The sequence below is a fragment of the Leucopleurus acutus genome, assembly GCF_964270905.1.
Source record: "Leucopleurus acutus genome assembly, chromosome: 2".
Classification (NCBI taxonomy): domain Eukaryota; kingdom Metazoa; phylum Chordata; class Mammalia; order Artiodactyla; family Delphinidae; genus Leucopleurus; species Leucopleurus acutus.
Genome location: NC_139143.1, coordinates 117,227,309 through 117,299,397, shown reverse-complemented (window position 1 = coordinate 117,299,397; position 72,089 = coordinate 117,227,309). Strand labels below are relative to the sequence as shown.

General features: G+C 37.4%; 1 protein-coding gene across 2 annotated transcripts; it reads left to right on the top strand.

The window, feature by feature from the left end:
• Positions 1–16,278: 16,278 nt before the first annotated feature.
• On the top strand, positions 16,279–55,214 carry SH3GLB1 (SH3 domain containing GRB2 like, endophilin B1). Of its 2 annotated transcripts, XM_082834720.1 has the most exons (10): positions 16,279–16,567; positions 25,643–25,784; positions 28,464–28,592; positions 30,740–30,873; positions 32,323–32,415; positions 35,902–35,988; positions 43,153–43,242; positions 43,629–43,729; positions 49,751–49,979; positions 50,366–55,214. In XM_082834720.1, exons 1-10 carry the CDS (start codon positions 16,496–16,498, stop codon positions 50,471–50,473), a joined length of 1,185 nt encoding a protein of 394 aa, XP_082690846.1. In that variant the 5' UTR covers positions 16,279–16,495; the 3' UTR covers positions 50,474–55,214. The 2 variants fall into 2 exon arrangements, with proteins under 2 accessions (XP_082690846.1, XP_082690845.1); XM_082834719.1 differs by lacking the exon at positions 35,902–35,988 and having other exon boundaries at positions 16,285–16,567.
• The last annotated feature ends 16,875 nt before the right edge of the window (positions 55,215–72,089 follow it).

The window sequence follows — 72,089 nt, the reverse complement described above, 5'->3', positions numbered from 1 at the left end:
CACTAAATGCAATTCACATGAAATGTTAAAGGGACCTTTTTAAGCTGAAAAGAAAGGGTACTAATTAGTAACATGAAAACATGAAAGAATAAATCTCAATAGAAAGGTAAATACACAGTAAAGTAGTGGATTAATTATTCATAAAGCTAGTATGAAGATTAAAAGACAAAAGTAGTAAAAGAAAAATAACTATAACTAAAATAATTAGTTAAGGGAGACACAAAATAAAAAGATGGAAATTTGACATCCAAAACATAAAATGGGGAAGGATGTTCTCTCACACTTTCTTGTGAGAACACCAGAATCACAACTAACTGCTGACCAGTCATCGAAAGGAAGACACTAGAACTCACCAAAAAAGATTCCCCACATCCAAAGACAAAGGAGAAGCCACAATGAGATGGTAGGAGGGGCACAATCACAGTAAAGTCAAATCCCATAACTGCTGGATGCATGACTCACAAACTGGAGAACACTTATACCACAGAAGTCTACCCACTGGAGTGAAGGTTCTGAGCCCCACGTCAGGCTTCCGAACCTCGGGGTCCGGCAACAGGAGGAGGAATTCCTAGAGAATCAGACTTTGAAGGCTAGGGGGATTTGATTGCAGGACTCTGACAGAACTCGGGGAAACAGAGACTCCACCCTTGGAGGGCACACACAAAGTAGTGTGCGCATCAGGACCCAGGGGAAGGAGCAATGACCCTAGGAGAGACTGAATCAGACCTACCTGCTAGTGTTGGAGGGTCTCCTGCAGAGGTGGGGGGCGGCTGAGGCTCACCGTGAGGACAAGGACACTGGCAGCAGAAGTTCTGGGAAGTACTCCTTGGCGCGAGCCCTCCCAGAGTCCATCATTAGCCCCACCAAAGAGCCTCGGTAGGCTGCAGTGTTGGGTTGCCTCAGGCCAAACAACCAACAAGGAGGGAACCCAGTCCCACCCATCAGCAGTCAAGCTGATTAAGGTTTTACTAAGCTCTGCCCACTAGAGCAACAGCCAGCTCTACCCACCACCAGCCCCTCCCATCATGAAACTTGCACAAGCCTCTTAGATCCACCAGAGGGCAGACAGCAGAAGCAAGAAGAACTACAATCCGGCAGCCTGTGGAACAAAAACCACATACACAGAAAGTCAGACAAGATGAAAAGGCAGAGGGCTATGTACCAGATGAAGGAATAAGATAAAACCCCAGAAAAACAACTAAATGAAGTGGAGATAGGAAACCTTCCTGAAAAAGAATTCGGTATAATGACAGTGAAGATGATCCAGGACCTTGGAAAAAGAATGGAGGCAAAGATCGAGAAGATGCAAGAAATGTTTAACAAAGACCTAGAAGAATTAAAGAACAAACAAACAGAGATGAACAATACAATAACTGAAATGAAAACTATACTAGAAGGAATCAATAGCAGAATAACTGAGGCAGAAGAATGGATAAGTGACCTGGAAGACAGAAGGGTGGAATTCACTGCTACAGAACAGAATAAAGAAAAAAGAATGAAAAGAAATGAAGACAGCCTAAGAGACCTCTGGGACAACATGAAACATAACAACATTTGCATTATAGGGGTCCCAGAAGGAGAAGAGACAGAGAAAGCACCTGAGAAAATATTTCCAGAGATTATACTCGAAAACTTCCTTAACATGGGAAAGGAAATAGCCACCCAACTCCAGGAAGTAAAGAGAGTCCTATATAGGATAAACCCAAGGAGAAACATGCCGAAACTCATAGTAATCAAATTAGCAAAAATTAAAGACAAAGAAAAATTATTGAAAGCAGCAAGGGGAAAACGACAAATAACATACAAGGGAAATCCCATAAGGTTAACAGCTGATTTCTTAGCAGAAACTGTACAAGCCAGAAGGGAGTGGCATGATATACTTAAAGTGATGAAAGGGAACAACCTACAACCAAGATTACTCTACCCAGCAAGGATCCCATTCAGATTCAATGGAGAAATAAAAAGTTTTACAGAGAAGCAAAAGCTAAGAGAATTCAGCACCACCGAACCAGCTCTAGAACAAATGCAAAGGAATTTCTCTAAGTGGGAAACACAAGAGAAGAAAAGGGCCTACACAAGCAAACCCAAAACAATTAAGAAAATGGTCATAGGAACATACATATCGATAATTACCTTAAACGTGAATGGATTAAATGCTCCACCCAAAGGACACAGGCTTGCTGACTGGATACAAAAACAAGACCCTTATATATGCTGTCTACAAGAGACCCCACTTTAGACCTAGGGACACATACAGACTGAAAGTCAGGGGATGGAAAAAGATACTCCATGCAAATGGAAATCAAAAGAAAGCTGAAGTAGCAATACTCATATCAGATAAAATAGACTTTAAAATAAAGATTGTTACAAGAGACAAGACAGGACACGACGTAATGATCAAGGGATCAATCCAAAAAGAAGATATAACAATTATAAATATATATGCACCCAACATAGGAGCACCTCAATACCTAAGGCAACTGCTAACATCTATAAAGGAGGAAATCGACAGTAACACAAAAATAGTGGGGGACTTTAACACCTCACTTACACCAATGGACAGATCATCCAAAGTGAAAATAAATAAGGAAACAGAAGGTTTAAATGACACAATAGACCAGATAGATTTAATTGATATTTATAGGACATTCCATCCAAAAACAGCATTTTATACTTTCTTCTCAAGTGTACATGGAACATTCTCCCGGACAGACCACATCTTGGGTCACAAATCAAGCCTCAATAAATTTAAGAAACTTGAAATCATATCAAGCATCTTTTCTGACCACAACCCTATGAGATTACAAATAAATTACAGGGAAAAAGACATAAAATACACAAACACATGGAGGCTAAGCAATACTAAATAACCAAGAGATCACTGAAGAATTCAAAGAGGAAATCAAAAAATTCCTAGAGACAAATGACAATGAAAACACGATGATCCAAAACCTATGGGATGCAGCAAAAGCAGTTCTAAGAGGGAAGTTTATAGCTATACAAGCCTACCTCAAGAAACAAGAAAAATCTCAAATAAACAATCTAACGTTACACCTAAAGGAACTAGAGGAAGAAGCACAAACAAAACCCAAAGTTATTAGAAGGAAAGAAATCATAAAGATCAGAGCAGAAATAAATGAAATAGAAACAAAGAAAACAATACCAAAGATCAATAAAACTAAAAGCTGGCTCTTTGAGAAGATACCAAAATTGATAAATCATTAGCCAGACTCATCAAGAAAAAGAGGGAGAGGACTCAAATCACTAAAATTAGAAAAGAAAAAGAAATTACAACAGACACCGCAGAAATACAAAGCCTCCTAAGAGACTACTACCAGCAACTCTATGCCAATTAAATGGACAACCTGGAAGAAATGGAAAAATTTTTAGAAACGTATAAGCTTCCAAGACTGAACCAGGAAGAAACAGAAAATATGAGTAGAGCAATCACAAGTAATGAAGTTGAAACTATGATTAAAACTCTTCCAACACACAAAAGTCCAGGACTAGATGGCTTCACAAGTGAATTCTATCAAATATTTAGAGAAGAGCTAACACCCATGTTTCTCAAAGTCTTCCCAAAAATTGCAGAGGAAGGAACACTCCCAAACTCATTCTATGAGGCCACCATCCCCTGATACCAAAACCACACAAAGATACTACAAAAAAAAGAAAATTACAGACCAATATCACTGATGAATATAGATTCAAAAATCCTCAACAAAATACTAGCAAACAGAATCCAGCAACACATTAAAAGGATCATACACCATGATCAAATGGGATTTATCCCAGCTATGCAAGGATTCTTCAAAATATGCAAATCAATCAATGTGATATACCATATTAACAAATTGAAGAATAAAAACCATATGATCATCTCAACAGATGCAGAAAAAGCTTTTGACAAAATTCAACACCGATTTATGATAAAAACTCTCTAGAAAGTGGAGATAGAGGGAACCTACCTCAACATAATAAAGGCCTTATATGACAAACCCACAGCAAACATCATTCTCAATGGTGAAAAACTGAAAGCATTTCCTCTAAGATCAGGAACAAGACAAGGATGCCCACTCTCACCACCATTATTCAACATAGTTTTGGAAGTCCTAGACATGGCAATCAGAGAAGAGAAAGAAATAAAAGGAATACAAATTGGAAAAGAAGAAGTAAAACTGTCACTGTTCGCAGATGACAGGATACTATACATAAAGAATCCTAAAGATGCCACCAGAAAACTACTAGAGCTAATCAACGAATTTGGTAAAGTTGCAGGATATAAAATTAACACACAGAAATCTCTTGCATTCCTATACACTAATGATGAAAAATCTGAAAGAGAAATTAAGGAAACACTCCCATTTACAGTTGCAACAAAAAGAATAAAATACCTAGGAATAAACCTACCTAGGGAGACAATAGGCCTGTATGCAGAAAACTATAAGACACTGATGAAAGAAATGAAAGATGATACCAACAGATGGAGAGACATACCAGGGATTGGAAGAATCAATATTGTGGAAATGACTATACTACCCAAAGCAATCTACAGATTCAATGCAATCCCTATCAAATTACCAATGGCATTTTTTACAGAAGTAGAACAACAAATCTTAAAATTTGTATGGAGACAAAAAAGACCTCGAATAGCCAAAGCAGTATTGAGGGAAAACAGCAGAGCTGGAGGAATCAGACTCCCTGACTTCAGACTATACCACAAAGCTACAGTAATTAAGACAATAAGGTACTGGCACAAAAACAGAAATATAGATCAATGGAACAGGATAGAAAGCCCAGAGATAAACCCACGCACCTACGGTCAACTAATCTATGACAAAGGATGCAAGGATATACAATGGAGAAAAGACAGTCTCTTCAGTAAGTGGTGCTGGGAAAACTGGACAGCTACATGTAAAAGAATGAAATTAGAACACTCCCTAACACCATACACATAAATAAACTCAAAATGAATTAGAGATCTAAATGTAAGACCAGACACTATAAAACTCTTAGAGGAAAACAGAAAGAACACTCTTTGACATATATCACAGCAAGATCTTTTTTGATCCACTTCCTAGAGTAATGGAAATAAAAACAAAAATAAACAAATGGGACCTAATGAAACTTCAAAACTTTTGCACAGCAAAGGAAACCATAAACAAAACGAAAAGACTACACTCAGAATAGGAGAAAATATTTACAAATGAATCCATGGACAAAGGATTAATCTCCAAAGTATATAAACAGCTCAGGCAGCTCAATATTAAAAAAACAAACAACCCAATCCAAAAATGGGCAGAAGACCTAAATAGACATTTCTCCAAAGAAAACATACAGATGGCCAAGAAGCACATGAAAAGTTGCTCAACATCACTAATTATTAGAGAAATGCAAATCAAAACTATGAGGTATCACCTCACAGCAGTTAGTATGGGCATCACCAGAATATCTACAAACAACAAATGCTGGAGAGGGTGTGGAAAAAAGGGAACCCTCTTGCAGTGTTGGTGGGAATGTAAATTGATACAGCCACTATGGAGAACAGTATGGAGGTTCCTTAAAAAACTAAAAATAGAATTACCATATTATCCAGCAATCCCACTACTGGGCATATACCCTGAGAAAATCATAATTCAAAAAGACACATGCACCGCAATGTTCATTGCAGCACTATTTACAATAGCCAGGTCATGGAAGCAACCTGAATGCCCATCAACAGATGAATGGATAAAGAAGATGTGGTACATATATACAATGGAATATTACTCAGCCATAAGAAGGAGCAAAACTGGGTCATTTTTTCAGACATGGATGGATCTAGAGACTGTCATACAGAGTGAAGTAAGTCAGAAAGATAAAAACACATATCGTATATTAACACATGTATGTGGAACCTAGAAAAATGGTACAGATGAACCGGTCTGCAGGGCAGAAATTGAGACACAAATGTAGAGAACAAACATAAGGACACCAAGGGGGGAAGGCAGCAGGGCGGTGAGGGGTGTGGTGTGATGAATTGGGTGATTGGGATTGACATATATATACTGATGTGTATAAAATTGATGACTAATAAGAACCTGCTGCATAAAGAAATAAATAAAATTTTTAAAATTATAGAAAAAAAAGAAGAACAGAATTCTGAGATATTTTGAAGTGTAGAGAAGGGAAAATGGCAGATCTCAAACTGAATAGCCTATCTTCTCAGGGAAGTAAGAGATAAGAAAATCTATTGAAATTAACAATGAGGTGTCTTAAAGTCTATAATGAATAGAAATGACTAGGCAAGGAACTGAATAGGATATCTGTAAGATATGACTCAAGTAGTTCTTATTTTTGAAAAAAGTTGAAAGATTGTTAAAATGATAATTATTGACACTGGGTGATGGAATATGGGAATTTATTATACTGTTCTCACTAAGTATGTGTGTGATTGAAATTTTCATAATAAAATGTTTAAAATTAAAAGAAAACATAAAATGGGGAAATAGTAGAGTAAAAATGGAGAACTTTAGATGCAATCAAATTTAAGTTACTGACTTAAGAAAGACTGTTATAAGTTGTTATATGTAAGCCTCACGATAACCACAAAGCACAATCGTATAGTAGATACACAAAAGAGATAGAGAAAGAAATATAAGTATACCACTAAAAACTCATCAAACCACAAAAGAAGAGAGTAAAGAAGAAAGGAACAGAGAGGAAGTACAAAACAACCAGAAAACAATTAACAAAATGGCAATAAGTACATACCTTTCAATAATTTCTTTAAATGTAAATTACTTAATTCTCCAGTCAAAAGACATAGTGTGGATAAATGGGTTAAAAAAAAAACAAGACCCATACATGCTGCCTACAAGAGACTCACTTCAGATGTCAGGACACACACAGCCTGAAAATGAAAATATGAAAAAAGATATTCTATGAAAATTAAAACCAAAGAAAGAGTAGCATACTTATATTAGACAAAATAGACTTTAAAACAAAGACTATAATAAGAGACAAAGAGCATTACATAATGATAAAGAAGTCAATCCAAAAAGAAGATATAACATTTGTCAACATTTATGCACCCAACGTAGGAGCACCTAAATACATAAAACAAATATTAATAGACCTAAAGAGAGAAATAGACTGCAGTACAATGGTAGGGGACTTTAATACCCCATTTACATGAATGGATAGATCATCCAGATTGAAAATTAAAAAACATCAGCCTTAAATAACATGTTAGATCAGATGTACATAATAGACATATAGAACATTCTACCCTGAAACAATACACATTCTTCTCAAGTGCACATGGAAGATTCTCCATGATAGATCATATGTTAGAGCACAAAACAAATCTTAAACTTAAGATTGAAATCATATCAAGCATCTTTTCCAACCACAATAATATACTAGAAATTAATTACAAGAAGAAAACTAGAAAATCACAAATATGTGGAGATTAAACAACATGCTACTGAACAACAAATGGGTCAACAAAGAAATCAAAGGGAAAATTAAAAATACCTTGAGACAAATGAAAATAGAAATATAGCATTCCAAAATCTATGGGATGCAGCAAAAGCAGTTCTAAGAAGTAAGTTCATAGTGATACAGGCCTATCTCAAGAACAAGAAAAATCTCAAATAAACACTCCGTCTTTACACTTAAAGGAACCAGAAAAAGAAGGACAAATGAAGCACAAAGTTAGTAAAAAGAAAGAAATACAAACATTAGAGCAGAAATAAATAAAATAGAGATTAAAAAGACAATAGAAAAGATCAATGAATCTAAGAGTTGGTTCTTTGAAAAGATAAAATTCACAAACCTTTAGCTAGACTCACCAAGCAAAAGAGAGGACTCAATAAAAAAATCAGAAATGAAAGAAGAGCTATTAAAATTGATATCACAGAAATACACAGGATCATAAAAGAGCACTATGAACAATTATAAGCCAACAAATTTGACAACCTAGAAGAAATGGACACATTCTTAGAAACATGCAACCTACCAATACTGAATCAGGAAGAAACAGAAAATCTGAACTGACTAATTACTAGAAGGAGATTGAATCAGTAATCAAAAACCTCGCAACAAGGATACCACAAGAAAAGAAAATTAGAAGCCAATATACCTAGTGAACATAGATGCAAAAATCCTCAATATAATCTTAGCAAACTGAGTTCAACAATATATTAAAAAAATCATATACCATGACCACGTGGGATTTATTCTGGGATGCAAGGATGGTTCAATATCCACAAATCAATCAACGTGATATACCACATTAACAAAATGAAGGATAAAAATCATATGATCACCTCAATAGATGCAGAGAAAGCATTTGACAATATCCAACACCCATTTCTGATTTAAAAAAACCTCAACACAACAAAGGCCATATATGAGAAGCCCACAGCTAACATCATACTCAAAGATGAAAAGCTAAAAGCATTTCCCTTAAGATCAGGAACAAGACAAGGATGCCAACTCTTTCCACTTTATTCAACATAGTATTAGAAGTCCTAGCCAGAGAAATTTGGCAAGAAGAGAGAAATAAAAGGCATCCAAGTTAGAAAGGAAGAAGTAAACTATCACTATTTGCAGATCACATGATACGGAAAACCCTAAAGACTCCACCAAAACAAATTGTTAGAACTAATAAAGTCAGTAAAGTTGCATGATACAAAATCAATATACAAAAATCTGTTTTGTTTATATACAGTAATAATGAACTATCAGAAAGAGAAATGAAGAAAGCACTGAAAATAATAAAATTCCTAGGAACAAATTTAATCAAGGAGGTGAAAGACCTGTATATTTAAAACTCCAAAACATTAGTGGAAAAAATTGAAGGAACAAATAAATGGAAAGATATGTCATGCTCATGAACTGGAAGAATGAATATCATTAAAATGTCCATTCTACCCAAAGCAATCTACAGATTCAACACAATCCCTATCAAAATTCCAATGACATTTTTCACATAAATAAAACAAACAATCCTAAAATTTGTATGGAACCATAAAAGACCCTGAACAGCCAAAGCAATCTTGAGAAAGAAGAACAAAGCTAGAGGCATCATGCTCCCTGATTTGAAACTATATTATTATAGGGCTAAAATAATTTTTTAAGTGTAGTATTGGCATATAAACAGACACATAGATCAATAAAACAGAACAGACCACCCAGAAATAAATCTACATTTATATGGTCAATTTATGACAAAGGAAGCAAGAATATACAATGGAGAAAAGATGGTCTCTTTCAATAAATGGTAATGGGAAAATTGGACAGTCACATGCAAAAGAATGAAATTGGACCATTATCTTATACTACATACAAAAATTTACTCAAAATCTATTAAAGACTTGAACATAAGGCCTGAAATCATAAAACTCCAACAAGAACACATAGGTGGTAAGTTCTTTGAGGTAAGTCTTGGAGATTTTTTAATTTTTTTAAATTTTTTAATTTTTTAAATGTTATTTTTAACATCTTTATTGGAGTATAATTGCTTTACAATGGTGTGCTAGTTTCTGCTTTATAATCAGCTGTACATATACATATATCCCCATATCTCCTCCCTCTTGTGTCTCCCTCCCACCCTTCCTATCCCACTCTAGGTGGACACAAAGCACTGAGCTGATCTCCCTGTGCTATGCGGCTGCTTCCCACTAGCTATCTATTTTACATTTGGTAGTGTATATATGTCCATGCCACTCTCTCACTTCATCCCAGCTTACACTTTCCCCTCCCCGTGTCCTCAAGTCCATTCTCTACATCTGTGTCTTTACTCCTGTCTTGCCCCTAGGTCCTCCAGAATCTTCTTTTTTTTAGATTCCATATATATGTGTAGCATACAGTATTTGTTTTTCTCTTTCTGACTTACTTCATTCTATGACAGTCTCTAGGTCCATCCACCTCACTACAGATAACTCAATTTAATTTCTTTTTATGGCTGAGTAATATTCCATTGTATATATGTGCCACATCTTCTTTATCCATTCATCTGTCAATGGACACTTAGGTTGCTTCCATGTCCTGGCTATTGTAAATAGAGCTTCAATGAACATTGTGGCACATGACTCTTTGAATCATCAAAAAATCTACAAACAATAAATGCTGGAGGGGGTGTAGAGAAAAGGGAAACCTCTTGCACTGTTGGTGGGAATGTAAACTGATACAGCCACTATGGAGAACAGTATGGAGGCTCCATAAAAAACTAAAAATAGAACTACCATACGACCCAGCAATCTCACTACTGGGCATATACCCAGAGATTTTTTTTTTTAATCTGACACCAAAAGCAAAAGCAACAAAAGCAAAAATAAACAAGTGGAACTACATAAAACTAAAAATCATTTGCACAGCAAAGGAAACCACCACACCAACAACGTGAAAAGGCAACCTACTGAGTGGGAGAAAATACTTTCAAGTAATATATCTGATGAGGGGTTAATATCTGAAATATATAAAGAATTCATACTACTCAACAGCAAAAAAAAAAAAGAAAATCCAATTTTTTTAAATGGGCTGAAGATCTGAATAGACATTTTTCCAAAGAAGACATAAAGATGGCCATCAGGTACATGAAAAGATGCTCAACATCACTAATCATCAGGGAAATTCAAATCAAAATCACAGTGAAATATTACCTCACACATGTCAGAATGGCTATTATCAAAAAGACAACAAATAGCAGGTATTGGTGAGGATGTGGAAAAAAGGGACATGCACTGTTAGTAGGAATGTAAATTGGTGCAGTCACTATGGAAAGCAGTAAGGAAATTCCTCAAAAAAATAAAAATAGAATTACCATATGACCTAGCAATTCCACCTCTCAGTATTTATCCGAAGAAAACAAAAACACTAACTCAAAAAGATATCTGCACCCCCATGTTCATTACAGCATTATTTACCATAGCCAAGATATAGAAACAACCTAAGTGTCCATCAATGGACGAAAGGATAAAGAAAATGTGGTATATATACACAATGGACTATTATGTAGCCATAAAAAGAATGAACTCTTGCCATTTCCAACAACATGGATGGATCTTGAGGGTATTATGCTAAGTGAAGTAAGTCAGACAAAGACAAATAGTATATGATCTCACTTATATGTGGAATCTAAACAGAAATAAAAACAAAAGAAACTAGCTCATAGATACCAAGAACTGATTGGTGGTTGCCAGAGGGGGAAAGAGACAAGAAGAAATAGGTGACAGGAGTCAAAATATATAAACCTTCAGTGATAAAATAAACACGTCCTGGGGATGTAATATACAGTCCGGTGACTATAGTTACTAATGCTGTATTCAATATTTGAAAGTTGCTAAGAGAGTAGATCTTAGAAGTTCTCATCACAAGAAAAAAAATTTTTTTAACTACGTAAGGTGACTAATGTTAACTAGAATAATCGTGGTGATCATTTCACATGTATACAAACAGCAAATCTTTACATCGTACACTTAAAACTAATATAATGTTAAATGTCAATTATACCTCAATTTTTTAAAAAAGAGGATAAAGACAAGAAACAGTTCAGAGGAAAAAAACTGCCAGGACTCGATCAATGAGACATGGGAAATAAGAGGAAATAATCAAAGGGGATCAGATTTCTAGCTTAGGTGACTTGGTGCATATAATTCAACCTAAAGTTATAGGAAACCCAAAAAGAAAAGTAACTTTCAGAAAGAGTAAACTACAACAGGCTCAGCACTGGAAATACTGAATCTGTAGTTGGAAATTTAGGTTGGGGAGGAGGAGTCACAAAAGAACTGTATGCAGCTTTATTTGATTACTTTATTCACTTAACAAGAGTATTTGAGAATCCACTATGTTGCCAGGAACATAGACCATAAAAATATAAAAATGAACAAGAAATGGTTGCTGCCCAGAAGATGAGAAACATAATGTATCTGTAGGCAGAGGGTAGAGACTGGCAGACCAAGTTCTCAGAGGATGATACTTATATTCTCAACCTTGGCCACACATTAGAATCACCTGTGGGAACTTCTGAGCACCCCAATGCCCGGTCCATGCTCTGGGGTTGTGATCTAGGCATCAGTGGATGCTTAAACTCTCCAGGTGATGCCAATATGCAGCCAAGATTAAGAAAGCAGTAGCTCAAATCAGAAGAGAACACCTAGGACACTTCCTTTGAAATATTTGGCAGTATTTGGGGGAGGAGTGTGGAGAAGGATAAGAGGTAGAAATAAGAGAATTTTATTGAAGGAGCTCCCTCCATATAGCTTGATGATTCATAGTTTCTCTGCAGAGAAAAAGTATCAAAGGCTAAAAATAAGAGTATATGAGAATAAGGCAGGTATCTTAGGAGAGAGGCAAAATTTTGCAGTAGGCTCTGCAGAGTGTGTGAAAAAGAGTTAATTAGGAAGAAGCAGAAGCATTTTAGGTAGTTGTAAAGGTTCAGTGGAAGTTAGCAATCATGCATTGGTACAAGCATCCATCTACAAGTTTGTACAACTCTCCCTAATGATGCTTGGCAGTTTGAGAGTACGCACAGAGAAAACATTCAACCAGGAAGGTAGATTGATAGGTCAGAAGGATAAAGGGAACTGAGAGTGCTGGTGAAAGTTAAAAATAGGACAAATAAAAACAACGCATGGGATTGCAGGCCTTGATGATGATGAGAACACACTCAAATGAGTAAAGAAGTCAGAGATCAAAGGAGGGGGAATTTTGGTCAAAACTAAGTTTCCAAATCCAAGATTTACAGATAGCAGAGTACAGGGTGAGTATGGCAATAGATAACTAATCACTCTTGCTACCTGTCTTTGCCCCTCTCCAACCCATTATCCACACTGCCCAAAACCTGATATTTCTAAGTTGAAAATGTGATCATCTCTCCCCACCCTCATGCCTCAATCTGCCAGATGAACTCCATCAAAAGCCAGCTCAAGACAGGGAGATCAGCTCGGTGCTTTGTGACCACCTAGAGGGGTGGGATAGGGAGGGTGGGAGGGAGGGAGACGCAAGAGGGAAGAGATATGGGACATATGTATAACTGATTCACTTTGTTATAAAGCAGAAACTAACACACCATTGTAAAGTAATTATACTCCAATAAAGATGTTTTTAAAAAAAAGTCAGCTCAAGAAGTCCTAATTATCACCTCCCCTATTCTGGTAACTTAATACCCACCTCCTCTACACTTTCTCACCCTTGCCCAATCTTAAACAAGCTTTTACAGGTACTGTTCACACACTGCTTTACAAGTTTGTTTCCCCTACTAGATTCTGAGTTCCCTGAAAGCTGGAACCAAGTATTATCATCTTTTAATCCATATTTCAACAATCTTCCTGATAAATGCAGCAAGTAGAAGTATTGATTCTGGCATTTCTTGTTTGCTTATGCTTGTATCAACACTTTTAATGATGATTTATTTGGGGAAAACTCTTTAGGCTACCTGTCCATTACTGTGAAGTTTTATTCAGTTTAAGCTAGATAGATAATATAATCTACAAAGACATAGAACCAGTCACAGTGTATTATGTAACCATATGCTGAAGCACATAATCAAAGTAAAGTACTAATTTCAACTCTTCCAAGTTGTGGAATTCCAACTCTTCCCTTAGGATACTTCATTTACTGTTTGTTTGTGATGTGTGTCTATCTGATAAACACAAGGTGGGGAGACCAGTGTCAATCTGTGTTTTTAAAAAATTAATGAAACAAATTTTTCTATTTATTAGATAAAAGTAAACGCAAGCCAAACTTCTAATATATCTTTATGTGCCCCAGTGCATCATCTTGCACACCCATGAAGCATACATACCTCCACTTTCGATGTCATTGGTCTAAACATAAGGTAATGAACACTTTGTCAGCCACTACAAAAAAAACCCATTAAAATATATACTACTAAAAATTTTGCTTATTTTTTAAGCTATAAACTTCGGGGATAATTTCAGATATTCAGCACTTTATATGAACTTTAAAAGACTGCTTTCCTAATACCTTGAAGTATTGGAATAAGAAGTTAGTATGGCGGACAGAAAAAGAAAGCCTTAAAAGGTGATCTGGAACACTTACAGAAAGACCAAGCCTCCAAATTAAAATTCAGGTTACTAGGTACAGGCTGGAGGTGAACATTTAAGAGCACTCTGAACTCCCCTAGGCATTTTATCATACTTATGACTACTTATTCAATTTCTGTTTTACAGGATTAGTTATAAACTCCCATGAGAGCAAGCGCTGTCTGTCTTGTTGCCTGCTATATTCCTAGTCATAAGAACAATGCCATGTGGCACACAGATGTTCAAAAAATATTTACTAAATGAATGAATGAAAGAATGAAGTAGTATAACTGAAGTTTCAATTAAGAAACTAATCAAAGAAAACAACAACAATAAATAAGTACTAAACATTGAGCTTTAAGGAATACTTACAGTAAAGTCATCAGAAGTGCCAGGAAAATAGAGTGAGAAAGTCCAGGAGGTAGCAGGGAAACCAGGAAACAATAAGGCCCTGGAAAGAGGTGTGTTGTGGGAAGGAGCTGGGTAGAGTCACTGTGGAAGTCTGAGAAAAGGCCGTTTGATTTATCAGGAAGATAACTGGCAACCTCAGGAATGCTGTTTAGGTATAGTTACAGAAGTGGAAATCAACTGCATGGAACTAGGCAGGAAATTCTAAGATGGTAAGGAAATAGAGACAACACACTAGTCTTATGAATTTGTCAGTGAAACGAAAGAATCAGTATTATAGCTATAGAGGGCTCAACAGGAACAAGTGAAGATTTTTTTTCAAGTCAGGAGATCTACAAGTTTGAGGAAGAGGATCCAGAGTTTTTTCCTCTAATGGTGAAGGCACTGTTGTGTTCCTTTCGTAGAAACAGACATAGATTATGACAAATATACTTGTGAAGACAGACATCTGGAGATAAAATGTTTTCCACATAAAAATCTAAAATGGACAGTAAAGAACAAATTCCTGATTACATATTTCCTTTTCCATATTTCTGGAAAAATGAGAAGAAAGATGGAGTCGACTCTTTCTTTCGTAGTTACCTTAGAAAGAAATGGTTGCTTCTTTTGTCACCACCACAAAGAACACAAATATTTATGTTATCTGCTGTTCCTTATAATAACCTTAGGAACTAATCTTTGTGCCTTTAACATAGCTCCTACTGCTGTGACCGCTGTTTCAGTACAACACTGAAGCATGAATGTGAGCTCATTTCATTGCCTGCCGGGCCTGCATTTTTCCAGTCCTATGGTAACACAAAGGCACAGAGACAAAAACTACATAGAGCTTTTTTTTACTCTTGAAATACTAATGTCTCTCCCTCCGTTCTTGCACCTGTTTTAAATTAGTTCAAGCATAGGCTGTATCCTGAAGACTGCTTTAGAAGCCATTTGCAATTACCGGGTTTTGAACAGATTTCACATCATATTCTCATTAGTTATTAAAATTCGCCTCGCTGAATAGTTAAGGGTTATTCTATCTCACTCACCATCTTATACGTTCTCCACCCGGCACTTGGTGTCCTGGGCACCGTATTTCGCACCAAGTATGCACCTAGCGTTGATCTTGTAATCCAGCACGTTAGGCAGTCACAAAATCCTTGTGGCAGCAAATAGAAACAAAACTGGAGCAGGGGGAAGAGGGTGTCTCTGAAGGTTGTCAAGTAACCGAACTGAGAGCTTCCTGAGGGCAGGGACAGTCTTGTTCAGCGTGGTATCTCCAGCACATGATTCAATCCTGGTACACGGCAGATACTCAATAATGCTGAATGAATGAACAACAGGCTCGGTGGGGACATTAAATTCGACCCTATACTGCAAACGTTCGCCAAGTGCCATCCAGGCGTCAGGGACCAGCGGGGCGCGGGTGCTACAAGATGACAGGGAGCTGCTGGTTCTAATTTCACAGATACTGTAATTTTATGCTACAACTTCCACATTTTCACTTAAAACAAAAAGGGGGGATTTGGGTTGCCTCTGCTCTTGGTTCTCAGGGGCTTAATTGCAAACAGCAGCGCCTCAGCCGCCCAGCTGCGCGCACCTGACAACGAACACGACCCTCCCCGAGGCGGAACTGGCCAAGCTCCCGGCGCGCCCCGCGGCGATCCTGAAGGGGTCGCTATTCCCGCGATACCCTCCACAAAGGCTCCGCCCCGCGGCCCGCGCTCTTTTTCCCCGTTCGGGACCCGGACTTTCACGGCCGAGTTCCCCGGTAGTCCTCTGCAAGCCCACCGCGGCCCCTGCCGACGTTAGTGGCAGCACTCCCGGTAGGACAGGCCCTGTGTCTCGGCCGCCGCCGCCCGGGCGCGCGGCCGGCTCCGAGGCGCTAGTTCTCTCCCCTCGCCCCACCCTCTCTCTCCCCCTTCACGGAAACGACAGCTGCGGCGGCGGGACTGGCGCCGCCTCCCTCCACCTACCACGTCTGACCCCGCCACTCGCCCGGCGCCCCAGCCCGGCCGCGGCGCCTCAGCCTCCCCGCTAGGTCAGCCGGCAGCTCCGCCCGGCTTCCTCCCAGGATGAACATCATGGACTTCAACGTGAAGAAGCTGGCGGCCGACGCGGGCACCTTCCTCAGTCGTGCAGTTCAGGTACCGCGGCGGGAAGAAGGGGTGGCGACTCCCGAAGGGGCCAGGGAGGGTTCGCCCGAGGCGGCCGCGCCCTCCGCACCGGGCTTCGCCGACCGCCCGGCGGGCCTGCTGCGGCCGGAGGCCCGGGTGATGGGCGCGGCCTGGTGCCCCTCTGGGCCCGGCGGCCGTTTTCCTCCCCGCTCCTGCCCAGCCACCGCTCCCGGGGAAGCGAGGCGGAGTGGGGACGGGGCCCGGAGCTTCCTCCCTCCTCTGGAGGTCGCCTTGATTTTGGCTTCGGGCCGAGGCACAGCACCACCCGCCTTTCTGACCTCACGACGCCGGTGCTCGTGTGACCTCCCTCCCGGGGCTGGCGGAGGCCTTGCGAGTCCGCGGCGTAACAGAGAAGAGACCGTTCTTGAACCACCCCCACCCTTTCATTTCGTCTTTCTCACTCTCCTCGCCGAGTCCAAGAAGGAAGTTTCCTTTCCTTGCCCCTCAATCCAGAGAGCTGCCAGCACAGTTCCTTGCAGTCCTCTCTCACCCCGTCCGGTCCCTGGACTTGGCAGTCCGCGGGAGAAATGGAGATCCCCAGTTGGCGTCCAGACTTTGCCAGGGCCACTGAGTTAGGGGGGTTCCCACTCATTTTCGAAATGGGAAGCACTGACAGTAGAGCAGTGCGAGAGAAACGGAAGATTCATGTTGTGCTTATAGTCACAGGGACATTTTTCAAATACACTTTAAGGGGAAAAGTTGACCGTCTCGCGGTATTCAGAAATCAAGGAAGTGTCAGTACTAGGGAACTTGGACAGTTTTCTACAGTCATCACCCACATTATGCCAACTCAGTTAAATCTACGAACAGATGTAAATTTCACCACAACATAGGTTGTAAACAGTCTGGTGTTTAAGTTGATGACATAGACATAGTAGCAACAACATTCTCTTTTGTAAAGAGAAAACAAAAATAGTTTTCTAATATAACATACCGAATTGATACTGAAATAAATCATTTGTATTGCATCACTGCTTTCCTTATCTCCTTTACCCCAGTTTTATTGGCATAGTTGATTGATCTTACATTGCACTATTTTTGGCAAAGAATCATACAACTAGAGCAAGATAATGGCTGCCTATATCGTGAGCTTTGGTGTTGTTTTAGTGCTGATTCCATGTGATTCTAGATGCTGAATGCAGATTTGACACTAAGTAATGCCACTCTTTTAAATACAGCTAGAGGGACTTACCTGGTGGTCCAGTGGTTAAGACTCCTGGCTTGCACTGCAGGGGTTAGATCCCTGGTGGGGGAACTAAGATCCCGCATGCCACGCTGCGGGGCCATAAGTAAATAAATAAAAATAAATACATACATACATACAAACATCTAGATATGTTTTCAAGGTGCATAATCCGCACTGCTTAAATAGGACACATATATTACAAATTGATTTAAATAATTGATAGACTTGATTTAAAAAATCTTGAGACAGAGCTCTCAAGATATACCTCCCAAATGAATTTCAATTATTGTTTCAAATTCTCTAGGAAAAAGTTTTAAAATTATCTGTTAGTTATCAAATAATTTTCAGTCTTAAATACTTAAGTGCCTACTCCATGTCTGTGTGTCACTACAATTTTGGACACTAGTGATACAAAGTGATACAAAAGTGAATAAAATCAACACAGTGCCCTCCTGAAGCTTACAATCTAACAGGATAAGACAAAATAGTAAATACATCAGGTGGTGATGGAGAAGATGGCCAAAGGGGATAGGTTAAGGGCAGGGGTGATGGTTGTTGCCATGTTGTATAGACACGATGGTAAGGGCAAGCCTTTCTAATAGGATCAAATTCGAAAAGACCTCAAGGAAGTGACAGTTCCGTTTTTTTTTGGAGGGAAAGCATTTCAGGCAGAGGCAACAAGTGCAGAATCTGAGGTTACAGGGGTGCTAGGGAGACCAGTTAGGGAGCTGTGGCCATAGGACAGGCAAAAGGTGTTATGACTTAAATAATGATAGCATAGCAGGGGAGGTTCAGAATCTAACCAGTATTGCATGTTATATTGGCTCTGGAGTATGAGAGAAAGATGAGTCAAGGATGACTGTGAGGTTTTGGCTTGAGCCATTTACTAAGAAGGGAAAAATTTCAGGATGAACAGGCTCTTTAATGTGACTTTTTATATTACATCTGTATCTGTTAGAGGTACATTTTGAAATATTTATGTATAAACTATATCATGTCTGAGAATTGCTTTAAAATATTTTAGAAGAAATAAAGATGGGTAGTTGAAACAGCATTGGCAGAAGGTTGATACTTGCCGATGCTGGGTTATGGGTTCATGAGGTTTTATTATACTATTATACTTCTGTTTATGTTTGACATTTTCCACAATTTTTTTAATAAGTTTATTTGTTTTATTTTATTTTTGGCTGCATTGGGTCTTCGTTGCTGCGCCCGGGCTTTCTCTAGTTGCGGCAAGCAGGGGCTTCTCATTGCGGTGGCTTCTCTTGTTGCGGAGCATGGACTCTAGGCGCGCAGGCTTCAGTAGTTGTGGCACGCGGGCTCCGTAGTTGTGGCTCACAGGCAGTAGTTGTGGCGCACAGGCTTAATTGCTCTGCGGCATGTGGGATCTTCCCACACCAAGGCTCGAACCCATGTCCCCTGCATTGACAGGCAGATTCTTAACCACTGTGGCACCAGGGAAGTCCCCACAATTCTTTAAAATAAAATATGTAAGGAAAAAAAGGATGGTTCCAAAATGTAATGTGAAATTTGGAATGCTGTGTGGTAATTTTCAACAGAACACCACTTTCTCATCTCTGTATTTAGTCGATAACTGAGTTCCTACTCTAAATTGAGTTGACATCAGTGTAGTGCCAAAGTGCCAAGTTTCATGCTAAGAATAGTGTAAGAGCTATGCCAGTTACTCATTATAAGCAATAAAAACAGTAGGAATGGAATTTAGCTTTGATATTTCTAAATAATTCTATTCAAATCAAATTATACCTTAAGGAATAGGCCACTCTGGTTAGACAGCTGCTATACATTTTTTTCATTTTACTTAAAAATTAAACATGTTCCCTGTTTTAAAAAAAAGTAAAATCAAACTACTAAATCATATAAATGTGTCCCATTACTCCACTCTCAGTCTTCTAAAATGTGTTTATATACCTCGGTACTTTAAAAAGAATATTAAGGTAAAATGTATACATGAATAGGAGTATTCATTCCCTAACAATCCATTTGGGTGTTTTTGTTGTTCGTGATGCCTTCAGTAGAACACAAAAGGATCAGGTAATATATCCTTGATAAATTGTTGACTTTATTAATGTCTTAAAAACCATTCAAATCCTACCTTTTCAGTCCTGATTCCTTAATTGAGAATTAAATACTCCCTTCCAGCCTTGTCTTTTCTCTTACTCATATATAAATACTGTATTCCTATCAAATTATTTTTTAATTTCAAAAATATCTTGTACTTTTCTAACTCTAGATTTTTGTTCAAACAGTTAAACTCATATTGAATGCTCTCTGCTCCCTTTCTGTGGCCTTTCCTTACCTCAAGATACAACTTCAAGTCCATCTCAGACCACAGAATCTTGATGTGAATTCCTATGTCAATTCCTGTGTCATTTCTCAATTTTGTATGATCATGTGGCATTTTTCTTGTAATGAATTATTATGTAAGGTCTCTTAGAACTCTGGAATTCTGTCACTCTGTGGCTTTCGCATCATTAATAAGATTGTATGTCTAAAGGAATCAACTCTTTTTTAATAAATTTATTATTTATTTATTTATTTATGGCTGTTTTGGGTCTTTGTCACTGCGCGTGGGCTTCCTCTAGTTGCAGCGAGTGGGAGCTACTCTTCCTTGCAGTGCGCAGGCTTCTCACTGCGGTGGCTTCTCTTGTTGTGGAGCACGGGCTCTCGGCACATGGGCTTCAGTAGTTGTGGCCTGTGGGCTCTAGAGCACAGGCTCAGAAGTTGTGGCGCACAGCTTAGTTGCTACAAGGCACGTGAGATCTTCCCAGACCAGGGCTCAAACCCATGTCCCCTGCCTTGGCAGGCGGATTCTCTACCACTGTGGCACCAGGGAAGTCCCCAACTCTCTTTCTTATTCCCCTCTCACAATATCCAATATGGTTTTCTGTTTGGTTTTTGTTTTAATTTTTATGTCATTTTAGCCAAGAAAGTAGTATCCGTATGCAAAGTTTACTCTTTGAATCATTTAGCGTGTTAAATAATTATTTTTATTAGTATTTTTCTGACATTATATCTGCTGACCTTGAAGTTGATTAATGCTAGTCTGAAACAGACTCGTTAATTGAACCTATATTTATTGAGTACCTCCTAGGTGCTTGGTATTGAAGGATACAAAAATGAATGAGAGCCAGTTGCTGCCCTCAAGGACTTCATAATCTACTCTCAATTTATCATAATTAAATATTCTTTGTAGTAAGTAGCCATTTTGTGAATTACTGTTCTTCATTTGATAAATCTTTCAAGTGGGCGCATTTTTAATTCAGAATTGATATTGAAGCAAAACTTTGCTCACCATTGTTAAAATGATATATAGTCTCTAAAAAAATATTTTCAAACTAAATTACTGAGGGAAGGGGGTTCATTTTAATTTTCTAACATTTTCTTTGAACTGACTACTAAAGTTACACTATGAACTTCATGAACACCAGCTATTTTCTGAGGGGGAAGAGGTCTTTAAACTTTAGTTGCAGGTTTGGCCTTTATTTCCCATTTAATTTAACAAGCACAATAGTGTATCTAAGCTGGAGATGTAAAGATGAATTATGATGCTGGCCTCCATCAGCTCCTGTCGGATCCTGTCTGGATGCAATTCCACTCACTCTCAGGTCCTCCTGAAATTCCATTTCTTTTATAGAATTTAAATTGCAGTAACTTCACCATGTCTCTGAAATTCTAATAAATATATCCCATTCAAAGGCCATACATTTTCTCATTCTGTAAAAACTCTTCACCTTTAGTGTTACCCAAAACTGTGTTCACATCCTTTGGTGCTGTTGGCATTAATTTAGTAAACAACTAGATAGAACATGTTTTGTTAACCTGATATTAAAATAATTGTGTATGAGCTTTGAACAGTAGTTCTCAGTCTTAGCTACACTTAAAATTACCCAAGGAATCTTTACAGCTTGCACCTCAGTCCAGTTAAATTAGAATCCTTGGAATTGGATTCAGCATCAATATTTTTGAAAGCTCCCCCAATTCCAAAGAGCAGCCAAAATTGAGAACCAGTTGAGGAGAATCTACTTTACAGTTTACTAATATATTCAGGGTTTGTGTTATACGTTTGCCCCAAAGAAGTTTAGAATACTTTTAAACTATTACTTTACCCAATCAAAGAATTGATGGTTAGAGTTTATATTAAATAGATGTCTTTGATCACACAGACTTTTTACTTGTAGTCCTTTATTCTCTCTAGTAAATCAGGGCATGGAATCCAGGCTTCTTATTTCATACTGTAGCCTGCATGTCTATCCTGTAGTAAAGGAAGGATTGCAGGGCCTGGCATAATGTGGCTGACTCAAAGACAATCTTTTTCTTAAAGCAATGTTTAGAGAAAATATATAAAGAGTGGATTAACCTTTCTTTTCTCAGGTCATTTTACTGGGTTACTAATGAAATATTATGAAAGAATAGTACATCAAATTACACTTTAGAGAGCATTGGGTTTGGATTTCTATGACTTTTTTGCATTCTGACATTCATCGTAGCTTGTTTTCACAGAAGTTTTTAATTATTAAATGGTAGTGCTATACATGCATTAAAATACATGCTTAAGGGCTTCCCTGGTGGCGCAGTGGTTGAGAGTCCGCCTGCCGATGCAGAGGACGTGGGTTTGTGCCCTGGTCTGGGAAGATCCCACATGCCACGGAGCAGCTAGGCCCGTGAGCCGTGGCCGCTGAGCCTGCGCGTCTGGAGCCTGTGCTCCACAGCCGGAGAGGCCACAACAGTGAGAGGCCCGCGTACCGCAAAAATAAAAAAAAAATATATATATATATATGCTTAAAATCAAATGTAGTTTATAATGAACAACTATCAGCACTAATTGACTACAAAGTCAGTAATGATTTTGGACTTAAAGATGTTGAAAACTAAAATTTTTAGGGTAAAATTTAAAATTTTTGGCAATTAGGAAAGGGGTCTTTTTTTTCAAAGAAAGAATAAGTCTTTTGTTCTTCTGACAAAGATATCATAATTTTATGTTTGTGTTTAAGCAATATTATTAAGATCATAAAATCCTTGAGGGCAAGAACCATGTCACATGCTAAATATATATCTCACATGCAGTTGAAGAAAAAGTATGTATTCTCCACAAATATCTTTGATTAATACTTCTCCTTAATTTAGTTGATATAACTCATCATTTCTGTAGTTGATGTATTCTTAAAAATGTTTTAGAGGAAGATTTATGTATTAAGTGTTGTACTAGTTTGTTAACCTAATATATCATACCTTGTGATTAACAATGGAAAAAATTTTTAAATCCCCATAGTGATAAAATCATGGGAAATATATCTTTTACAATTACACATTGAAATAATAAAATTTAAATATATGATTTCAACTTAAATATATAACATTAGCAATGTTCTTATGTCCCTTCCCACCCTTTTATTGTTTATTTTAGATAGGATTGAAGTTATTATCCTTAATTTGATGATGATTGAATATCAGGTAGGAAGCAGAGGTGGGCTATAGGATACAGCTCACCAGAGTGCTATGAACAAAGAAAGAGGGACAGAGAAGCACAAGGTGTGTTTAGGTAATGGTGATAGAAAATATTAATTGCTTGAAATCAGCAAGTATTTTACTGGAAGGGTAGCATAGTATATAATAAGACTATGATTCAAACAGATACAAGATTGAATCCCAACACTTAGGGCAACATCTTAGGGCAAAATTTTAAACCATCCTGAGCCTCAATTTCTTCATCACTAAATTTATGATTCTTACCTGTATAACAAGATGTTTTTGAGTACATGATACAAAATGCACAGCAATTGTTTTTTACTCTCAGAAAATGCAAGTAAACATCAGAATTTATTACTGGTACTTAAATAAATTGCTCATGTGGTTCTTCCTACAGAACTGCTATTTTCTGAACAGGCTTTCTATAATTAAACTATCTCACTCATACTTAAGGGTTCCATAAATTCACTCAGTTAATCATTCAGTCACTGGATCAAGAAACAATAGGACCATCTGTGTTGGTCCTCTGTCCACCATCTTTTTATCTTTGTATCCTTATTGTCAAATTACTTGTTTGTTGTCTGTCTTCTCCATTAATATGTAAGCTTCCTTAGAGCAGAAACCTTGTCTGTTTTTTGGCTTCTGAAATCCATGTGCTTAGAATAATGCCTAGCACATATGTAGGTGCTTAATAAATATTTGTTGAAGGAATGAATGGAATGAACAAACAAAATAGATGCTTACTAAGGAGCTAAGTGGAGAATTTTTCTCTACTGGTAGATCATCCTTTATAGATAATGTTCACTTGGGTGAACTACTCGCATTATCTGGGAAATAATCTATTTAACCAAGGGAGGTTAGACTTGGAACCTCTAAAATTCTAATGTATACCTTTGGCAGGTCTACAGCTTAGAATCTTCAGGGATCTGTAAAGAATATCAGCATTCTCTCTTAAGAATTAGATTGCATAGTTACCCAGCTGACCTTGGGGTCAGAGTTTTGATCTTTTTCCCAATGCCTCTCCTATCGTTGGTTACAGTACACTGCAAGTTTACAGGCTTAGGCAATAGCTTTGGAACTACTATTCTCAGTTCCACCCATTGGGTCAGGGTTTGGCTACAGGCCAGTCTTTAAAAGACCTAAAGCTTTACAAAAGCTATTGAAGCTATTTCTAGGCCTTGAATAAAACCTTTAGTGGGGGTGTACCAGAAGTCTAAGAAAAACATTCTAAAAGCTATAAGTGCTAACTGATAATCAATTGAAAGTATTAGACCAAGAAGGATGCTGAAAGAAACAGATAATAAAGTTCAGAAAAATGGAGCTGCAGAAGATATTTTAAAGGTGAACATTCTATTTTGTTATCCAGAAATAAGTCATGACTAATGAGTATAGAATTAGTGCTAGTGATATACCTGTGTTATGATGGGAAACCACATATTCTAGAGGAAAATTATGCATGATAAACAGCCTGAGTCATTGCTTCTAGTATTTAATTAAAAGTGTCCAGAAGTCTCTATAAAATCTACACAGAAATACTTTTACCTCTTTGTTATTGTATGGGCAATGCTGCCTTTCCTCAAAAACCACTAAGGATAATAAAAACTGATATGTTGTGAGTATATTTAACTACACTTATGATCTTTAAAAGATGCCTCAGTAGTATGAATAGGATTTGTTCCAAAAGTTAGTCCATAAATCAATTGCTGGAACATATTTTGAAGAAACAACTTAAATGATAGTTTCCCAGAACATCCCATAAAAGCCTATCTCACTAGGTGTGATTAAAGTGCCAATGATACAAAGCCACATTAAACATAAATAGCCCTTTTTAAATTCAAAATAATAATTATCAGGCACTGAACAAAGTGATTTACATACATACCCTTACTTAATTCTTAAAACACCGTAATATATGTATTGTCTCTCTTTTGCGGTGGAAGATACCTAAGGAAAAAATATTCAAAAGCTTGCTCAGGTCACACAGTTAGCAGTGCAGTCAGGATTTGAATTCAGATCCAGCTGGCTCAAAATTTTACTCCTTACCACTATGTTATCCTACCTTTATAATGTAAGAAATATTTATATACTTTATATACAGGACAGTATGCTAGATTTTCTATAGCATTCACACCATACATTTCAGCAGAACTAAGGATATGTGTTAACTATGGAATAGGATTATCCTAAGTGCCACAAAAGAGGTATGGATAAATTACCAGAGGGGCAAAAAGGAGCATTCATATACAACAGTTTACAGACAATTATTTGTATGCCCGGGATTGTTTGGATTTGAGTTTTCTTTTTAATACAGATTCCTAAAATGTGTTGGGGGTATATTTAACTTTTTTTTTTAACTGTATAATCAATAACAGTTCACAGAAGAAAAGCTTGGCCAGGCAGAGAAGACAGAATTGGATGCTCACTTAGAGAACCTCCTTAGCAAAGCTGAATGTACCAAAATATGGACAGAAAAAATAATGAAACAAACTGAAGTGTTATTGCAGCCAAATCCAAGTAAGAAATTTTTTACCTTTTGTCTCCATTATTGACTAATTTTATTAAAAAGTACTGTTAATAGGTTTTTTTTAATGTTTTTTAAAAAAAGTTTTAATGGCTCTTGGAAAACATTTTTTGGTTATGGCTTTGGGGTCTATAATTATTTTGTGTGTGTGCTTTTGGTGAAGAAGAGGGTGATAAACACGTCATTGTATACCCTCTAACAAACTGACAAGTAACATTTTTCAGGCCTCTGTAGAATCCTCTTGAAAACTCAATTTCAGGCAGTGAGTTTGAATTTTAAGAGTTATGAAAGCCTGTGTAGATAAATTAATCTTCCTTTCTCATCCAGGGAAGAATTGTCCCTAGTAATTAAGGAAAAATTATATAGAAACTTAAGTAGTTACCAACTATTTATGTTTATGTTAAGTTTTACATTTTTACATAAATTATTCCGTTTGATTTTCAGACAGCATCATAAAGCTTTTCAGATCACCTAAGTCAATAACGTGGCAAATAAGGTGCATAATAATTGTTTTAATTGAAACTCACAAGTTAGCATTTTGTTCAGTGTAGCATAGCTAATTAGAAGTGGAACTTGAACTAGAACCAGGTGTGTTGACACCCTGAGTTTTACAGATCAAAACTGAAGGACAAAAACAACAATAACAATGCCTGCTTTCCTTCCCCTTTTCCCCAGTGTTATTGTGACCATGTTGTGAAATGCCATAAACTTACTTTGTTACTAATTTAAAGTTCCAAGCTTTAAACTTTGTTGCTATTACGTAAACCTCAAGCACTGTACAAAATATTAGTAATACTGTACTATTTTAGTTAAATTGTGGTGACTTTTTAAAATAGTCCTTTTACACTTTGAGTGAGGCCTGTTGTTTTTGGACACTATGTGTTATTTCTTATTCATTTAAGGCTACTTAAATAATATACCATGGTATCTTAAAAAAAAAGAAAGAAAGAGAAAAGAAAGTAGTAGACATTTTTCCTCTTGTTTCTTGCTCTATCCATAGTTCCTTAAATAATATAGTCTGTTCTACAACATGTTTTTGTGATTGGCAAATAAGCTCACACTCAACTGGTAAACGGGAATGATGTCGGTAGAAGGGAGTTACAATGGCTCATATAATACAGTTTTACATTAGTGTTTTAAGTCTAAAGTAGTAACAGAATTTTTTGTGTGTTTTATTTATGCTCTCATTATAAAGTTACACAGATTTTGAGTAGTCAGACCTAACCTTCTTTTTCCTGTAAGCCTTGTTACTTTTAGTGCATGATTTTTCAGATCCTAGGATTTTTCAGAAATATACATTGTATTATAGAAGAATTGCCTGCATTTTTTGTTAAGATTTTATGATGACCTTTTAATGCCCTATTGAAATGAAACATTTATTTAAAATATACCAATTTTTTTTAACTGAATGAAATCAACATGGGATTCAACTTTAAATTTTTGACCAAATAGATAGATGGCAAAGATAAGAATCACTCTCACGGTCAGAAAATGAAGTTCTGCAATTTAGTTAATATCTTCTCAGTGGCTATGTTTTGAACTGACTCATTTTGATTTTAACTAATTGAAAGGTTTTTAAATTCCTGCTTAAAAACTCTTCTGATGCTGCACCAGAGTCTACCACAAAAGCGAGTATTGTTCCAACAGCCTGTTTTATGTATGAAAATTAGCACTTTTGCCAACTCCTGAAGTGTTTCTATTACTGGTTCAGCTTATTTTTGAAATTTTCAGTGTACTGTGTGACACTTTCACTTGTGGAGGAGTTATGTGAGGTGCTTAGAAGGAACCTATTTAACTGAGATTCTTTTTGGATTGTAATTTTATGTTTAATCATTGTTTCTGAAAAGTCTGGACCTTTGACTTTTTTCTTATTTGTCTCTGAAATATCTCACTGTTGGGCAGCAGTGTAAATGTGAATTTCTTAAATATTATGATAACCAAGTGTTTATTCAGATCTTACAGATGTTTTTTCCTTTTCATTTATGCTAATTCCTATTATTGCTTTTAACCTTTTGTATTTTAAACTTATTTTTAATGATGAAATCTTTTGAGTGCTCAGATATTTATATACTTTAAACATAATTAAATAAAATTAAGCCAAGGAATCATATTGCTGATCTCTGTAGACTATTCCAAATCCTATTGTTCCATTCCTTAAACTCCCAGTATTTAGCCTCTAAGAGGGAGATTGAGCATATGAGCAAACTAAATCAAAATAATAGTGGCAGAAGTATGTGACTCTTTGATTTTTCTTAGGTACCTTATATCCGTATTTTTATAGCTGGAAATCCCTGATTTTAAAATTGTGTACATATATTCAAAGTTAAAAATTAGACAGTATATGAATGGGGCAAAGGCAACTTCACTAGATATTAAAGGAATACCAACCCTTTCTGGAACTTAAAATCCTATAAAATACTCATAATAGTTTTACTTTATTTTAAATATTTTTGTGCCAAAATATTTTATCAGATTTTTAAAATATAAGTTTCTTAGAGTTATGTAATACTCTTAACATGCAAATGAAAAATTATATATTAAGATATATACTTGAAAGCATACTAATTTCATGTTTATTTTACAAGGTAATAAATGTCTAGTAGGGGAACAAAACAGTCTTTCAAATAGCTTAGCTTTTTGAAATCATTGGTAATTTTAAACCTTTTTCCTAGATGCCAGGATAGAAGAATTTGTTTATGAGAAACTGGATAGAAAAGCTCCAAGTCGTATAAACAACCCAGAACTTTTGGGACAATATATGATTGATGCAGGGACTGAGTTTGGCCCTGGAACAGCTTATGGTAAGTGAAAGGCAAAAGGTCTGCTAAGAGATATCTTTACTCTTAGATTTTTACTACTTAGAGACATCATTAACATTTACCTAATATTAGTAGAATCAATTTTAAATTCAATTTTTTTGTCTTAAAATTTTGGATGCAGTGACAAATGTAGGTGACCACTAAATATATACAGTGTAACTTAGTATTTAATATATTTAAGCATATATTCTGAGAATTCACATCTTTTTATGTCTAAATAGGTATTCCCATTGAATCTTGCAGCACCTCTGTTGTACTTTTTGTGATATATTGCAGTCTCTGTTTATATATGTCTCTTCTAGTTGATTTTTCTTTTGTAAGCTTTCTTGAGGATTTATTTCTATAATAAAGTACCTGGCACATACTAAGTATTTGAACTAGTGCTTTTATTACCCAAGTAATGTCAGTACCACAAAAATGTTAACAATGGTTATCTCTCGATGTTTGGATGACATTTTATTTCTATTTTCCTCATATACTTTAAATTTTCTATTACGTTTCAGTTATGCCAGCTTTTTTTAGTTGCTGTAGTGACTTTTTTAATGTATAACTCTGAAGCTCAGTTATATATCATTACCCCTCAAATCTAATTTTCTCAGAACATAAGACCATTTCAGATTTCTATAGCTTTTTTCCTGTTTTTCATGGCTAATAATTCTTTTTATTAAGACTTCTGCAAGAAATTTGTCCTTATTTAGATATGAAATGATAGGTAAATTAAGTGATTTTCTACGTATGTAGTTCTGATTTATGAAATAGCACATAAATTCTGGGACTAAATTAACTTAGTTTTAGTAGTATTTATGTCAGATGGAAATAACCTAAGTACTGTGTAATGAATGCTATTAATCCATTAACTGGCTTATAGCTGTACAACTTTGAAACTATTACATTGTGTTCTTCAAAATATAATTCTTTCAGAAGTCTGAAAATGCTTAAAATTTCTATACTTTGACTTCTAAATTTTAACTGTAAATTTTACAAAAACTTTATATATCGATCAGATTTGTTATTGCCTTCTTGTGCCAGACTCAGTTAGATGCTGGGGTCATAAAGGTACGTGAAAACCCAGCCCTTTCCTTCACCAAGCTGAAGACCTAGTGGAGCATGAACATTCAGAAAGCTTCTAAATTTTTTCCTTTTTAACCTGCTTAATCTGTTTGCACTTCTAATAATTCCATTGAATGTACCCTGATTATTTGAATTGGGCTTTGTGAATCTATTTATTAATAATTGATAATAGTATTAGTAATAGATGATTAGTATTAGTAATAAATTAGTATTAGTAATTGAATATTTCAGGAATTGGGCTAAACACTGTACAATATATGTATTGGTAAATCCTCACTTATATCCTACTTGTAAATTCTATTATCTCTGTGTAAAGACAGGGAAACTGAGTCTTAGAGAGGTTACATAGTTCATCCACAGCTAGTAATTCAAATGTAGATCTGTATCCAGAAATTGAGCTCTTAACTACATTATATTATTACCTTCCTTATCAATCAGATCTAATTTTATCTGAGAATGAAGGAATTAAGATCCACAGAACTAAAGCTTATTAGAGGTAGAACTGGAAGTAGAACCAATCTTGTGGTTCTCTTTCTTTTTCTCTATTTTCTACTGAATTTGTCCTATTTAAATATTAGGGTATATGTGCTGCAAAACATAGGTTTTTTTTTTTTTTTAACTTAAGATACAAATATATACTCTTATTTATAGACACGAGGTAAGTGCATAAATACAGAAACAAAAGAATTTTGACTTTATCTACTTATTAAAATATTTTAAGAATTATACTTTTATAAATATATCTACATTATTTGAGCTGTGACCATAAGTATTTCTTAGTGTAGCTGTCCTCTTTTGTCCCATTGGTAGAGTTGGTACAATAAACTATGCTATGATAAGGAGTTCACCTTTGTCATTTTCATTTTGATATTTATAATCTTAAATTTACTTTCAAAATAAAACTACCTTAACTACAGTTAATTTTATTTGATTTTTACTTAAGTAACAACTGACTTTAAGGCAGATCAAATGCTGATTTATCTTAACATGATTTTCTGACATTACCAGACAATGGTAAAAAAAAAAAAAAAAAAAAACCAAACTTTTTTCCTTTGCAGGTAATGCCCTTATTAAATGTGGAGAAACACAAAAACGAATTGGAACAGCAGACAGAGAGCTGATTCAAACATCAGCCTTAAATTTTCTCACTCCTTTAAGAAACTTTATAGAAGGAGATTACAAAACAATTGCTGTGAGTTGGAAAATGTTCATTTTTTTAGTAAAATAATTTAGGTATATACTTAGTTTTTAATGAATAATTTGCCCTCTTAATGACTTTGTAGATGTAGCAGATTAGAAAAATTAAATAATCTAGTTAGATGCATATTCCAGCAGAACACAAAACTAACCAAAATAAAGGACTATTAATGATACGGACTCCACTTTTGTGTCCCTGTAGTGTTATTGAGGTGTCTTTACATCCATTCTTGTTCGTTACCAGCACTAAAATCTATAGAGAAGTTCCTGGAATGATTATTAAAATACGGCACAATTTATCACCACAGTATAGCCATATAGCTGTTCATTTAAACTGGGAGCCAGAATCCCAATTACTGGAAGCTATATTCCTGGCTATTAGCCTTTCTGTCTTTTTGTATCCCTAGAAGTCTATTATCTTCTTTTCACACAGCTGTTTTTTATTGCTGAAATAAAGAAAAAAATTTCACTTTCCCAAACCTAATCTGTTAATCTATTATTTTTTTGGTTTAATTTGTTCTTTAAGTGATGGAGAGTGGAGTTCTAGGTGAATATCTTTTTCCTAAGATTCTTGCAAGACTGCTCTTTATTGTAAATACTACTTCAAACTTAATTTGAAGATTTCTTATTACAAAATATTATTGAAACTCAATATGTTTACAATGAATTTGTGAATAAAAAGTGTTTGGCCTGAGACAAAGGAAAAACCACAAAGCTGAAATACGATTGAAAAGATATTAGATTGTCAATAGGTTGATATTTAATATATGAATTCTAAGAACTAATAAAGCAAACAGTGAATTCTTATAAACTTACCTGTTATAAAGAAGCTTGATGTTCCCGTGAGGAATTCTAAGATATCGTACTAATTCTAAGATATCATACTAATGTTTGTTCATTATTCATTCTATAAATTTGAAATTCTGTTTTCGTAGTAATAGAGTTGCTTTTGTTGCTGTGGCACAGAGTTTCAAGGAGCTTTGCCCTGGGCCCTCTACCTTCTTCACCATAGGCGCTTCCTAGATTATCTGTTGAATAATTCTTTGTTGTGGGAGCTATACTGCATTATAAGATGTGTAGCAGCGTCCCTGGCTTCTACCCAGTAGATGGTAGTAACATCCCTACCCCAATTGTGACAACAAAGAAGATATTGCCAAATGTTCCCTGGAAGGGCAAAATCACAGAATATTAAAACTAATATTCTTTTGTTTCTGCCATCACCTGCCATCTTTCCCAGATATCTAGAATGTCTCTATCATTTTAAAATTGGAAATAGTGAGAAAATGGAGTCAGATACCTGAATCGTCACTTTATAGCCAATTTTATAATCATAGATCTTTATCAGATGATTCATATATTTAATGGAGAATAATACCTTAAATGTGTATGCTCTTACTGGATTTTTAGCATCATTAGGCTTTTTTTTTCTTTCCTATATTTATAGAAAGAAAGGAAACTATTACAAAATAAGAGACTGGATTTGGATGCTGCAAAAACCAGACTAAAAAAGGCAAAAGCTGCAGAAACTAGAGCATCAGTAAGTAGTGTTTTTTTAATAGAAGAGTATTTGAGGTTAATAACTTTAAGACTTGTAAAAGGTTTCACTCATATAACATGCAAGCTGTAATCTATCATTAAGACTAGAATATGACTTTAGAGTATTGTTTTTGTGTTTTTAAACAAACTTTTCAGAACTTAATATATTCAAATCAGTGAAAAGTAGTCATATCAGGAGGCAATATTCTTATTTTAGTGATATACTTGTTGCTAAAAAACAAAAATTATAAGAGCTCCTAAAGCTGTGTCATATTTTTTGAATAACCTCAACGGTGATGGAAAATAAGTCTTCTGGAAATAGATTTATTATATTTGAAATAGAAAAACAGATAGTAATTAAGATAAGAATGAATCAAGTTTGAGAATGCTTATGTGTAGCTTAAAAATTAGATGTGACTCCCTTTCCACATGGGACTCAAACTGACCGAAGGAGTTGTCACCAAGAATAGTTCCAAAACTATTCAGATAGCAGCAACATGGAGTCCCAGGTGGCTATTTTGAAGGGGGAGGAAACCTGTTTGGATAAATTAGTTCTGGTATATTTTTTATAAAAATCAATCTCAGAGTAGTCTTTTAAGACTAAGTGGGTATATATTAAATATAGTAGTTCAATGATTTTATATATATGTATATGTGAGGATATATATATAACTTTAATAACTTTAAAGATTTTATTTATAAGCTTCTGATTTAATCTAATATTTATATAGTTTATATCTCTTTTCCAAAGTTTGAAGAGATTAATCAGCTTGAATTGGAGCACCTTTAAGATAGTACAATATAAACAAGTATGAATTTATTAGATGAAGCTAACAAGTTCATTCTTGAGCTAAGGGATATGTTTTGTTAAGAGACATGACATTCCCACTGCCTTCTGTTCCCAACTCACTACCACTACTATCGTCAAGAATCATTGCCTTAGGAGCATATTACCATGGTGCTCATAGAAGTCTATTGTGGCTCTCTTGTTTTGGGAAAGAAAAGGTTGAGACTTGGTTTAGAGTGAAATTTAAAACTGGTAACTTGGTGTTGGACAGTGTTGTCTTATGAGATTACCCAACACCTTATATGAGCAGAATAAATTATTTTCTTCTAGACAGTTCTCCTTTTGGAGATTCTGTATTAGCAACTGCTGTAGAAGAGCTATCTTTGACAAGACATTAATTTCAAAATCACTGGCTAGTTCACCTCAGAATTTATGATGACATCATCATAAGGAACGGCTTAACTTCCCTAAACAAGCTTTTTGCAGAATTAGAACTTTACAGATGAATACCATAGATGGCAAGAGACTCTAAATTAGGATATTAATTTCTAAGTTGCTAACAATAAACTTATTTAGCAAAATATGAATTGGTTTTTAAGATACAAATTTCATAATCAGAAAAAATATTAAATAAGGATCATTTGGAAATAAATGTTAGAACAGAATATCTTTATTTGAAATGTCTATATGTGCCCAGTGATTATGGAATAAGAATACAAAACTTTCTTTAACAAACACTATTACAGAATAATGATAGTCTACATTTTACTTGGAAAAGTGCCAGAGAGTTCATAAATTTAACAGTATACCAGGTCCTATGTATTCTAAATTATTTTACCACTGCTATTAAAATGTGTAGGAACCAAATATAATAGTAGACAAATTTTGAGAGATAATTCCTTTTGATATATCCAGAAAAGATGTTGACAGATTTTCTGTGCTGTGTATTATTGAGGACAAAATTTTTTCCATGAGAATTTACATTTAAAAATAAAAGTTTATACAAATGAATTTTTCAACAATTACGTTTGTACACAGCTTTTCTAGAATTTATATATTGCATTAAACAAAATTTAACTGTAGCCAAATATTAAAAATATTAGTCTAGACAAAAATTCACATTTCCTGATTTTAGTTGTGTTCTTTCCCTCTAGATAACCAACTTGTTTTTCTTCAAACTTTATAGCAGTAAGTCTGAAATACTTTGGAAAGGAAAAGCCCTCTTAGTTTGTTATCACATAAAGCCTTGAGGCATGCCTATATTTTGTGATTTTTTTTCTCTGTATTTCTCTTCCGTTTACTTGAAGAATACAGAAAAATTGAAACCACTAGGAGTTTGTTTTTCCTTTTTTTTTCTTCTTTGACACATTTCCTGCTCCTAGTTGGTGGCTGAGGAGGTTACTCTAACCTCAGACTTTCTTTGATTTTACTTCTTTGTAAATTTCCTCGGATTGTTTTGTGACTAGTTGTTCCTCTGTAAGTAAGATTTGGGACCTGTGCATGTCAGCACTTTTTTAAAAATTTGTTTACTAGTTTCTTGTGACCTGTTTTTAAATTCTAGATTTACTGAATGCTAATTTTGTACAAGGTGCTTTGCTGAGAAGGAGTTCATATATAAATAGTGCAAAATCTCTGCTGCCCTCAGTTTACAATCTGCTATAGTAGATTGAATTTTTTGGTGATTTTGCCATACCAGTAAAATATTTCTGCCTGTATTCAATATTGCTACTTTACTAATCTGTTTTATTAGTTAATGTGTTGAAGAATGGTAAAGCAGCATCAAAGACATTTCTCAAAAATATACCAATTGAGCAGAAAAGAGAAAACCTCCCTGAATATTTTACAATGAATAAAGTACAGCTTTGAAAATAGTATAAAACTTATATCAGAGAAGCAAAAACAAATATAACTTATGCATTTAAGTTATAAGGCACTGACATTTTTAACCTAACTTAGTCTATGTAAACTTTTTAAAAAATCATTTTAGAGTGTTGCTAATGGGAAGAAAAAAATCATCTGGTTTCAAAGCTCTCTGATATTGAGAGGTTTAGACGTCTGTTACTTTTGGGTATCCAAACATGATGGAAAATACATTTTCAAGTAACATAACAAGTATGTCCCTCTGCCCACTTAAGCATTTCCACAGCAGTCTATGTCTTTAATCTGCAAACTGAGTGAATTTATAGCACCATCATATAACCTTAACTTAAATGTACATATATTAGAATTTAAAGTTTATTAAAAATACAAGGATTGACATGCCTTTCATATATCTCTTCAGGGTATGCTAAAACCTGTGAGACTGATTGAAAGAGAACATGGTTGAAGGCATCATACATTAATAAAATAGAAATGATCTTTGAATAGGGAAATTGTGGGTAGGCAGAATGGCTTTCATAGGTAAAAATTTAATAAAAATTTAGGAAATTGTGGCAGTTTTTAAAGTGATGCATTTTCCCTAAGTAATTCTAATTTAAAATCAAGCATCAACCATGTTTTTTATCTTTGAAAATTCAGTCTTTTGAAAAAATTGAACAGGTACCATTATATGAAATTCCGTAGTTGGATTTTTTTTTTAAGTAGAAGACCATTTTATCGGTTCTTAATACTTGTTTGTGTGTTCTTTAGTGTGCAGAAGTAACTTGTTTTACTGTGTTCATTGGTATAATGTGTTCTTTGTCTCTTACCTATGCACTTAAGCAACTAAACTCAGCACGCCTTGAAGGAGATAACATTATGGTAAATTTCTCTTACATGCTCAACTTCCTGCATGTAAAATGGCTGAAGGTTTGTTGGCCTACCGTGTTTTCTACATCTTGAATAAAGTGCCTTCTCTTGCTATTATCTACATATAAAGTTTAAAGTAGTTGAAGCCATGCATTCATTAGTCTAACAAAAAATACAGAGAATACTAGCTGAAGAAATATTGGAACTTGAAGAAAAGAAATTGTGTTCTAATTGCCAAATTCAGCTGTGCCAAATTAGAGTCTGAATATATACACAAATACATAAATATTTACATGTATTTATACTACACATAAATATATAGTGCCTTTTATACATAATAAAAGATGTTAATTTAGCTGGCACTTCATATTTTCACTGTTGGCAAAAAAAATTAACAAAGTTTACTTAAAGAAATGTATAAGATGTACAGATTTACTTTGCTTCACAGTACCTTCAGTGTTTACCTTAATTTTCACCCAAATTCAGCATAGAATTAATTTCTTCTGCAATTCCAGGCCAAGACAAACCCCAGTAGTTTAGGTATTTCTGTAGTGTGGAAGCCTGTCCAGTGTTAATTCACTTAGGAGAGTTGCAGAATAGTGATAGCTTTGAATTGGGAATGAGAATTATTCTGTAATATCCTTTGTATATTATTGAGCTTGATTTGAGGAAATTTTTGAGATGTTAAGTGTTTTTAATTTTTTAACAAGATAGAAATCTGAACATAGTCCCAAAATTCATAAAATGTTAGCCAATAAAGATTTATAGATACAGTGTTTGGTATAATACTCCTGGGTGTATTACTGCCATAGAAGTAGCATAGACTCTGCCGTATAAGTAATAAATAATTGACAGTTTTTATTTGTTAAATCAATTGACTACTTTTATTTCATTAGCACTGAACTAAAAGGAGGGGAAAAAAACATGTAATAGAAAAGATTATTGTACAGAATATGTAAAATGCATTTGTTTTTTTAAACTACTATAATTATTGAAGCCCTGGCTAAATTAGAGCTTTCCTTAGATAGCAAGAGAATGCATTCATTTATTTCCATTGTCCTATCTGTATGTAGGTAAATGAGAACTGTGAAACTGTTTCAGTCATTGGTAATTTAGCATATAAATCATATATTTTTTTTAATCTTAGGTAAAAATACCCTAAACAGTTAGCAAGACTTTGTTTCATTTATTAGGCATTTATTTTACTAGTTAGGTCATCTACTTATAGTACGATGTATTTAACTCTGGTAATTTTAAGTTCATTATATCTCAAGTTCATTGTGCCCCCCACCATGGCTAAATCAACATTTAGTGTCCATTTATCCTTGCTTTATTATAACTTACTAAAATTGCAGAATTTTGGACCTAAATGAGAAATTAGAAATCATATACTCTAAACCTCTCATTTTACTGATGAGAATACTAGAACTGAGGCGTTAAATATTCCCAGTTTTGGAAAACTGTTATTAAGTTATAAAATTAGTATAAGATTCAAAAATCAATAGTATTGATACATATGAAGGCATACTTTCACAGTCTATTAAGCTCTACTGATTTAATTATTACTGTGTTTAATCTGTTAATGTGATTCTGGAAAAAGAGAGTATGCCATGTAAATTAAAATATTTACATTTTTCTATAGTAAGTTGTAGAAAATGTTAAATTCCAACTTTCATGCTCTATATTTTTCTCTAATTTTTAATGCTGGCTAGATTTGGGCAGAGGAAGTGACAAAAGTAAGTAAATCATTAAACTACAGAATTATGAAACAAGAATTTAATTGTCATTTATTCAGTAAATCTTTATTGGACAACAACTATGGGGCCAATCACAGTCTTTGTTACTGTATCTTATAAAATCTGAAAATTATTATGGAAAGCTCAGATCTGTTTGGCTAGTAGTAGTTCCACAGAGTAATAGAACAATACTGCAGAGATGTGGTTTGCACACACTCTAATAAATACTAGATAGCTGTTATACTAAGTGGTAATCCTTACAACACCTTGTCAGAAGACAGTTTTTAAATAATACTTGGTTTATTCATATGATAATTATATAAAATATAGTTAACACAATGTCCTATATCTTCAGAGAAGTGAATATATATCATGTCACACAAATGAATTTTCAAGGTAACTGAAGCTTGTTCTCTACAGCACTAAAACTAATATTTCTGTCATTTTAGTTGAAAATATTTGTAAAAAATTAAATACCGGATAGCATATATTTAACTTCATTACAGTTAGTTATTATTATGAATATCCGTTATTGTACTATGCAACCGTTGGATCCTTTGTTTTTGAAGTATGTTGTCTCCTCCCTCAGTGTCAGACTGTCACTTTGAGAAGCTGTCCATATTACTGCTACTGCCAGTCTCTCTGCCTGTGCTACCATTTCTAATCTGTTCTTGGCTGGGAGAATACCTAAAGCAAGGAATAAGGAATAAAATTATGACTTTAGTGCAGATTTGTTTCAAGTGCTATTTGAGGTCTTCAGAAGCATTTTTAATTTACTTCTCATGTTCAGAATCTGACCGTGAGTTGAGGACAGTGCTGGGGATTGAGGGCAGGTATTAATTGGGCCCCTGAATATTAAGTAGTTTTACAAACTTCAACTTCTTATTTTCTGACTTTGTAGGATTGCTAACTATACAGTCTTGTTTCATGAATAGGTTGTGGAGCATAACTTGGAAATCCAATGTGAAATTCTTGACTTATGCACTCACCCCTCTTTGTGGAATCCATTCATCAACTTAGTTATGGTTACACCCTGGCCTCTGATTTCTTCCTGAATGTCTAGCGTGAAAAGGGGGCAGAGTAACGTAGAAGAGAAAATAGGTTGATCAAGAAAGCCAGGGTCTCTTCCACTTTGGTTAGCATACAGGTACACCAAAAAATTTCTGATTTGATTCTTCAGTTTCTACAAATTTTGGAAATAGTTGATGTAATGGCAAGAAACTCATGAAACATTATGTTTGTATATGTGAAAAAAGCTTAAAATATATCAAAATGGATTTCTGGATATATTTTTCCTCTATTCTCACTTCTGTCATTTTTATAATTTAAAAATGTATAATTTAAAAACTGCAGGGCTTCCCTGGTGGTGCAGTGGTTGAGAGTCCGCCTGCCGATGCAGGGGACACAGGTTCGTGCCCTGGTCCGGGAAGATCCCACATGCCGCAGAGCGGCTAGGCCTGTGAGCCATGGCCGCTGAGCCTGTGCGTCCGGAGCCTGTGCTCTGCAACAGGAGAGGGCACAACAGTGAGAGGCCCGCGTACCACAAAAAAATAAATAAATAAATAATAAAAATAAATAAAAACTGCATATTCCTGGAATATTTTAAGATTTAAGCCCCTAGAAAAAGTAGGTAACACTGACCAAGATTGTCATAGCAAATGCCTCAGAAGCTTGGCCAAAATTTCTGGCTTAAAATAAGTTGCCCAGTCCTGATAAAACAAACCAACACATTCTTGCCCTTTTTCCAGCTTACATCCTAAAAGAACTCTTCTTGCTTCTCTAACCCAAGCTATGTTCTAGATCAGTTAGCCCAGTAACAGTAGTTCTAAGCAGTAGAAGATCTTTTGCCTAGAACTCTGTCTTAATTGTAAAATTAAGTTGGGGAATGAGATCTTCTGGAGGACAGAATAAAAACTCTTTAAATTCATTGTCTTTCTTTAAACCCTTTTTATCTTTCTAAAATGGATTATTTTCTTCCTAAGCAAATTAATTATGCTGAACCTAATTTCAGTTACCTCAGCCTCTCAGGTTAATTATTATGATCAGTTAAAAGTGTCAGAAGTAGAGGTGGTTTGGGACATTAGACTGTTTGTGGCCATCCCAAACATACACAGAAACTTGTTCAAGAAACAAGATTTGTTTCCTTCCTGTTATTTACCTTTTCTAAATATAAAGTCTAGATTGTACAAAAGAATGACTTCCTAGGCTTTGTATTATGGTGCTTTCTTCACAGTTAAATAATTAAATTTTGCTCAAACATAGAAGACTGATCCTTTGTCCTTAATGAGATCATTTTATATTTTTATTCAGTGTTTTTATTTTTTTTATAAATTTATTTTTTAACATCTTTATTGGAGTATAATTGCTTTACAATGGTATGTTAGTTTCTGCTTTATAACAAAGTGAATCAACTGTACATATACATATATCACCATATCTCCTCCATCTTGCATCTCCCTCCTACCCTCCCTATCCCACCCCTCTAGGTGGTCACAAAGCCCCAAGCTGATTTCCCTGTGCTATGCAGCTGCTTCCCACTAGCTATCTATGTTACATTTGGTAGTGTATATATATCCATGCCACTCTGTCACTTTGTCCCAGCTTACCCTTCCCCATCCCTGTATCCTCAAGTCCATTCTCTACGTCTGCATCTTTATTCCTGTCCTGACCCTAGCTTCTTCAGAACCTTTTTTTTTTTTTTAGATTCCATATATATGTGTTAGCATACAGTATTTTTCTCTTTCTGACTTACTTCACTCTGTAGGACAGTCTCTAGGTCCATCCACCTCACTACAAATAACTCAATTTCGTTTCTTTTTATGGCTGAGTAATATTCCATTGTATATATGTGCCACATCTTTATCCATTCATCTGTTGATGGACATTTAGGTTGATTCCATGTCCTGGATATTGTAAATAGTGCTGCAGTGAACATTGTAGTACATGTCCCTTTTTGAATTATGGGTATATGCCCATGCTGGGTCGCATGGTAGTTCTATTTTTAGTTTTTTAAGGAACCTCCATAGTGTTCTCCATAGTGGCTGTATCCATTTAGATTCCCACCAACAGTGCAAGAGGGGAGGGTTCCCTTTTCTCCACACCCTCTCCAGCATTTATTGTTTGTAGATTTTTTGATGATTCAAAGTCATGTACCACAGTGTTCATTGCAGCTCTATTTACAATAGCAAGGACATGGAAGCAAATTTATTTATTTATTTTTTATTTTGGGCTGTGTTGTGTCTTTGTTGCTGCGCACGGGCTTTCTCTAGTTGCAGCAAGCTGGGGCTACTCTTCATTGCGTTGCACGGGCTTCTCATTGCGGTGGCTTCTCGTTGCAGAGCACGGGCTCTAGATGCGTGGGCTTCAGTAGTTGTGGCACGAGGGCTCAGTAGTTGTGGCTCACGAGCTCTAGGCTCAGGCTCAGTAGTTGTGGTGCACGGGCTAGTTGCTATTCAGTGTTTTTAGCTTAAAAACATTTTTTCTATTTCAGTCTCAAGCTTCCTAGTCACTTTTAATCTGCTACCTAGCTTACTTACTTACACCTTGTACAGAAATATTGCCATTTAGTAGACTTTCCTGCCATTTCTGCTAAAGGCTGTTAAATCAAATTGTACTTTCACAATCAAACCTATATGGAATTAGCCTCATTTGTTTCCGAATGCGTTTATTTTTGGTTTGCTGTGGTTACTTCTATCAATCAGAACCTTTCAACCAAGCAAAACAGTAAATAGTGCAAATGTAACACTGGATTGGTTTTCCTTAATACTTTTTTAGGAAGAACATTGATTGTTTTATTCCCCTGTAACTTTTTTCTGCTGCATACTAGCTTCCAGATGAAGCTTATTACTTAAGCCCTGTTATCAAAACACCATGTATTCTTATTTTGATCAAGTAAATTTAATTTTAACTCTTGACTTATTGAATAATTCAAGCTTATTTCCATAAATCCAGTCTAGTGGTCAAGTCTTAGTCCTCTCTGCCATATCTTTTGCCAATGGTATGAGAATGATTATAGCAACTGATTATCTCTTTTGCTGCTACCTCGTTGACTATTTCACTGGGTTAGCTATTGCCACCAAAGGGTGAAGGAGAGGAAGATGGGGTGTGAAAGGAAAAAGTTCACACCTTGTTTATATACTTACTACAGTCTTGGAAATACTGTAATTATTTGGATGGCAGGGGAGCAATTTATCCTGGAGAGGTAGTGGGAAATATCATTATAGTGATATTATCACCAATAGTAATTCCCAGTGGGGGATAAGCTAACTATTTTGAGTGACCTGTGAGATTTTATTTTTTCCTCCTCACTACCAAGCAACTCTGACTAAAGGTTTGTGAGGATGTTTTTTTGCCAGTACTTAACTATTTTTAGATTTTTTTTTTTTTCGGTGAACTGTTTTTTTCCAGCACTAAACCTATATCAGATAGTTGAAGCTAGTAGTGGTGTGCTATTATGCACATGTCTTTCTAGCTCTGAGGTCAGTAACTTCACCTTGGTAGCTTGAAATCAGCTGTGGTAGGAGTATTTATACCATTGAAACTCAGCACATTGGAGCTTTTTTTTCCCCCCTGGAGAGCCAGTTTACCAGCACACCATTGATTAAAGGTCACCCATAACTTGCAGAAAAACCCTAGCATATCTTATAGGTAATATTTGTGCTTAAGACATATTCTATGCAAAGTTTGGAAAGAAAACTAAAAAAGACATTTATGTAGGATAAAGAATCCTTTGAGGGAACCTAAGAGCTACGTCCCTAGAAACAAGTGTATGCTTGATAACTAAACCCATGAGGTTAAAGTCCTAGCTTCACTCTGAAGTTTTTTCATTTGAGATTGAAGCCTATATAACTTCAAAGTAAAGTAGCTACAGTAATAATTGAGAAATTTTTGAAATAATTTATACAAGTAAACTGGTAATCTTAAGGTTTCATAAAATGTTACAAATTAGCAAAATTGATACTAGAAAATGTATGAAAATAGATTGACAGTCCCATAGTAGTTTTCCTAGGCTTTTATGTTTATGTCATTAAGCTTTGGCTTTAATAGATTCTTTTGAGTTAAGTACCAGTAAGGAGTCAGTTCTGTCTAGATTAAGTAACATAGAAAAGCTAAGTTCTGGAAACCAGGGACCACTTTAGATACAAAGCAGAATCAGGGAATTGCCAGATTATCATTTGGGGTTTGTTTGGTGGATTTTTTTTTTTTAACATCTTTATCGGAGTATAATTGCTTTACAGTGGTGTGTTAATTTCTGCTTTATAACAAAGTGAGTCAGCTATACATATACATATATCCCCATATCTCCTCCCTCTTGCGTCTCCCTCCCACCCTCCCTATCCCACCCCTTTAGGTGGTCACAAAGCACTGAGCTGATCTCCCTGTGCTATGTGGCTGCTTCTGTTTGGGGGATTTTCTAACTGTCTAAATGAATGTACATAAAATGGACTAAGTCCTCTAATGAGATTCTAAAACTGTGTTCCAATTTAAGTCTGAACAGGAATTAAGAATAACTCAAAGTGAATTTGATCGTCAAGCAGAGATTACCAGACTTCTGCTAGAGGGAATCAGCAGTACACATGTGAGTGTTCATTCATTGGAAATTCATTTGGAACAAAAGACTTTGATAGCCTTAGGGAAATTCTTGGAGGAAAAACTGAGCTTCCTTTTCAGTCATTTATCAAGATATTTACATTGTAGCACTTTTCAAGATACATGAAGAAATATTTTAAATTTTTGTTTACACCTCATCACCTGATGAGGTAGTTCTCCCACCATCGTCAAGTCCATTTGATGTTTTTTGTTTTTTGGTTTTCTTTGGCTAAACAGTTTGTTGTTGTAAATTGTAGTAAAATGATAGATACTGATGATTTACCCCGAGTACAGTGTCGTGCTCTGTCTTCCCTTAGCGTGTGCCACTTTAAGTAGATTATAGAGCTAAGAAGTGACTGTAACTTTCCTTTACAGGCCCATCACCTCCGCTGTCTGAATGACTTTGTAGAAGCCCAGATGACTTACTACGCACAATGTTACCAGTACATGTTAGACCTCCAAAAGCAACTGGGAAGGTGGCAATTTCCTTTTCATACATGAAACTCCTGATAAGAGAAGAAATTCAGATTTTTTCATATGAACTAATAATAGAGGTGAAAAATAGAAGAATTAAAGGCTTTTATTAGATTACTTAGAATCAGATTTTTTTTTTTTTTAAGGAAAGTGATTATCACACTTCTGTGGTAACAAAGACATTTTGGGCTCTTCTGGCACAGAAAAATGTTAACAGGGGTGACACGATAATTTAAGTGAATACCTTTTTAGTGCTTTTTAGATAATTTAAGTGAATACCTTTTTAGAACTTCAAAAAGCATTTGAAGTTCACTTTTCTCTTGAATACCTTTGCAGGTGGTTGAGGAAGATATAGTTATATTGACACTTAGTTGCCCTTAGAGGTAAACTAATTTGTACTTATTCATTACTTGTTCACTGTTAAAAAGATTTTAGAATATTCTGTAAGACCTCAAGCCCATTGATGTTATTATTTTGAGTGTGGTAATATACTTTACAGCACATATGTAAAGCAACACAGCTCAATCATTCGTTCTCAAATACTTATTGAACACCTGTCGTATCCAAGCACTGTTCTATACTCTGGGATTATATCAGCGAACAGAACAGGCAAAATTGCTTACCTTTATGGAGCTAACGTTGTAAGGTGACACTGAAAATAAAAGATGTACAGGACAAACATGGTCTCTGCTCTCACAACGAACACTTAAAGCCTAGGTAGAAGTACAGGCCATAGGTGGACAGGCCATGTGATAAGTGGAAAGAGGAGTTCAGATTACTGTAAGGGACATCTAACTGTGACTCAAGTGAGTCTAGCAAAGATTCACAGATGAAATTATTTTAGTAGGAATAATCTAGAACAAGAAAGGGGCAGGGACAAATATTCCAGGCAGAGGAGGAATATGTATATGAAAGGGCCAGAGGAAAAAGAGTGTGGCAAGTTCAGGAAACTGACAATAGTTCATTCTGGTTGGATCATAGTGTTCAAATTTAAAATGGGATAGTAGATGTGGCTAGAATAATGAAGCCAGGTCATGTCATGAATGCCCTTTAAAATAAGTAATGATAAAGAGTTTGGAATTTACATAGTGAGGAACCATTAAAGCAGGGGAGTGATGTATAATATTTGAAGGAGGAATATCAAGAGAAGTTATTTCAAGGAATAAGGAGAAAAAAAAAACCCCATCACTTTGGTCTTCCTTTCTGCATATTAATCCTTCAAAACTAGACCTAGAACAAAATTAGGTACATCCACAAAACCAATTTTAGATCCTAAAAATGAGTTGTAGTCTAATACCACTGGTTATTCTAATAGGATTTACAGAAGTATTTACACTTTTATATATTTGAAGTTTTGTTACTGGTATTAATATCTGAAATCAGAATACTACTCTATCCCCACATCATTACAAGTATTTTAAGCCCAAGAAGCCTTAGTACTTCCTGTTCACTTTGTCCTGATACTCTCACAGTGCAGCAGAGGGGTTGCTGTTGAAACCATTCATTCTTGAATTCTGCTTAAGGCCATACACATGCTTTGGAACTCAGCCATTCACACAAAATCTAGTCATTAATGTGCTGAGGTAGGTATTATTATTATCCACATACAGATAAGGAAACAGAAGAGCTAGTTATAAGATTAGTAAATGTGTTTTATTTTTAAATAATTGGAAAGTTTAACATATTGAGCTACAGTGGCAGGAGGTCTAGAGTTTTTTAAAGTTATTAGTAAAAGTTCTTATAAGTTGAAGATGGCCTTTCAGGGTTTTTTTGTTCGGTTTGGTGTTTTGTTGTTTTTCTTTTTACCATTAATTTCCCAAAGTTGACATAGGTAGACCTCAGTGGCTAAACAAAAGCTAAATTATACTAGTAAATTTGAAAGTAAAGTACATGGTTAAAGACTTTAAAAATCGTGTGTGTGTACACACACATACGTAGGGAGAGAGAACTTATCTTTTTTTTTTCTCTTCAGAAATGTATATATTTAATCACTGCCGAGTTCACTGAGGAAAGGATGCTAGGAAATGTGTTCTTAACTTTAGAGTGAAACTTGAATTAGAAATTATTTCTTTTTATCATTAGAACCCTTTTACCCATCAGAGAAACATTTGCTTTTAATTTTTACAGATGCCCTATTCTAGGCATCAAGGATACAATGTAAACAAAATAGACCATATCCCTGCCTTCATGGATCTTGCATTCTATTTAGGGGTAGAAGGGAGTAGAAAATCAATGTCTATGAATTATACAGTCTATTAGAAGGTGATAAATGCTATGGAGAAAAATACAACAGGGAAGTACCTTGGTTAGAGTAGAGGTTTACAGTAGTCAGGGAAGACAGATTGGAAAGATGTGAGGAAACAAAGCACGCAGGCATCTTAGAGATGCTCCAGAGACAAAGTACAAAAACTCTAAAGCAGGAACATAGCTGTATGTTCAGGCAACAGCAAGGAGAGTTTGGCTGGAGATTAATCAAGGAAACAGGGAGCGAAGATATGTAGGGCTTTGGAAGCCACTCTTTAGACTTTGGGCTGTACTCAGAGATGAGGAAGTCTGGAGGATTTTGAGCTGAGGAGTGACATGATTTGATTTTAACCTTTAAGAAGATCATTCCTGCTGCTCTGTTGAGGATAGATGTTAGAGGTCATGAGTATAAGCTGACAGACCTGTTCGGAGCCTACTGCAATAACTCGGTCAATAATCCAGTCAGGAGGTGACAGTGGCTTGGATCGGGGTGATTGTGATAGATGTGGTAGAAGTGCTCAAACCCTGGGTGTGTTTTAAAGGTAAAGCCAGCAGGGTTTGCTGACAAACTTTCTGTATATGAGGCTTAGAGGTGTCAAGAATTACTGCAAGTGTTTGGCCTGAGCAACTGAAAGAATGGAGTTTTGGTTAATTAAAATGGGGAATGCCCCAGGAGGAGCAGGTTGGGATGGGGAAGGCATGTAAGGTATATCAGGAGCCCAGTTTTAGACATGTTAAGTTTGAGATATGAAACATCTGAGTGGAGATACCCAATTTTAGGGTATACAAGTCTGGAAATTGGGGGTGAGAGTGAATTAGAGGTATAAATTAGAGAGTTGTCAGCAATATCAAGGATATTCAAATCTGTGAGACTAGATGAAATTACCAAGGGAGTTAAGTACAGGTAGAGAAAAACAGAGAACCAAGGGCTGAGCCCTGAAGTACTCCAACAAAGAGTTGAGGAACCAGCTAAGGAGGATGGTAAGGAATGAGCACTGAGGTAAGATGTAAACCAAGTGTGGCCTTGGAATAAGCTGTAAAAAATGAGGGAAGTGGTCCACTGTGACCACTAGATAGGTCAAGTGAAAGAGAACTGCTAGTGGACCATTGGATTTTGAACGTTGCTGACCTTGATGGGTAGTTTTAGTGGAACAGTAGGAGCAAAAGCTTGTTTGTTAATGTAAGGGAATGGAAGGAGAGGAGCTGTGACAGTAAGTTTAGATAAGTCTTTCAAGGAGTTCTAGTGTAAAGAGAAACAGAAATGAAGCACTAGCCAGAGGAAAAAGTGGAGTCCAGCACATTTTTGGTTTTTTTTTTAAGATAGGAGAAATAAGAGCATGATTGTAATCTGATAAGAATGACACAGTAAATGGAGAAAATATAATATTAGAAAGAAAGGGAAGAATTGGTAGTGTGATATCCTTGAGAGGAGATTTTGTACACAGGTGGAAAAATTAACCTTAAAAAAATTAATCTTAAGAGCATAGATAGCTCATCTGTAGTAGGAGGAGAGATGACCAAAGCATGGAAGTTTCCTGATTTTTTTCTCCTCTCAGTTAAAAAAGAAAGCAACTTATCAGCTGATTATAAAGGTTAGGGGAGAAATGCTGGAATTTTGAGGATGGATGAAGGGGTATGAAATAGTCATCAGCAGAATGTTGAAAGTGGGTAGACTAGAGAAATGTAGTGTAGTTGCCAGGCAGCATTGTGGACCCACTTTAGGTTCCTACTCATTCATTGAGTGTGAGACTAGACTACATGGTTTTGTAGTTTTTTACTGTCATAGTACATACATGGATACTGAGTAGATAATTACAGAGATTTTTACCAAACGAGTAGTATGAAGTAAAGGGCAAAGGATATGAAGGCATGTGCAAGGAGGTGATTATAATAATTTACCTTGGACACGAAGGGCGTGTTGGTAGGATGATAGATGGTAGGCCTGTGGAGGACTATAGATCCAGGATAGGCTTGTTTTAATGAGAGTACTAGGGGAAACAAGATGATGGTCAGAGAATGGGATGTTGGAAATTGATTATTGTAAAGGTTATAGTTTTTGGAATTGATATGGTCTAGATGAGGCATTGGGAGTGGGTGGCTGAACTAGGTCAGTCACAGAATCACTGGAAGAGGAGAGCTCACGGGTCTGACAGGCCAAAGTGTTCAAATAATTGTCTACATGGCTATTAGAACCACCGAGAATTAAGATCCACTGTTAGTGAGCCAGGAGCTAAAATCCAGAAATAAAGGGAAAAGAATGAGACGCCTGTAGATGATTGCAACAAGAGATGATAGGTAGTATATAGTTGAATAACATGAAATTCAAAGATTAGGTAGGATTGGTTAGGGAAAGGAGTATAGGAATGGTAATGAGGAACGTGCAACTCCTTCAACATCCACCTCTAGGCTCAATAATAAAGGGGGTGTGGGAGATTAAACTCAAGCATCAGGAGGTGAATGGAAGGGTTAGAGAAGAGATTAAGGGTACAGGGAAATTTGCTGCTGGCTGACTGATTTCCAGATGGCACAGGAGTCATAAAGAAGAAAACTGTTTTATGAAGGGATTAATTTCACCTACCCTACCAGATGAAGCATTTTATATTTTAACTAATGGATTTATTTAAACTTAAATATGAATTTTCATAGGATGTTTTTCAACCTTAGAAGTGGTTGGATTAGAATGATTATAGGCCAGCCATCTTATGCTGTTTTCCGTTGAGTATTATTGGAGAAACAGTAGGCTTACAATAAATTGAAAATTATCTTTAAACTATTTATAGGCACATTGATCACAGGGATTTCACTAATTCCTAATAAAACTTTTATTTTTCCCCTAAAAAATAGAAGACAAAATGAACTGTGACATTTTCCGTATTCTCCCATTGAGTCTTCATTATGTTAATTATCAGTCATAACATATTATTTGAATGTCCATCTCCTCACTTATCTACATGTCCATAAAGGAATGGCATTGTTTCATGTTTATATCTCAGCTTGTGGTAGTGATGTTGGACATGTAGATACTCAATAAGTACTTGAATGAACAGGAAAATGTGATTGGATCGATTTTATGAAAAAGGTTCAGTTACTCAAATATTTCTCAAAGAATTAACTTGAGAAAACTTCACTCTTGTAGTAGTATCTAACATTTAAGTAAGTCTTTCATTGGTATTTTTATTTAACAATTCATAAAGGGAGGAAAAGATTAATGGAACATACTTACAGAAGGTTGTTGGAAATATCATAAACTCATTTTTCTGGAAAAAGAAAACCATTGTGTTTTTTAAAAACTTTTTAAAGTTTATACTTGTAAAGATGGCTTTGAAACAGACTTTCAAAGATTTTATATTTAAAAACAACCTGCAGGGCTTCCCTGGTGGCGTAGTGGTTGAGAATCTGCCTGCCGATGCAGGGGACACGGGTTCGTGCCCCGGTCCGGGAAGATCCCACATGCCGCGGAGCAGCTGGGCCCGTGAGCCGTGGCCGCTGAGCCTGTGCATCCGGAGCCTGTGCTCCACAATGGGAGAGGCCACAGCAGTGAAAGGCCCGCGTACCGCAAAAAAAAAAAAAAAAAAAAAAAAAAAACAACCTGCATTTTCTCTAGTGTAATTGACCCTAGAGGGGTGAGCTGGATAGTGTACTTTGTCATTAAAATATTAGCATCCTCAAATCTTTAGCCAAAGTGAAGGTTGGTAGAAGGTAAACACTGCCCCCAAGTGGTGGTATACAGGAACTTTGGTCACTTGCAAATAGATAACTGGCCATTTTCTTTTCAACAGTTTTCCATCCGTTTATCATTGTAACAACAACCAGACTTCTGTGGCACCTATACCATCTGCTTCATCAAACGTGATTGGTTCTTCTCCCTTGACTTCAACAAGTGGCCTAGTAATCACCTCTCCTTCCAACCTCACTGACCTTAAGGAGTGCAGTGGCAGCAGGAAGGCCAGGGTTCTGTATGATTATGATGCTGCAAACAGTACTGAATTATCACTTCTGGCGGATGAGGTGAGTAATGTGGGTATAAAAGGAAAACTATATCATAGATTGACTTACCTTCCAGTATAACAAAATGCAAATTCCTCATTACTTATTTGGAAATAGTTTATTATGAATGTTTTCATAGATTACAGCTGGTTATATTAACATTTTATAATTTTTTAACTACTATTTTTTAACAAAATAGAACATCACAGAAATATTTAAAGCTTTTAACTGCTAAATCACTAGATTTCTAAAACTGTCTCTAATAAAATCCTTTATCTTTCACCAAATTGATAATAATGTTTAAATTCTTCGATAGTGAATAATTTATACTTTAAACAAATTAAGTCTGATTAGTTTTCTGTGTGTTTATTAACATAGTTAATAACTGGAAATGTTTTATTTTGTAGGTAATCACTGTTTTCAGTGTCGTTGGAATGGATTCAGACTGGCTAATGGGGGAAAGGGGAAACCAGAAGGGCAGGGTGCCAATTACCTACTTAGAACTGCTCAATTAAATACGTGGACTATGAAAAGGTACACCGTATTTATATACAATTAACTCTTAATAAAGCAGGTTTAAGTATCTTTTATGTTAATGTCTTAAGAGACTGAAAAGAAAATACTAGCCATCAGAAACTGGCCTTTCTGCCAATAAAATTGCATGGTAAATATTTCATTACAGAATTTATGTTAAAGCTTTCATGCCAAGAATGTTTTCTTACAAAATTCTCTTTCTACTGAGGTTTCACTAATAAGTAGCTTCTACTTTTGAGCCCCAACTTAAAGCATAACTGTTTTCTACTGAATTTTTCATTAATGGCAAGCTTTTTCTTTTACGTAAAATAAATTTATTGTGAATTGATATGTGACTCATTTATTAGGTATAATTAATAGCCAAAGAATAAAGTTAAAATTTGTTTTTAACTGTTGGTTTAAAAAGAGCTCTAGGATGTAAACCTCTTTTGTAAAAAATATAATGTTTCTGAATGTTTTCATAAACAGAAATGCAGTTATACCATGTTTACCTTGTTTTCCAGCAGACATGGAATGATTACAATATTCTAGTTCAGTGAGTTATTTTGAGGGTTTTTTGTTTTACTAAACACTACTGAATGATTTCTTTTAAGAGTAACTAGTCATTGAGAAGTACTACCGTATTTCTCTAGTACATTTGCATTTAAGGTTCTAAAACATCTGGGACAAATTCAGTTCACTAAATAATGTTTTTAAGATTGTTCAATTGGTACTGTTTAATCCATAATCAGAATTGGATCTGTTAAGATACTGCAGTAAAGAGAATTTGTTCTTATTGAACAACAAATCCTTATAAAAATGGATTAGCACAACTGTGTTCATTATAGAGTAAATTGTATGCAAACAGAATACACTTTTGGTTACTTTGAGCCTACAAATAAAATGTTGAAAATTTACTAATGAACTTAGGTTATCTTGATCAGGCTCTCTAGTTATGAAACACATATTAATGAAATGATTAGTGATATACATGGAATCAGAAAATTGCTATTTAGACCACTGCTATGAATCAGCAGATTATTTCCATGTCAGGACTTCTGCTCTCATTTTCATTTATTCATTCTTTCGTCAAACATTTGTTGGGGGCCATGCACTATGCTGATCAACCGGGAATACGACCCTGAACAAGATGCACACAGTTCTTCCCCCTACAGATCTTAAAGACTGGTGGTAGATACAGAAAAATAAGTAAGCAATGGTCATATAACAGAATCGGTGTCATGATAGAAGAAATACAGGGTTAGTATGTTTCAGAGTTTTGGGAGTCACCTAATTCAGATTTTGGGAGTGGGAGATGGTTTGGAGAGGAAGTGTTCTAGGCAGAGGAAGAAGTTGTGACAGGCCTGGAGCTAAGAGAATGTAGCACATTCTTAAAGCTAAAAGCAGTTCAGTCTGGCTTATGCATGAAGTGTAAAGGTGTAGTTAATTTCTTCAGGAAGTGTTAATGTGTCAAAATGATATTTTTCTGGTACTTTAAAAAATGAACACTTAGCACAAAAGGATATTTTTAAATGGTGTTTAAGAGTTCCTAATAAGAGCTTGGTAAACATGTTGGTAATTTAATTTACAGTTCAGATTTTAACAGTAGTTGTTACATTTCTGTGCTGTGAGACAAATTCCTCTGCAGTTTTACAGTTATACAAGATGCTTTGATTCACACTGTGAATTGCCATACTGTTAACCCCCAAAGCTGCTCAAGCTGGTTAGTTAGCTTAGAACCACTTGAGTGAAGCTTTTTCCCCCAGAAATGAAGCTCTGTGGCCAGCCTAGAGTACCATCTATTATGTTACATAAATCAAGATTTAGGCTTTAAAAGATCATACAAAAAAATCAGGTCAACTTTAATAGCAACTATAAATTAGGTTTATGAGAAGTAGAGTAGTAAAACGGAAAGAGTATGGGTACTGGAGTGAAATTGTCCTGGATTCAAATCCAGTCTTCCTCACATACTGTGCTCTTTGAGCTTCGACTTAGATGTCATATAAACTGCCATTTCCTTGTTAGCAAAATGGGGATAACAATTATGCCACTTTAAGGTTATTGTGAGGATTTTATAGCAAAAAATAGTGTTAAAAGCAGTTATAAAATAACTATAAAATCTGTAACTATAGATTTCTAACTATCTTGTATGTTAGATAATTTTTAGGGAAAGGCTTGGCACAGCAGAAACATGCTGTGAATATGTTTCCCCTTGTTAGCCCCTGTAGCTTCCTGGCCTATCCAGACGGTTGGCCTTGTTTATGACTATGTACCAGACAGACATCTTCTGTTGCAATGCTCTGTTCTACTCCTTATCAATTCTATCCTCCACCCTCTTTAAATGAGACCCAGATCTAGGTTTAACCTCACCATAGTCAGTGTACATTTTTATCAGAACCTTCTGCTTTCCATCAAATGAATGTTGATTATAGTAACCCAATAATATACAGTAGCCTTCAGTAATGTGAGGGTTCAAAGGTTATTTTGTGCCTTTGTCCACCACAAATTTGCCACAATATGTGGGCTCATTCTTATGTTTATTGTTTTTTATTTTAATGGGGTTTTGTTTGATTGGTTGTTTGGGGGGTTTTGGGTTTGTTTTATTTCGGTTTGGGCTTATTTTATAAAGTCACAGGTTTAAGTTTTACTCAGGTAAAGGCCCATAGGTTCTTAGGCATGGAAGAAGAGCTTTGGAAGCCTATTAATTCATGGTGCAATTCAGAATTATTTAAATAATCTCTGTGCCCCTGAGCTTAATCTAAAGGGATAGTAATGTGAAGGATGCATTTATGAATGAAATAGTAAACTTGGAAATAATTGTAAGCTCCTTTTACAAACAGAAAAAAAGTGATTTTATTGTTTCTGTATTTGTCCTGAAGGTAATTAACCTAAAAGATCATTGCATTAAATTGTTTTTTATGGTGCTAATCAGAAAAATTCATATTGTAGGAGACTAGGTCCCAGAAATGGGAATGAGCCTCACTCTGAGTAATGTAAGAAATAAGAAACCTGAGTCCAGGGTCACTAGTGGGTTAGAGTCCATCCTCATAGTCTGCTGTTATCCTCACCAGAACAAAGGAACAGAAGGAGAATGGAGGAGCTGGTGTTGGGAGGACATGCAGAAGATAAAGGATCACAGGACAAAAATCAACATCTTTGTCTACCCAGAGAGGCCTGGCTTACTTTCATGCTTTGTTGACAGTATTCCTTAAAAATATCTTCCCTAGCTCCCAAACACCTGCAAGTTTGAAATATGTTGCCCTAGTATGTGGCACTTCAAGTCTGGGTGAGAAGCCATAATAATAGGTAGGAGACTTTGCAATTTGACCTACAGCCAGCTTTGCTTCAACCCCTTCTCCAGATGATTAAGTGGCTCTTACCTCATGGTGAGACTCAAATGGGGGTCTGTCTGGTGGTTGTCCACAGCAGAACTGCCCTTTCTCCCACATTATCCTAACGAGAAAGTCAGCTCAGCAGGGCAGTGGTTCTCAGTGTGGGACCCCCAAGACAGGCAATGTCAGCATCACGTAGGAACTTGTTAAAAATGTTAATTCGTATCTCCAAGTACCTTTTTTTTTGTACTTATTTGTTGTCTTCAAGGGGCTATAAAACTAGTCTTAGTTCTTCCATGTAACATTTTTTAAAATATTTCAAGACAAAAACTAAATTCTGATCCTCTTTACTGTGTTCTAGCACTAATCATAATTATACAGTTACTTTTAATAATTTATTTGTTTAGTATGTATCTGTCACTCTAGAGTGTAGGCTCCCTGAGATTGAGACTATTAATTCTTTTGATCACAGTTAAATTCCCAACTCTTAGCAGGAGACCTAGCATATAGTATGTACTCAATATTTGTCAAAGAAAGAAAGAATGCAATTCTTAAGTCTTATCCAAGCTCTACTGAATCAAACTCTGGGGGTAGGGCCCAGCATTCTGTTTTTACAAACCATTTAGGTGATTGTTACACTCTCAAGTTTGAGACCCACTTCAGTAGAATAAAGAAATCGTGCCTTTTACCTTCAGACGTGCTATCTGACATCGCTTGAAAATTCTCCCTCCCTTCTGTATACCAACAACACTTCTCTCAAGTGTAGAGGAACGTTGCTGGGCTGTATTACAAGTGGGTGTGAAGGTATAAGGTATGCTTAGTGTAAGAAAGGGAAATATTGCTTGGAATGCCAGTACTTGGTTGCTATGGAGGGTTTCTAGGGATGGATCCCTTAGTCTGAAGAAGGGTAAGCACTACTACCACCCACATTTCCACTCAGCACAGTCACAATTTGACATCAAAGCTCCCTGACAAACCATTAAAGTTATATCAGACTAACGTGTACACCCCGGTGCTCAGGTTGCCAACTCCACTCTCCCTACTTCAAAGGAGACTTTTTAAGAATTGTTAATGCTTTTTTTTAATACTACAAGTCATAGATGCATTAAAAAAGGGAACAAAAGAGTATATAGTTTAAAGATAAAAATCACCTATAATTCCACCATCCAGGGAGAGCTACTGTTACTTAGGTGCATAGACTTTCAGATTCGTCTGTGCTTTTATAGATTGTTTTAAGTGGGATCAAGTTGTACATACTGTTTTGTAACTTTTTCACTTGACAATACCATGACTATCCTGCCATGTCAAAAATGTTTCTATATCTTTTTTTAATGGCTGCATGGTATTTCATCTTATGTGCCACATTTTATTAAACTACTGTTTTCAGGTTGTTTCCAATTTTTCGCTAATAAACTGCTTAAAAGAATATTGTGTTGTTAAATCTTTTATGTGTTCTTAATATTTCCTTAAGGTGAATATTTGGAAGTAGAATTGCTAGTGTAGAGTATGCCAGTTTATAAAAGCTTTTGTCGCTGCCACTTTGCCCCTTAGAAAACTTACCGGCTTACGCTTTATCGGCAGTATAAGAAAGTATACTATTTCTTTTTGGAGGACTTCCAACTGAATGTTCTTAGAACCTTCAGTTTAAAAATAAAGGGTAAAAGGAAGATAAAAAGACCCTGCAAAATTAAAACCAAGATCAGTCTTAAATTATTCTGACATGACATCATTTACTTTTCTACCTTCTGTTTTGTATTTTGTGATACTTTGGGAATGATTGTACTACTGGCTTTCCCCTTGCTTTTATTCAGTCTCCTGGAAGCACTGACTTTTCTGACTTTTGCCGAAATGGTAGGAGAACAATCCTAAACAGACTGGATAATTTTGATGCAGGCTTATTGTTGCATTTAGGGAGCATGGACGTCATAGGGAAAGTAGAAACTTTGGAAGGTAGGCAGAACATTGGCTCTCCCACTTGGTTGCCTAGTTTTGTGTCAGTCAACCTCTTTGAGCCTGTTTGCCCATCTGCAGAAATGAGAATAGTATAAACTTGTAGGGTTGAAAGAATTAATCGTATTATGGGCAAAGTGCCTGGCACCTAGTAGATAATAACTTAATAGAATTTCCACCTAAGTATGTTAGAGCAGTTGCTATTATCTACCTCAGTGGAGTAAATATCACTGCCATCGCCAAATAGAATCTTCCTTGAAAGGTGTCACAATAAATGGACATTGCCTTGTACATCCTACCTACAAAATCTAGTTTTTAAAGGGTGTCTCATTTTCTCCACACAAGTAACCTAACCAGATAAAACTCCCAGACAGGTGGCTAATGGAACATTTCAACTGCTATGCTTTTATGACAGTGTATCAAAATGGTAATCATATTATTCTAAAATGGTAATCATATTATTCTAAAATGGTGAGCTGGACATGTCAGCCATGCCAAACTTCCCCTTCTGACTGAAACCCCACCTTTGACCTACAGCTGATCTTTGTACTTTGGATGGCTTGCCTTCCACCTGTGAGAACCTGACACGGAGTGCTCAGCTCAGTAAAGGTAGTGATAACCAGTTAAGTCTCAATAGTATCCCCAGGATGAGAGAACACACAATTGATTCATTGATAATGAAGTAAATTTATTTAGAGAAGTATCTGAATTGTAAAAGTTGCTCAGCAATATTTCCAAAAGATAGATGTCCCAGAGGTAACATCTCCAGTAATCATAGCAGACAGCTCGCCAGAGACCAACCCATTTTCAAATTTGGATGAACCAGATACATTGAAATTAGCATCTAGTTTGTTGATTATAACTCAGAACTACTCAGCCAATAAAAAATGAGTAGTAAGAGAACTTAAAAGAGGGGATGTAAGGAAGGAAGGCTATACAGGAAGCTTTAGGTTTGTGAGAACAAAACAAATTAAATGAATAATTATGAGGTGAAAGAAGATGGGCTACAACTCTCAGCAACTCTTCTGAAAGCCTGATGCCCTAGGGTTAAGGGTACATGTTTCTGCCTAGTCCCGTTTTCTAGTGAAGTCGTATGAAACAAGGTATAATAGGTAACCCCAGCAACCATATGCTTTGATACCTGTTTGCCTTTGGTATATAGTTTACTCAGCTCTACCTGAAGACCCTCACTTATTAAGAGTAAGTTCAAAAGCTCCCTCTGGTACGAAGATATTCTGGATTCCCTCAGGCAGAATTAATTGTTCACATATATAAATGTAACTCAACTGTGGCATGTATTGCCTTGAATTGCAATTACTTGCTAACCTAGCTGAGCTCAAGGACAGGGACTTTGTGTCCCCTAACTCTTAGCACACCTAAAGCTGAGTTTCAGCAGCCCTCGTAGCTGCTAACAGCATTCTGATTTCTACAAACGATCTTTAATGATTCAGACTTGGTGCTGTTACGTGTGTTCGCCCTAAGAAACATTGCCCCCTTTGGACAGCAAGATCAGAAGATGCACATCTAATTTCTATCATTATTGTTATTATTGTCACCACCATCATCATCATCATCACTATCAGTATTTCTAAAGTAATGAATGAACTACATACCCTTCAGGCAAAGTTCCATATATATATTTCTCATTATCAGGCTTTTCATAAGAGGTTGGCAGCTGAAGGTTAGAAGTTAAGTTCTCTGATGAGAACGTGGAGTACAAATCCCTATACTTTAATCAATCACATAAAAAATGAATTGAAATTATTTTTACCAAAAATTAACCAGTTGAAATCTGTAGAGAAAGTGACTCTATCTCCGCAAAAAGGAGCACTTGGAGAAAGGGTCAAGATTTTCCTCAGAAAACAGTCCAGTGTATGCGTATATATGGGGAAATGAGACATTGAAACTCCGTGATCATTTTGACGTGAAAGTTTTCAAAGCATTTGCTACCAATTACGTGTTGTGGTTATGAAACAGTTTCAATCATGCACTTATAAAATGTCTAATTTTATTCCATGGAACTTTCTGATGAGTGCCTCAAGAGAAATTTGTTTCATAATGTAACCCTTGGAAACTAAATGAATTTACCTTCCAGTAGGGTGTTTAGATATAAACCAATTACATGTTGCAGGAGACTAAAACAATTGTTTTAGAATAGTTCATCATAAGCCATTCTTTCTGAGAGCGTTTAGATAGCAAGTCCAGTAGAAATTAAATTTGTGGTTACGTCCTCAGGCAAATTATTCACTTAACCTCTAAAGCCCACAGATTTCTTATCTGTAAAATGAAAGGATTAAACCAACTGATCTCCAAAGTCCTTCAAGTTCTTGCATCCTAAGATGGTCTAAACAAGGCAAAGTTGCTCGTGTTTTAATAGTAACTAATGACAAACCCCAAATTATTAGTTAACTTAAATGACACACACAATCTATTGGCAGGTAGACAATGAGTTTGTTGGTTGTTTGTTTAATTGTAGAGAACAAAACTCTTCAGTCTGAATTTTCTAGAAAAGACTGAATGAAAACTTGTAAGAGATTCCTTTAGAAATCCCTCTACCTGGACTGACAGACCTAACTGACCTAGACCTCAGAGGGAAAGGATCCACTTATGCTCAGACTCTCTGAAGGGTTCTAATGAACAAATATGAACAGCGGCACTCACAGTCTTAAGCATCATTGAGATTCTACATCCCTTTGGAAAAAATTGCTAACATTTATTAAGCAGTCTTAAGCATTATTGAGATTTTACATCCCTTTGGAAAAAATTGCTAACATTTATTAAGCAGTTTATGTGCATTTCCTTTTTTAAACCTGGCAGGAGCATAGGTATTTTTTTACCCCATTTCACAGATGTGGAAACAGTTTAGAGAGCCACCGAGCCAGAAAGTGGCAGAGCCTGGTCTGATTCCTTGTCTTCCCAACTCCAAAGCCCAAGCTCTTAATCCATGTGTAACACAGACACATTTTTTTATATGTGCCCCGAAAATATGGTCAATGTCCCATTATTTCCTATACTCCTTCTGTGTAACTTTTCTTGGGGCAGAAAAAAAAAAAATGTTCCTAACATAAAGTAACTGTAAATCACTGCTTAAGCAACTAAAAAAAAAAAATCTACCAAGTTTATCAAGCCAAGTGGGGAATCTTTCAGCCCTGCTACCTGTCACAGCTGAAAGTGCAGAGAAATCAGCCTTGACTTACATAAGTTCTCAATGTGCAACCCCCAGAATCTCTGGAGGTGGGACCCAGCCATCTTGTGCTTCAACAAACTCTCCAGGTGATTCTGATGCACATGTTTAAATAAAGCAGAGAGAGTAAAATTACCTTGTTGTCTTTCACTTTAAAGCTGACTCATCTGCAGTAACAATAAAAGAATAATGACAGTCCTCAAAATACTACTGCAAGCTATTAAGCTGAAATACAATACCATTTTACTGACTCTTTTCAGTTAAGTAGGCCATTACTAATGAGTAATTTGATGAACAAGTGAAAATGTTTAGAGTGTCATTTTGCCAGGAATAGGGGAAAGAGCTCATGGATTGGAAGAGCTTATTCCAAAATTCAGCCATAAGGGAATATGTTCTACAAATGTGTCTCTTATCGAGGTAACAAATCTATACAATCTTTATTGTTCTTTCTAGCAGAGTCTTGGTTTCCTCTGAAGAGCTTATATACCCTGTTTGGCAGGACAAGAGCACACCAATAAAAAAACAAAACAAAACAAAAAAAGTGTCATTCATTAGTATTTACAATAAGCCAGTCACTGTATCGAGCATTTTACACACATTCTCTAATTTCACTCTTGTAACAACACTGTGAGGTGGAGATGATTGTCTTCACTCTGCAGATGAGAAAACCAAAGCTTAGGTAAAGTTTTGAACCTGCTATGCTCATTTTAAGGTCCTGGAGTCTCTAGAGACAGTAAACTCTCTAAGCTGTATCCCCTTTTCCTCTCCCTCTGCTCTAACACTAATCCTTTCCTTTACTCCAAAGACTGTCAGAAACAGGAAACCAGTGCCCTAGGCCTTCTTTCTCAGCCCATTCCCACTTTTCCTTTAACTCCCACACAGTGCCCACTGTGGCTAATTTTAAGCCCAATTTCTGCAAACCGTAGCCCTCCAACTCCCAGACATCTGACCTAAGAGGGCTGCTGAGACTTAAGGGCCCATGGGGGCTGGAGGGCGAGGAATGCCACCACCCCGCCCCACGCCCCCCCGGGTGGGGAAAGGAAGAACGGCAGGAGGAGAAGGCATGACTTAACATGGGGAAATGTGTCAACAGTGATACTGAACAGAGGGATACTAAACAACTAGCAAAGCGAACAATTAAAAATATTTTTGGTCAATAGGGAACTCAGGAAAAGTATGGTCATTTGTATATGCAGCTTATCATAGCTGCTTCACTGCCAGATAGCAAAACTGGCATGCAAATTACTAAATGGGTTGGGTTAACTTGGTGTATTGTTTTGTTAGAACAGTGACCCCTTTACTGCTGTGACAATGCTATACTCCAGAGTTTGCTGAACACATAGCTCAGTTGTCTGCTCACTACAGAGTTGGAGGAACGATGGGTCATATCTGTAGTTCCCTAAAATAGAGAATATATATCCACTGATGGTGCATACATTTCAATGCAAAAAAGCAAACAAATTTTCCCTTAGTTTGGTAATGGACAAATATTGGTACTTACTCAGAAACTTGTTCAGCTCTTAGCAGCCATCTATCTACCTTACTAATTTTTTGTTTGTTTGGCAGCACCACACAGCATGTGGGATCTTAGTCCCCTGACCAGGGATTGAACCCGTGACCCCTGAATTAGAAGCACAGAGTCTTAACCGCTGGACCACCAGGGAAGTCCCGTGTGCTTACCTTAGAAACCCACCTGGCTGCAGTGGAAAGACCCCTTTCCATTTGCAGTCACTTGCTTCATTGAGGTAGCTTCACATCACTGATCACATAAACCAGGGTCATGGGCAGGTGGATTTGCTTTGCTGGTCTTCCCCATCCCTCTCCCAGCTTCCTCTCTCCCAAAAGTCCTATCAGCAGAGACCTTGCAACTTTACCAAAAACTGATATAATAATAGCTGTCATGATTTAAGGATTTCCTGCATGCCAGGCACTGTGCCGAAAGTGATTTACACCCATGTCTCATTCTCACAACCTGTGAGGTAGGTACCACTCTTATCTCCATTTTACAGAAGGAGAAATGAAGGCTCTTAAATCACACAGCTGATAGAGTGGCAGAGCCTGGTCTTTCACCTGGGGCTCCCTAATTGCAAAAGCCTTGCTCTCGATTTCCACCCTGAGTGTTCCCCCAATGAACTATGACACCACTTAGCCTAACCAATGTTTTAAATGGATAGGAACAGAGGCTTATCCATTGTTTTACCAAGATAGAATGCAACTTCTCGAATGCAGCTGGACAAACAATCGAGCACAGCTTGGTGGTTCCTGCCCAGTGAATGCTTTCCCTTTCTTCCTGTTCCTTAACTTCATGTGGTGCCCACCATCTTGGTACTTCCAACGGGCTGAGAAAGCCCCTCTCTCAGGGTAAGTAGGGGCCCTTGCTAATCTCATCATTAGTGGAAGAAATGAGTGCCTCTCCTATTCTGTCCCCAGACTACTCAGCTCACCTCAGTAACTGGGCTTTCCAAAAGGTCTTTGAAACTCAGAACACATATGTTGTAAATGAGGGTTGTAAATGAGGGTCCCAAGTTAGCGCACCAAAATCTCTTTAGCCTAAATATACGTGCCTGAAATAGTATTGATGGTTAGAGCATCCCAGAACAGTATAGGGTTGCTGGAGACCCCCAAATTTCTTTGATCCCGGGCTTTTTCGCGCCCCTTTAGTCCCAGGACGGTGGCACGTATGCAGTAGGAAATAATAATAGCTAGTATTTTTTTCTAACATCTTTATTGGAGTATAATTGCTTTACAATGTTGTGTTAGTTTCTGCTGTACAACAAAGTGAATCAGCTATATGCATACGTATATCCCCATATCCCCTCCCTCTTGCGTCTCCCTCCCACCCTCCGTATCCCACCCCTCTAGATGGTCACAAAGCACCGAGCTGATCTCCCTGTGCTATGCAGCTGATAATAGCTAGTATTTATTGAGCATTTAACAAGTGTTTAACGCTGCTCCAAATGCATTTTCTCATTTGACCTCCACAGCGGCTTTAGACAGTAGGCATGACTATTAGCCTCCAGAAACTGAGGCACAGAGAAGCTGAGTGACTTCCCAAGGTCACAGAGGACATAAGCAATAGGAGCAAGAACAGAGCGCAGACAGTGTGGATCCAAAACCAGTGTGACTAACCAGTGTGCTGTGTTACTTCGGGGCCCTTTATTTGCTGTCTGAGGGCTGGAGAGGCTGAGCGTAGCTCTGCTGTGTAGGCAGCTGCCATGATAGGCGCCGGGAAACTGCACAGCAAGCAGGTGGGGAGTGACTGGCTGGGAGCCCTGGTGAATCCCTCCACAGAGGTGGGAAAGAGGGTGGTCAGGACAAGCACACGAGCTTCTGTGCCCTGGGGGAGGAGGGGTCGGTGCGGCAGCCGCAAGAGGTGATGGAGAACACGTCGCTCTTCTCTCCACAGTGTCTGCTGCTGCTCTGCGCCGTGACCCTGGGCAAGTTCGTTACTGCTCTGTAAAATACGCACTGTAACAGTTCCCCCCTCTAGGATCTTTGTGGAAATTAAATGAGAACATTCACCGAAGAACTCTACACAGTGCCTAGCACACACTCACTGAACGTATCCTCTTATGATTATGACCATTATTATTACAGCATGATATCGTTTAACTCTGAAAAAACTCCAAACCCACTGGAAAGCTCTTCTCAGTAACATTGCAAAGGCAGGCTTGAAGGCAAGGAGGTTTTGTCCCTAAACGTGACATGGTGCTGAGCGGCTGCAGGCCCTTGCACCCTGACCCGCCTCTGCTAAGGGGGCCGGAACTCCGCTCTCCTTCCCCGCTAATCTCCTACCAGCACCACCGCCCGCCGAGAGGCACAATGCATCGGCTTGAGTCCCTCCTCTCGGTTTCTGCCCCTGTGCTCTCAGAGGTCAGGGCTTAAGAAGCGGAAAGATGGAGGAACGCCGGTTGGCAGGAGGAAGAAGGCAGCCATGCCAAATAGGCCCGGAATAATCAACTGGAGAACAGGCCATCATTTACCCTGAAACGGTCTCTAATGGTGATGGGCTTGGGGGCGGGGGAGAAGAGAAGGGGAAACAGACGCCCTTTGAAGCGTTCCATCAAAAATCTAATGAACCATACTTTATGAATGCAATGGTGTTTTATGATCTACCCTGCAACGCTTTAAAATGTCTCGGTCCAAAGCCAGCTCTTTCTGCTTCTTTCCTTCCTGTTGCCGGGAGAGGTGGTGCTATCTTTGCCACCACGGATGTTATTCTTTGACTGGCAAAAATATATATATAAAGTAAAGCCAAGATGGATGAATCCTAAACTTAACGTTTGGTTTTGCCATCCCCTGTTATGTATTAGTTGAGGAGGCTTTTGGAAGACACAATGGACACGTTATATGTAAATCAATAACAATTTTTCTTTTGTGTTCAAACCATGAATACTGACTAGCTAATTTTTCTTTTGTGTTCAAACCATGAATCCTGACTAGCTAATCTTCATGGCATCTCTATAAGTGAGTTTTATTATCCCATTCCAATTCAATTCTTCTTCAGCGCTTTAATCAGCCTAGGCAATTTTAATTTATCTCCATGAAATGTTTTTCGCCAGCACCCTACATTTTCATCAGATTTCCTTGTCATAGCCGGATACAGCTGGCACAGGCAGTTCAGTGCTGTGGAATGGGGCAGACTGATGAGGACGGAGAATCAAACAAGGCATTGGGTTGGGACGGTTGATGGATGTGGAAGGTTGGAGGGACCAGGCGAGGGGGCATATAAGAGCTGAAAGTGTCAGGAAAAACAGTTTAGCTGGTGTCAGTACCATCTACAACGGTGCTAGCATAGATAAAAGGAGGGAGCCCAGGCAATAGTCATAATAGTTGAGGATACAGGGCATTTGACCGACATAAAGGATTGTTCCCAAAAGTGTGTGTACCCCCTCCCCTCATCTCCTTGGGAGGAGTGTATTCCTCTACCCTTACTGAGTTGGGCTTGACCATGTGACCTGCTTTGTCCAATGGGATGCTAGCAGGCACGTAAGCAGGGGCTGTGATGTGTTTGCACAGTTGGGCTTTCTGCCAGGCAGCAGGAGGAGAGCCTGCCGGGGTGGCACTAGTTCAAACAGGTAGAGAGACTGGTGGACCACACCTACAGCACTGAGCAAAACGAGGCAGGCAAACAGTGTGTGAGTATATTATTCATAGCAAGTTCTTTGGGGCTTCAAGGCCTCCACAGGTGCTATCTCCTGTGCCTGAATTGCTGTTCCCTGTGTTCTTCCAGTGGAAGGCTAATGCCTTCTCATCCTTCCAGTCTCAACTTACATGTCACTTTCTCAGAGACCCCTGCCCTGACTCTCCTCCAATCTAAATTATGTCCCTCTGTTAAATTCTCCGTAAATGTACCTGGTTATTTTCCTTCATCGGACTTACCACAATTTATTTGTCTAATGTTTGTCTCTTCTTGCATTTCTTAAGAGCAAGAGCAATGATGTCTAAGCATACCTTAGACATTTAGTTCTAGCACAGTCCCTAGCATAGAGTGGGTGCTTCGTAAATATTTGTGAGATGAAATATACTAAGCACTGTGCTGGGGAATGGGGCTGTAACTACTACAGTGATGAACACAGGGCGCTCCTCACTCACAGGGGCTTTGAATCTGCATGCCATGCCATCAGCCATTGCACAGTAATGGGCTTGAGCTCCTTTATCCCTTTCTGCCTGTGGTCAGATTGAGAGATTGAGGCAAGAAGTCTAGTTAGATCTTGCTGTGTAACAAATTATGCCAAAATTTAGTGGCTTAAAAGAGCAATTATTTTATTTTCTTTCAAGGTTCCTTTGGGTCAGGAATTTGTAGACAGCATATAGATGGGTCTTGTTTTTGTAACCATTCAGCGAGCCTGTGTCTTTCGGTTGGAGCATTTAATCCATTTACGTTGAAGGTAATTATCGATATGTATGTTCCTATTACCATTTTCTTAATTGTTATGGATTTGTTTTTGTAGGTCCTTTTCTTCTCTTCTGTTTCCTACTTAGAGAAGTTCCTTTAGCATTTGTTTTAGAGCTGGTTTTGTGGTGCTGAATTCTCTTAGCTTTTGCTTGTCTGTAAAGCTTTTGCGTTTTCCATCGAATCTGAATGAGATCCTTGCCAGGTAGAGTAATCTTGGTTGTAGTTTCTTCCCTTTCATCACTTTAAGTATATCAGGCCACTCCCTTCTAGCTTGTAGAGTTTCTGCTGAGAAATCAGCTGCTAACCTTCTGGGCGTTCCCTTGTATGTTATTTGTCATTTTTCCCTTGCTGCTTTCAATAATTTTTCTTAGTCTTTAATTTTTGTCAGTTTGATTACTATGTGTCTCAGTGTGTTTCTCCTTGGGTTTATCCTGCCTGGGACTCTCTGTGCTTCCTGGACTTGGGTGGCTATTTCCTTTCCCATGTTAGGGAAGTTTTCGACTATAATCTTTTTTTTTTTTTTGCGTTATGCGGGCCTCTCACTGTTGTGGCCTCTCCCGTTGCGGAGCACATGCTCTGGACGTGCAGGCTCAGCGGCCATGGCTCACGGGCCCAGCCACTCCGCAGCATGTGGGATCTTCCCGGACCAGGGCACGAACCCGTGTCCCCTGCATTGGCAGGCGGACTCTCAACCACTGTGCCACCAGGGAAGCCCTCGACTATAATCTTTTCAAATATTTTCTAGGGTCCTTTCTCTCTCTCTTCTCCTTCTGGGACCCCTATAATGCGAATGTTGTTGCGTTTCATGTTGTCCCAGAGGTCTCTTAGGCTGTCTTCATTTCTTTTCATTCTTTTTTCTTTATTCTGTTCCATAGCAGTGAATTCCACCATTCTGTCTTCCAGGTCACTTATCCATTCTTCTGCCTCAGTTATTCTGCTATTGATTCCTTCTAGTGTATTTTTCATTTCAGTTATTGTATTGTTCATTTCCATTTGTTTGTTCTTTAATTCTTCTAGGTGTTTGTTCTTTAATTCTTCTAGGTCTTTGTTAAACATTTCTTGCATCTTCTCGATCTTTGCCTCCATTCTTTTTCTGAGGTCCTGGATCATCTTCACTATCATTATTCTGAATTCTTTTTCTGGAAGGTTTCCTATCTCCACTTCATTTAGTTGTTTTTCTGGGGTTTTATCTTGTTCCTTCATCTGGTACATAGCCCTGTGCCTTTTCATCTTGTCTATCTTTCTGTGAATGTGGTTTTTGTTCCACAGGCTGCCGGATTGTAGCTCTTCTTGCTTCTGCTGTCTGCCCTCTGGTGGATGAGGCTATCTAAGAGGCTTGTGCAAGTTTCCTGATGGGAGGGACTGGTGGTAGGTAGAGCTGGGTGTTGCTCTGGTGGGCAAAGCTCAGTAAAACTTTACTCCGCATGTCTGCTGATGGGTGGGGCTGGGTTCCCTCCCTGTTGGTTGTTTGGCCTGAGGCGACCCAACACTGGAGCCTACCAGCTCTTTGCTGGGGCTAATGGTGGACTCTGGGAGGGCTCACGCCAAGGAGTACTTCCCAGAACTTCCACTGCCAGTGTCCTTGTCCGCACAGTGAGCCACAGCCGCCCCCTGCCTCTGCAGGAGACCCTCCAACACTAGCAGGTAGGTCTGGTTCAGTCTCCTATGGGGTCACTGCTCCTTCCCCTGGGTCCCGATGTGCACACTACTTTGTCTGTGCCCTCCAAGAGTGGAGACTCTGTTTTCCCCAGTCCTGTCAAAGTCCTGCAATCAAATCCTGCTAGCCTTCAAAGTCTGATTCTCTAGGAATTCCTCCTCCCATTGCCGGACTCTCAGGTTCAGAAGCCTGACGTGGGGTTCAGAACCTTCACTCCAGTGGGTGGACTTCTGTGGTATAAGTGTTCTCCAGTTTGTGAGTCACACATCCAGCAGTTATGGGATTTGATTTTACTGTGATTGTGCCCCTCCTACCATCTCATTGCAGCTCTCCTTTGTCTTGGATGTGGAGTATCTTTTTTGGTGAGTTCCAGTGTCTTCCTGTCAATGATTGTTCAGAAGTTAGTTGTGATTCTGGTGCTCTTGCAAGAGGGCGTGAGTGCACGTCCTTCTAGTTCCGCCATCTTGAACCAATGTCTTTTCTCATATAGATGTCCTGTGGATGGGTTTTCTGAGGTAATACACATCAAGCACTTAGCATAGTACCTTTGTTTCCTCTGTGCTTAGTCTAGTTTCACTTGCTCATAGAGGGCTGTGTGCAGAGGGCTTGCACTTCACACTTCAGACCAGAGTTCCTGGTGCAAAATCGCTGCGCCGACACCTCAGCTGGGTAGGCCATGTGCAGAAGCCGTGCTCCACACCTCCGTTCAAGATGGCAACAGCGGGCTGTGTGGGTCAGGAATTTGGAGAGAGCCTGGCTAGGCAGATCTGATTCAGCATCTCTCATGAGACTGTAGTCAGATGGTGGCTGGCTAGAGTAGCTGAGGCTGGCCAGGTAACTTTCTTTGTTCCTGTAGTGTCCCGTTTGTTCATGTGGTACCTCTACATACACAAGTTTGGGCTTCCTCACAGCTTGGTGACCTCAGGGCAGTTGGACCACTTCCATGGTGGCTCAGGACTCTAGTACAAGTTTTCCAGAAAGCAAAGTAGAAGCTGTGTCACCTTTTCAATTATAGTAAAAAAAAATTAAAATCTTTCATCTTAACCATTTTTGAGTGTACAGTTCAGTAGTGTTAAGTATATTCACATTGCTGTACAAACAATCTCCAGAACATCTTCATCTTGCATAACTAAAACTCTACATTCATTAAAGAATTCCCCATTTTCGGGCTTCCCTGGTGGCGCAGTGGTTGAGAGTCCACCTGCCGATGCAGGGGACACGGGTTCGTGCCCCAGTCCAGGAAGATACCACATGCTGCAGAGCGGCTGGGCCCGTAAGCCATGGCCGCTGAGCCTGCACGTCCGGAGCCTGTGCTCCGCAACGGGAGAGGCCACCAACAGTAAGAGGCCCGCGTACTGCATTAAAAAAAAAAAAAAAAGAATTCCCCATTTTCTCCTCCCTGCAGCCCCTGACAACCTATCCTACGAATTTGATTATTCTAGGTGCTTCATGTAAGTCCTTCCTTTTTAAGGCTGAATAATATTCCATCATATAAATGTAAATGTACCACATTTTGTTTATCCAATCCTTAGTTGATGGACACTTGGGTTGTTCCCACCTCCTGGCTATTTTGAAGAATGCTGGTATGAACATGGGTGTGCAGATATCTGTCAGAGTCCCTACTTGCTGCATCACCTTTTATGACTTAGCCTCAGAAGTCAAATAACATCATTTTTTCCAATGTCATAAACCCACGCAGATTCAGAGGGAAGGAGCAAAGTCTCCAACTCTTGATGAGAGGAGTGAGAGGAGTGTCAGAGTCACATTATAAGAAGAGCAAGTGGAGTGAGAGATCATTTACAGCTATCTTTGGAAAATACGACCTGCCATATTAAGTCCCCAGCTAGAAATAGAAGAATAGGGGCAGAGGATTGGCCACTCTTACCATCTGTGTGGCCTTTGAGGAGCTGTTTAAAAAGGGGAGGGAGTGGATAGCAATGTGGGTGATGCTGAAATTCATACTCAGTATTTTCATGGTAAATAGAAAGTTGGGGTCAAGTCATAGAATATTCACTAGGAGACTCCTCAGAACTTGTGTGGTCCACCTCTCTCATCCATCAAAGGAGGAGATCTGAAGGGTCCTGCCCAAGATCACACAGTGCCAAGACTAAAACTGTGGAGCCCATGCCCCTTGACTCATCCTAAACTATTAGGTTAGTCAGAACTCAGGGTTGCAAGTGATAGAAATGTGTCCCCATAGCATTACATCCTCTAAGCCACAGCTACCCCTGTGATGTAGTCTCACCTCAGGTGTACCCCTGCCTTTCTCTGTTCTTCCATCTCAAGGCTTTCTCTAAAACCACAGGAGCCCACTCAGCCCACACACAGTTTCTCCTGGAAGAAGGAGTAGTTTAAGACCCCAGGGACAACTCTCAACTAAAGGGGAATGGGAGCCATCCTAACCTCCTATCTGATGGATGGACAATTCTGGAAGCCATTCTGTAGGCTTCCGTGGTCCCTGTGGAGTTGAGCCCCTGTTGCCTAAAGCAGTGACTTCAACAAGGCACACTTTATTGACTGTTTCCTTCTCCCAGTGCATAATCCCTGTCCCCTCAGGGAATTATTTAGAATCACTTCCCAAATAACTACAATTCTCTATTAATGTTTGATTTGGGCTATGCTTTTGGGAAAACTTAAATTAAGAAACCAAGCTATTAGTGATATAGCAAAAAAAAGAAAGGGGTATGTCTTAGTTATGCAGGGATTGATCCTAAGTGACACCGGACTCCAGGACCATCTGCCACCTTAAAAGTGCAGTCTGACCATGGTCCTGAGGACAAGGAGGCTTAAGAATTATGAGGTTCAGTGGTCAGAGTTGGGGAGAGCCTGCCTTTTTAGCCCTTTCTTTTGGAGGAAGAGATTGCTGAACTCATTTCGAAATGGCCTGGCTTCCCCTGGCCATGTAAAATGACCTCCCCCTCCCTTCTACTATTCAAAGTCCATCTTTTTTTCAAGACCCACGTATATAGCATATACATTATATATCTATATCTCTATCTGTACCTATATCTACATATATCCTGAATCTGAATCCTCCACTAGAGTGGAAGCTCCATGAGGGCAGGGACTTTGCTTTGTTCACTGCTGTATAACCGACACCTATAAGAGTGACACTTGGCACACAGTAGGCACACAATTAATATACTGAGTAAATGAACTGCAGTTCCATAAGAGGATTAGATCCTAATGGCCCCCTATCCACTCTATGAATTAATTTATCTCCCATGCATCAAGAATGGCACTAGCTATGTACCATTCTTGGAATGAGAAAGTATTTGAGAAAACAGTCACTCAAAGCACTTTTTGTGTGCTGTGGTTCAAATGAGGAACCCTGGTTGAGAAAATGTGAGTTCATGAGAGAATGAATGGTTGAAAATTCTCACTTCCTTTAAGTTGCCTCCTCTGACCATCCCATTTCAGGGTTAACAATATGTTAGCAAAATTAACAGAACGTTTAATTTCCACGCTGTTTTGGTAACTCTCCCTACATCTATTAAGTATGTTATAGGGTGGAAATGGTTAAGAATGAAAGGGTCCTGCTTAATGACTGGTGTACACTTAGGAGAGGGATAGCAGCCATCCCTGTAAGGTGACTTTTGGGACCCTGTAGTTAATGGCTCTGTAAGCAGATCCAGCCTTTTAAAGGTTTCACAAAAGGGCACACACACAATTGGGGCTGCAGTTCTAAGTACTGTCTGGTCCTGATAAGGCTGGCTGGGAACGCCCCGTTCTATCCTTTCCCCAAATCAAATGCTCTTTGAGAGCCAGCCAAGCATTTGAGACCAACCAAGCAGTACTAAGTGCATTATCTTGTCTAAGCAAAGCGTGAGAAATAAATTAAGATCCTTGCTGACCTCACTGGCTTAAAAAAAAAAAAAATCTCTGCTTTTACCTAATGTCTGGTCAGTGCCCTAAAGAAGATCTTCTCCCTTCCCTTAAAATTGTATTTAGATTAAAGAGATTCCGTCATTTCTGCAGTAAGTCCCATTTTACAAGGACACTTCTGTTTCAACTTTCTCCGGTCACTTATAACCCAAGCACCAGCAAGTGGAATGGGATTATCGTAATTAGCTTAGGATCCAGAAAGATATTTCTAGAAGCTGAGGATGCAATCTGCTGAGTAATATAGGGGAAGAGCAGATACCTGAAAAGAAAAGCAGTGTTCTCATAGCAAGGAAGCAAGGAGTGGGTACTGGGTATGCAACAAGTCGTGTCCATCATGAAAGATTTCATAGATAGTATGGACTCTTAGCATGGAAATAATTTAAGTACTAAATAAAAGAAACAATTATTAGTTCTAGGACTGTGCTTTCAGATGTTCTTTGTCATCTGCAGTGACCCAATCGTTAAAAGAAAAACAGTTTTTAAACTGTTAATTGTTTCCTTAAAGTGTTGCTTTTTAACTACTTCATGTCATCTACGTGTGAATTACATATGTTAGACTTTATATATACAGCAACACAGTGGTAATAAGGGACAAATAAGTGATCATGCATCAAGTCAAAATTGCAAAGCTGTGGACAGAGCACAATAGCTGCTCAGAGGAGGTGTTTACTTCCAGCTGTGGGATTTAGGAGGATGAGCACAGTCCCTAGTATATAGGACCACAGAGCAGTATTAGTCCTCTTCTCCTCTCTCATCCCTCTTCACTTTCCTTTTGGATTTCTTTTGTTCATTATTTCATTTATTTAAAAAACAGTTGTTTACTAAGATCCTGTCACTTGAGGGAAGATGCGCTAGGCACTGGGGTTACCAAGATACAGAAGATACAATCCATGTTATTAAGAGTCCACAGACTATTCATGGAGGAGACCAATGTGTAAACAAACCATTGCCATGACCAGGGAGACCTCATATAATAGGAGGATGGAAATCATTTTATGGGAATTCAGAAGAGCAACATACCCTGCTTAGCAAAGTGGAGAGATGAACATTGATTCAATCTTTCTTGGTTCATGTGGCTTAAAATCCAGATTCCTTCATGAGGCTTTCAAAGCCTTTTACAAACTGCCTTATTGCCCATTCACCTGTCTGGTCTACTCTCCTTCTGCTCCCCAGCAAGAAAGATATTAAATATTTTCAGGCTGAGACAGGTGACCAAAGTTGTTGTCCCTGCCATTCCATTGGTTCCTGTCCTGAAGTGGAGGCTGGTCATATTACCATCCCACCCCTGGACACAGTTAGTACAACTTCGAAGTCCTTGCACATGCTCTCAACAATGAACAAATGACCAGATATCCTTTCCCTGCTTTTGACGTTGAGCCATCCTAGCACACTCTAACAGCCAGCCCAGTTCCAGTTTAACAAACCTCCTCAGATAGCTCCAGCCTAGCCTATTCCCCACTAAATCCCCAGAGCAGTTGCCTTCAAATTTTCTTGCATATTCCCTTACAGTTTTTTGAAAAACATGTATGAGCTGATATCAAAAAATTTTCATCCTATGTTTAACTTCCAACATATTCTGTGATGCCTGTGGGCTCTGAATATACTTTTTTTGTCAAAATCTTGAAGCTGCATACTTATATGATTCAATTTGTAGACAATATCTACCACATAACTTGGCAAACTCAGTTCTTACTGTCAAATCAATCATCCC

What these genes read in the sequence shown, in the direction of transcription:
- SH3GLB1 (XM_082834720.1), top strand. Translation starts at nt 16,496, where the DNA reads ATGAACATCATGGACTTCAACGTGAAGAAGCTGGCGGCCGACGCGGGC. An exon ending in TGCATGTAAAATGGCTGAAG is followed by an intron (nt 35,989 to 43,152) that starts GTTTGTTGGCCT and finishes TTCCAATTTAAG; the next exon opens with TCTGAACAGGAATTAAGAAT. An exon ending in TATCACTTCTGGCGGATGAG is followed by an intron (nt 49,980 to 50,365) that starts GTGAGTAATGTG and finishes TTTATTTTGTAG; the next exon opens with GTAATCACTGTTTTCAGTGT.